Consider the following 72,089-nt stretch of genomic DNA (forward strand, 5'->3'; position numbering starts at 1 on the left):
TTTAAAGTCTTTTTGTGTTGCATGACTCCTCTTTCCAATCATTACGTGGTTTGTCGCTGTAACACAATATAAACATTTTCAGAACTCCACATGGATCAGAGCCAATCAGTGTTTGTTATCGACACATTCAAACTCTGGCCCATTCAATGATGTTTATTGACAGTTGAATGAATCTGTCATTCTGACTCATCATCATCTCTTTTTTTTAATTTTTTTTATTTATTCAGTTTATTTCCGACATGGTTACATTCACTTTTTTTTTTTACATTTTTTTTTTTTTTTTTTTTGTACATGCCGAAAAAGGAGACGAGAGAAGCAGTTTGCTTATCTTGGTCCCGTCCCCTGTTTTACCATCGCAAATTTACATGGGTTTACATGTCTCTCTGGTCACACATTCTTGAGTTGTTCTGAACCGTCCTTTCTTGTGTATTCTCATCTGTAGTCAGTGTTGTCTTGTTTTTATTCCTCCTCCTCTCTATCGTTGTCGTGTTGGCCTTGTTCCCTGCCAGACGTTGTTAGCATTCCTCCAGTTCAAGAATAGTTCCTCTTTCGAAGGTGTTTGGAAGGTTTTTCCCTTTTCATCCATAATGTCACCACTCGGGAATGTCTCTTTTGAACACACAAGTTTGCAGCTTGTTTTGTCTCTACATCAAGGTTAATCCACCTGTTGTTAGTTCTATTAGCAGTGTTGTATTTTCCACTGTTAGATTTAACTTGTATAAACACATTATTATTTCTTAGTTCATAAGCAAGGTAGTAATTTCATTGTATTATATCTTAGTTCATAAGCAAGGTAGTAATTTCATTGTACAGGAAAAAGTGTTTCTAACTGCACATATGACAATAAACACTTTGAATTTAAAATTAATGTAATCCTTAATCACCCCACCACCTAGCAATTGAAATGAATAAATGACAGACCTTTTTTAGTGTTGGTTTTCACATTTAATTCAGTCTCCGTAAAATAATCACAGTCTGAGTTTTGTTTCCAGTGTTTATATAGATCTGGGTCCATATCCATGATTACCATCAGTAATGTTGTTTAGGTGGATCCTTCGTATTTTCCCAAGTCTTCCATCGTTTTGATGAGGGTTGGTTTTCCGTTCTCTTCTCCCAGTGGTGTGATGTAAATCCTGCAGTTCCTTGTCCACGTCTTTAGAATCTTTCCTCCTTTTTTTATTTGGTTGCATTTTTTTTTGTCAGGCTTTCATTAATAAAAACCTTCGTTTCCTTCAGCTTTCTTCCTTGCTTCAGTAGTTCTCCTTTGAATTTCATATTCGTGAAGGTTATTTTTACAGCTCTGTTATCATTTTTCTTTGGCAGGAGATGGCAGGAGTTGATGTTGTCAGGGTTCAGGACAATGTCCTTCGACTCCAGGTAGTCAATGACCTGTTGTTCAATTGATTTTGTTTCTTCGTCACTCGCGTAACTCCTGGGTTTTATCTTTAGGCCTGTGATGATGACATCTTTCTCTCTTTCCTTTTGTTCCAGCTCTTCAACCCTGGCGTTCAACAATTTTATCTCTTCAGCATTTCTTTCATTCTTTTCTTTCAGTACCTTTGCTTCGCTTTGTAGGTTTTCCAGTGATTTTTCCAGCGTCTTTTCCAACGACTTTATCTCGGCAGATAGGTTTCGTAGACCCTCGCGTATCATCTCCTTGACCTCTTCCAAACCCGAATTGGGTTCTGAAGGGCCTCCCTGCGGTTTTTTCACCATTTTCCTTCAATCTTGGGCCCAATTTTTCAGGCTGTTCAGCTGTAGCCAAGGTCATGTTATCGGAGCGAATGAAAACACGTCTGCTCTCTTCAAAGACCAGAGACCATAAACTAGTGACCAAATAAAACAAACTACAAAACAAATAAAACACCACAGTTTAACCTGAATGTTCATTCAATTCGAACAACCTAAGACACATGTGTCAAACTCGAGGTTCGGGGGCCAAATCAAGCCCTTAAAACCATCCAATTTGGCCCCCAGAAGAAAGTTAAAATGATAAATTATTAACATAAATTATTGTCTCAATTACCAAATAATTCAGTTGTAGATATCTCAGACTTCTAAATACACAAATTCAGTGAAACTCCACAATATTTGGATGATCCTATTATTTCTATGCTTTTATCACAAGATTGCAGTCATTTTAAATCTCAAGTTGTTCAAAGAACTATATGTTCCTGCAATTATTTCACATAATTTCCCCAAATAAAATAAAATTGATCACAAAATGAATAACATTTAAAAGAGAAAATCCTGCAAGGACAGATATCTGCCACTTATTGCCTGGATATTATTGGCACCTTACATACTTTATGTATGATTTACATGTCGTGTAAAGTACAAACTGTGGGACATTAATGTTGAAATAACTCGTTTTCTACCTAAAATCTGTGGCCCACTGAAGATCAAACTACTTCTTATTTGACCCCTGAACTAAAATGAGTTTGACACCCTGAGCTAAGCACTTGTTTATGAATGTACAATATTTAATTCCTGAGTATTTATGTAAAATATTTTCATTTAATCTTCCAACAGTTTAATTTCAAACCTGTGGCAGATATTATCAGATCATCTTAATAAAGGATCCTCTCAAATCTACGTTAAAGTGTTTTAAGAGTTTATATTTTCACAAAGTTGGCTTTAACTGATTGACTTCATAATATATTGAATATGAGATGTGATACCAATGTGTGCATTTGTACTAAAAGATTCAGCCAGTTACAGTCAATACGCTGATTAGACATTTTGGGTTGTGAAGAACAACATCAGATACTTTAAGGTAGGAGTTTCTAAACATGAGCCTCTCTGGTAAGATCTACTCATGGGTACTGACTGTAGAGGAGGGTCTGCTGAGTAGTCCAACCTTAGATCCAGGAGAAGCAAGGAGGGTTTTCATCCAGGTCGTAGAACAGTGGACCAGATCTACACCATCATCAGGTCCTTGAGGAGACGTTGGTGTTTGGTCAACCAGTCCACATTTGCTTTGTGAACTTGAAGAAGACATTGTACCTTGTCCTTTGGGGAGTCCTGTAGGGTGTTCACCTGGAGTATGTGGTATCAGACACCCTGACACGGGCCATACGTTCCCTGTATGACCAGTCTCAGAGCTTAGTCTGTATTTCCAGCAGTAAGTCAAACTGGTTTCCAGGTCTCATCCTGGGCTGCCTTTTGTCACCAAATCTGTTCACAACTTTCCTGGACTGAGTTTCTAGGCACAGCCAGGACATTGACAGGATCCGGTTTGGTTTCCTCAGGTTTGAGTCACTGCTTTTTGCTAATGATGTGGTCTTGTTGGCTCCATCAGGCCGTGACCTTCAGCACTTACTGGATTGTTTCACAGCTGAGTGTGGATGGTAGAGCGGGTTCTCCGGGTCAGGGATGTGCTCCTGCCCCAAGTGGAGGAGGTAAAGTACTTCATAAGTGAGGGAAGGATGGAGCAAAATAATGGTCAGCAGTGATGAGGACCCTGAATGTGTAAAGAGACGCACACAGACTTTGACCATAATGAGCAGACTGGAGAGAAACGAGCAGGGAGAATGAGTTTTATACATGAGGCTGACATAACGCTGTGATTATCTGTCATTAGCATTAATAAGGTGTCATGAAGTGGATTATCTAAATGTAGTTGTGATGATGGTGATGTTGAAAGATCCTCCTCTGACGCCGATATGATATAAATATAACATTAATTCACATATAAAAACAGGGTCAGTGTACAGACAACCATGGTTTGTCTGGAGAGATACATTTCCAATGTGTACTCTGCCTGAAACAGGAAAAACAAATGCATATATGATCTGAACAGAAACTTGAAACCAACATATTGTGTCTAAATTAAGCTTTAACTTTAACCAAAAAAGGAAGGAGCAACTGTTTCTTGTGGACAGCAGGTGGAAAAAAACCCCTATTTGTCAAAGCGCTGGAGCCAGAATCAGACATTTTTATAACTAACAACTGTCACAAAGGAAGAAGGTCGTCTGGGACCAGAACACCTTTGATGTTCCCAGATCACACTATGACAGAGACTACTTGTTTTAAGTGTAAAAGCATGTGTGCATGTATGGGAATAAACCAACAATCAGGTTTAGTTAAAAAGAGTATATAGCATTAAATGATTTTACTATAGCGTAGTTAATATACCACACTGACATTAAGTGTTGTTTTATATATGTGCAAAAAAGCTGGTTGTTAAGCACAGTTTTTTCACAAAAAACAATGATTCCTGCTGCATCAGGGCTCTAGCTTACCACCCCTGTTAAAACAGGGCAAATGGTACGACCCGCATGTGTATCTGCTGCTGCTGTGGCAGGTAGTCTGAACTGTGGATGTGACATGGAGCAGGAGATAGACAGCAGCAGGAAACCATGTCTTTCCTCAAGAAAGGAAAACCAGACCATAAACACAGAGAAAGAAAGAAGAAGAAGAGAAGGTGAAATGAGAGAAATCTGCTGCTTAATCAATTCTTCAAAGGTGAACTTTAAGACACATCTTTTTTAGGAAATATATTCTTTTGTTTGAAATAAACTACGTACACATTTAAATGTTGGATTTTTCTTTGTGCACGTCAAATCTTAATTGGAAATATATATACCCCCTTCCCACTAATATCAAATAACTGTATCCTATACTTAAACTTTCTCAAATATAAATCTAATTCAAATAAAATGCAGTATAAAAATATCTAAGGTGGTGCACTTATCACTTTGTCACTAATCCTGGTTAATACACTTAATAAACACAATCAAAAACATTTTGGATATTAAAATTAGGTCACGACCCAAAAAAGGTTGGGAAGTAAAAAGAAAGCTTATAAAATAATGCAACAACACTAGTAAAAAAAAGTGTACATAACTTACAGTAGAGGCCCAACAAGATGTTTGTACCCAGGGCCTAAAATGTGGTGCTACGCCCCTGGTTAAGGTTATGGTAACAAAGGGTTAGGGTTAGCACAATGAATGACACTAAATGACTGCCTTAATAACACCTTATTCATGCTAATGACAGGTGCTCATGTCATAATAATGACAGAATAATGTCAGCCTCTATGTATGAAACTTTAATTTATTTTATTTCATGTGTGTTCCCTGACACACTCTGTTGCTTTGGTTTAAACACACACACAGAGTTGGACTGTCCTGTGATATACGGCTACATCACATTTGTACCACACTTCTCTGTGTACGGTATAAAGAGGGGGCTCGGCCCAGAAGATCACTGTGCTTATGTTTTACTTTAGAACAGACAGAGATACACAGACTTCTTCCTCCAGACACCTGCGTGTGTGCTTAGTCAGCTAAACTTTAATTGTAACTAGAATAAACAACATAGAAAAAGACCAGATCATGGAGCTGTTTAATTAAAAGATCTAGGAAGAAGGTGGAGAAAAACCTGACACTGTGTAACAGTAACAATCATTGTGTGTTGTTTTCAGCTGTAGGTGACTGGTAATCTCTTATGGTGCCTCTTCTTTGTTTCTGCCAAACTGCCTGTGAGCTCCTCCTTCCTGCTAAGCAGGGGGAGGAGCCAGGTGGAAGCCCCTCCCACTCACGAGTGTGCACACCTGGTTGTTTTAATGACACAATGGCAGTGTTAGCTTAGCAGCTACAGAGGAAATAGTTCTTTACCCTCAACAAGGACTGAACTTTGATATAAAGACTCTTTAATGTTTGGATGAACATCTGGTAAGAACCTCTACATAACCACAGGTTTCACTGAAACTTCTGTTGCTTAAACATTTAATTCAAATAGCCGTTGGCTACAATCTGGCATATTTACATTTTTTTTTAATGTTCATTAATATGTACTGTCCCTACTTAAATAAATAAATAAAAGTAATCAGGAAACTTAGACTCAAACATTGTTTAGCTTGGAAACTTAAACTGAATTAATTTCTATTTATTTATTTGTAAAGTTTGGGAAATAGTTTATAGTCTGACAGGCAATGTAAGGAATGTTTATTGAGTTTGATTCTTGTTTAATTTAAATATTTATTAGGTTTATTTCAGGTGCCATGTTAACTAAAGTCTATACACAGTGTACACATTATTATTTATTTTAAATATCAAGACAAAACAATACAACAAACCATTGAAAAAAATCCAACCTATTTTAAAAATTATAACACTACACTATAAAACAACATAACACCTACAGATATAGTGTAAATGTCCAGAGGTGTGTTCCATAAAGGAGGGTTAACAAACTCTGAGTTTATCCATAAACCAGTGGCGGCTGCTGGTCTTTCATGCAGGGGAAGCTCATTTTCTGCCTACTTCAGAAAATGTATCTGTTTATTTAAATGTGAATTTTAGTAGAATTCACATTTTGTTGTCAACAACTATTTGTAGATTATCACACACGCACGCACGCGCGTAGCTGCTGCGCGCTGGAGTGTGAGTGTTTGGTCAAAAGTCTCACAACACAAGCAGTAACAGTCTCCACAAACACCAAAAACAGACACTAGGTTTGTCAGAAGTTGATTCGCTATGAGAGGATCAGCAAAGTCTCCGTGTCAACACAGAGCAACGGACTGAAATATTTGAAAAACCCGCCTGTGTGCTTACAACGTCATACTCTCTGATTGGCTCATTTCGCTGTCAATCAAAATTGAATTAGCCTGAGACAGATCATCCAATCATCATCCATTATTCCAGCGTCCGGAACAGACAGATCCAGCCCACTGCTCCGTAGACCTCCTGTGAAGCCCGGCGTCCGATGGGCGGGACTAAGTGCGTCATAACCGAGCATTTATCCAATGAGCGTCTAGTTTGACTGCAGTGGATCAACCACTAAATCCTCTCCCATTGAAGTCAATTGAAGCTGAACTTCACCACTGTTTATTAACACTGTGACGCTGCGGTAATGAATGAAGAACGTCACGCTGTCACTGTCAGTTTCCTGTTATAAGAAGCTGATTCTGAACTAAACATACGTGTTCTGTCATATATTTAGTCAATGAAATGTACACACAACACTACATATTTGACCACTGATTTTAGGGGAAGCTGAGGTTCCCTTGTAGTCTTAAAGCATCCGCCACTGCCATAAACTCTGGGTCAACATACAGAATGATGGGAAACTCTGGGTATCTGATTCCATTACAGCTGGTATGAAGTGAGTCAATCAACCCTCAGTTTGTAAACCTTGGGTTACTTACGTGCACGTGCGCAATGAAAAGCCATCATCAATGGATCGAAGATGAGTCGAGCTGCCATGGCAACCAAACAGAAAATAGTGATTTATTCACCCTAATGAGTTGTTTGATGAATATGATCCTGTTCTAAAGTTGTGTTCAGTCTTCATTGACTATAGTGGTTTACTATAGGGCGACCGTGGCTCAGGTGGTAGTGGGTCGTCTTCTGATCGAGAGGTTGGGGGTTCGATCCCAGTACCTGACTATGTGTCGAAGTGTCCTTGGGCAAGACACTGAACCCTAAGTTGCTCCCAGTGGTTGACTAGTGCCTTGCATGTCAGTCCTGTCCCATTGGTGTGTGAATGTGAGAGTGATTGGGTGAATGAGCTGATATGTAAAGCGCTTTGAGACTGTTTCAGTGGTGATAAAGCTCTATATAAATCAAGTCCATTTACCATTTTTAAATCACCTGTAATTAGTCACACTTTTTGGTCACTTCATCACTTTCTCTCTTCAGTGACGTGACGAGTGGTGAATAATATGAATAAAATGTGTCTGAGGAGACGTGTCAGCAGCATAGGATGTCTGCATAGAGAGTCCTCCTGTTACACTGGATATAAACACAGTGACTGATGCTTTATATCACATCATTTATATTGATTTTTAATGTAATATTGTCGCCAGAGTCATCTCAATGTCCTAAAAAATGTCATAAAAAAACACTGATGCGGGACGCGAACCCGCAACCCATCACTTCCAAGACCAGCGTCACAATTCACTGCACCATCATATCGTCATAGATATGTGATCTACAGATTTAACTCTATAATAATAAAAAACAACAATCAAGCCTTAAAAGTGTATTAATTTAAATGATCATCTCCTCCTTTATATTATCTACAGGTTTGTATTCAGTGAACTTTACTACAGACGTCAGTAGATGTTTTAATGTAGATCAACCTCTCAGTGTGTTTCACTTAATGATCTACATCTACAATGTTAGAAAAAAAATTACAGTTTGTACAAAAAAAAAAAAAATGACGTAAAGCAACACAACATTAGTAATGATGTGAACACGTCTGTGGTGTGTGATGTCACTAATGTGTTTCAGAGAAAAGTGTTAAGGTTTATTAAAGTGTTCAGGTGGGCGGAGCCAGGTAGAAACCCAGGGTTACTTTGATAAAACCTGACAGCGACCAGGTTTAGTTCATGGACAATGTTGCTATGGTAACATACTCAGAGAACAACATACTTCACGTTTAGGAATGAGATACTCAGAGTTTCATCATTTAAGTCTGAACATACTCAGAGTTTGAACATAACCTGCTACCGTTCTGAGGGAACAACAACAACAACAACAACAACAACAACAACAACAACAACAACAACAACAACAACAACAACAACAACAACAATAACAACAATGGTGCAAAATTCAAAAGCAATGCAAAACAGTGCTATCAAAAAATGAAAAAAGGACATTTGTACTTTCCTGTTTGGTTTTACTAGTCAGTAACACAAATCTTAAAACCAAAGAACACAATGTGTAAATAACATAATAGAATTATTTAGAATAAAACAAGATTTAAAATAAAATAAATACAAATAGGCATAAAAATGGGCTGAAGATCAGCTGGTATAGTTGCAGATTTTTAATATTAATATTTAATTAGGATAAAACATACAATAATTGTAAAGGGTGTGTTTCACGTTTATCATTTCTTTTTAAATTAATATTATTATTTAGGGGTGGGTGCAATTTGGCACCCCTCCAGCAGCTGGCGCCCTAGGTGGCCGCCTGTGTTGCCTGTCGGGAAGGCCGGCCCTGATACACATGTTAAAGAATTGATTGAGATTAAGAGTGGAAAACTTTGTTTAGAAAAATCCGTACAAATTTAAAACTGTAAAAACTAAATGAAATACTGGAAAATGTTACAAAATTGAAAAGCTAAATTTGATTTTATGGTTGTCTAATTGTTGTGTAGTTGTTGAGAAAGAAGGCTGACGTGGTGACGTGCTGACGTGGTGACGTATCGATCATTTCCTGTTTACGCTCTACCGCTGCTTGCAGCGCTCTACTACTGTGTTCTGCTAACTCTAATCAAACTTGTTGTCATTGATATTTTAGCATTGAAAACACTTGTTTTAATTTTTTACCGTACAGTTAAACGTACGAAGGTTAAGTAAAAAGCAATCTCGCCTCTTATAGGCAGTACAATCTCCTTTAAACTTCCTTTTGTCCTTAGCTTAGCTTAGGTTAGCTTAAATTTAGCACCTATGGCTTCTCTCTCCTCTCCTCCGCTCTCCTGCCCGGTGTGTCAGATGTTTAGTTACTCCTCGTCCTCCTTTAGGGACAATGGTAGTTGCATAAAGTGTAGCGTACTGTTAGATATGGAGGCGAGGATCAACAATCTGGAGAAGCGGTTCCGCACCCCTGATACCAAAACCGAAGCTAGCAAGCAGGACCTAGCCGGTGCGGACCGTTCTAGCTCTAGCTTAGCCTCCCCCCCGGCCAGCAATGAGTGGGTTACTGTCCGTGGTAAGCATAGTCAAAGGTCAAAAAGCCGCTCGGGACACCACCATGTTCACGTCTCAAACAGGTTCTCCCCCCTCCGTGAGGACAACACACTCACCAGGGAACAAACTCTGATAATTGGCGACTCCATAGTGAGAAACGTGAAGCTAGCGAAGTCAGCGGGCATTGTGAGGTGCATCCCAGGGGCCAGAGCGGGCGACATAGAATCAAATCTAAAGTTGCTGGCAAAGAGTAATCGTAAGTTTGATAGGATAGTCCTCCATGTCGGCACTAATGACTCCCGACGTCGTCAGTCGGAAGCAACCAAAGTGAACATTGAATCAGTTTGTGCTTATGCTAAAACAATGTCGGACTCCGTAATTTTCTCTGGTCCCTTACCAAATCTGACCAGTGATGACATGTATAGCCTATAGCATGTCATCATTTAACCGCTGGCTATCGAGGTGGTGTCCAGAAAACGAGGTGGGCTTCATTGATAATTGGAGATCCTTCTGGGGAAAACCGAACCTGATAGGAAGAGATGGAATCCACCCTACTTTGGAGGGAGCATCTCTACTATCAGAAAACATGGCACAGTCACTGTTATGACATCTCATGAATGAGACCATGTTACAGAGGCGGAGTCCTCCACGCCCCTCTGCGCTTGCCTTAGGACAGTTTCCCTCCCATTGCTATTTGATAGCTGTGTTCATCGCCATGGCAACTGTTGTGATGGTGGTGAATATTATTTTATGGAGACGGTGTCTGTCCCCCGACCCATATTTCACAATGATTTTAACATAAAATCAAATAAAAGAGCTATCAATTATAAAAATCTGAAAAAAATTAAAATCTCAAATCTAGAAACACCAAAACATAAAACCATTAGATGTGCTTTATTAAATATTAGATCACTGAGATCCAAATCTCTACTAGTAAATGACCTTATCTCAGAAAATAACTTTGATTTATTCTGTTTAACTGAAACATGGCTGTATCAAGATGAATATGTTAGTTTAAATGAAGCCACTCCTCCCAGTCATTTAAATACTCATATGCCACGAGACATAGGCCGTGGAGGTGGTGTAGCAGCTATTTATCATTCCTCTCTCCTAATCTATCCTAAACCAAAGGCCAATTACACTTCCTTTGAAAGCCTGGTTCTAAATTTATCTCATACCGAATCAAAAACCTGCCAGCCAGTCTTATTTGTGATAATTTACCATCCTCCAGGCCCTTATTCTGAATTTCTATCAGAATTCTCTGAGTTTATATCAAACTTAGTCCTCAGTTCTGATAAAATACTGATAGTAGGAGATTTTAATATCCATGTGGACAAAGATAGTGATAGCCTGAGCTCAGCCTTTATGTCCCTAATAGACTCAGTTGGCTTTTTTCAAACTATTAATGAAGCTACTCATCGTTTAAATCATACTCTTGATCTTGTTCTAACATATGGCCTTGATATTAATGAACTAAAAGTCTACCCTGAAAATCCTCTGCTATCAGATCACTTTTTAATATCTTTTAACATTATCCTAGAGGATCTCGCACTGTGCAATAAAATAGTTAGGAGTAGAAATATGTCCAACAGTGCTGTGGCTAAATTTAAAGAGGCCATTCCTGCTGCCTTAAACTCAGTGCACCATCCAATAAATAACTATGATATTAATTATAACCCCTCTCAACTGGATCTGCTTGTCGATAGCTCTGCTAGTCTACTAAAATCCACCTTGGACTCAATTGCCCCATTGAGGGAAAAAAACTATTAAACGTCAGAGGAAAGCTCCGTGGTTTAGCTCTGAAACTCACACACTCAAACAAACAACCCGTAAATTAGAGAGAATGTGGCGCTCCAATAAAACAGAGGAGTCACGAATACTCTGGCAAGAAAGCCATAGTAAATACTTGACAGCCTTACGACATAGTCGATCTACATACTACTCCTCACTAATTGAAGAAAATAAAAATAATCCGAGGTACCTTTTCAGCACTGTAGCCAGGCTAACACAAAGTCAGAGCTCTATTGAGCCCATGATTCCTCTAGCCCTCAGCTGTGAGGACTTTATGACATTTTTTAACCATAAAATTCATAAGATTAGAGATAAAATTAGCCACTCCCTGCCTTCACCTGGGCCTGCTGTACCATTAAATGTAAATAGGCCTAACCTAAACTGTTTCACACATATAGGACTTCAGGAACTTAACTCTATTATTTCATCCTCCAAACCATCGACCTGCCTTTCAGATCCGATCCCAACTAAGCTGTTTAAAGAAGTTGTTCCCCTGGTCTGCCCATCTTTGCTGGAGACAATAAATATATCCCTATCAATAGGCTACGTGCCACAGTCCTTTAAAGTAGCTGTAATCAAACCCCTTCTCAAAAAACCTACTCTTGATTCCAGCACTTTAGCAAACTACAGGCCTATATCTAATCTTCCTTTTATTTCAAAGATTCTTGAGAAAGTTGTGGCGGCTCAGCTCTGTGAATTTCTTCAAAACAACAACCTGTTCGAGGACTTCCAGTCAGGTTTTAGAGCTCAACACAGCACAGAGACTGCTTTAGTTAAAGTAACTAATGATCTACTCTGGGCTTCAGATGAAGGACGACTCTCAGTGCTGGTTTTATTAGATCTTAGTGCAGCTTTTGACACTATAGATCACTATATTCTACTAGAGAGATTAGAGGAATTACTTGGAATCACAGGGACTGCCCTAAACTGGTTTAAGTCCTACCTATCTGATAGGTACCAGTTTGTACACGTGAATAATAAGTCTTCTGTGTACACTAAAGTAAGCTACGGGGTTCCTCAGGGCTCTGTGCTAGGTCCAATCCTCTTCTGTATCTATATGCTCCCCCTGGTAATGTTATGAGAAAATACTCTGTTAACTTTCACTGCTTTGCTGATGATACCCAACTGTATGTATCAATGAAGCCAGGTGAGACAAATCAGCTATCTAAACTTGAGGCCTGTCTAAAGGACATTAGGGCCTGGATGGACCAAAATTTTCTTCTTCTCAACTCAGACAAGACTGAGGTCATTGTACTGGGCCCGCGACACCTTAGAGAAACCTATGCTAGCCTAGCTGCCCTAGATGGCATTACTCTGGCACAAAGCACAACTGTTATAAACCTTGGGGTTCTATTTGATCAGGATTTATCCTTCAACTCTCACATAAAACAAACTTCAAGAACTGCCTTCTTTCATCTCCGTAACATTGCTAAAATCAGATCTATCCTGTCTCAGGGCGACGCCGAAAAGCTAGTTCATGCTTTTGTTACCTCTAGACTGGATTATTGTAATTCTCTTTTAGCAGGCTGCCCGAGCAAGTCGCTTAAGACACTTCAGCTGGTTCAAAATGCTGCAGCACGTGTACTGACTAAAACTAGGAGAAGAGATCACATTACTCCTGTATTAGCCTCTCTGCATTGGCTTCCCATAAAATATAGAATAGAATTCAAGATTCTTCTTCTCACTTATAAAGCCCTAAATGGACAGGCACCAGTCTATCTCAAGGAGCTTGTAGTGCCATACAATCCCCCCAGAACACTACGCTCTCAAAATGCTGGACTACTCGTTGTTCCATTTGTCTCTAAAAGTAGTATAGGAGGAAGAGCTTTCAGTTATCAGGCCCCACTTCTCTGGAACCATCTACCAACCACGGTTCGGGGGGCAGACACCCTCTCTACCTTTAAGGTTAGGCTCAAAACATTCCTCTTTGGTAAAGCTTTTAGTTAGGAACCAGCTCATAGCTCAAAATTAAGATGCAATAGGCATAGACTGCCGGGGGGGGGGTCTGGCATGCTCGGTTGGAGAGAGGTTGGAGAGGGTGTTAAGAGAGAGGTCATTTAGGTTAGAGAGAGACCGGAGAGGGTCCTATTCCTCTTTCAAACACTCCCTCTATGTCTGCTTCTTCCCTTGTGTGTTTGCTCCTGTACTCCTTCTGGCTTTAGTCTTGCAGGTCCGTGGGATCCTCAGTGTGGAGTTACAGAGTCTCAACAACTCTGTCTCCACCCTCTCCTCTGCACACACCCAACACAGCATAACGTGGATGGCTGTTCATCATAGGAATGGGATCCACACAAGGTTCCTGCTGCTTAACAGAAGGTTTTCCTTGCCGCCATGATGAATTCATGTTGGGTGTGGGATACATATGTATGTGTATATACGTATATATGCATATGTGTGTATCCATAAAATGAAGAGTCCGTCCTTAAGACTGCTCTACTGTAAAGTGCCTTGAGATAACATTGGTTATGATTTGGCGCTATACAAATAAAGATTGATGATGATGAGATTGATGATGTTTTATTCTGTTGAATAAAAATAAAGAAGTAATTGAAGCTCTGGTTCTTTGACTGAAGTCCAGAAAATAACGTCCAGTGAAAATAAGTTATTTTTAAGTCAGGAACGGCAAAAAATTGACATTTAGTTTTACAGAGATAAACGATATCTTTGTGGTTTTAAATGATGCTGTAAAAATGATTCAGCCAAACTTTTCACTTATGTTTTTCAGAAGATCACACATTTATTATTATTATTATTGTTGTTATTGTTATTTATTTATATTTTTTTTGTGTGCTCCTTTACATTTATTAATATTATGTAGGTGACCATATTTTGATTTCTAAAAAAGAAGAAACACTTGGGTCGACATCTTAATACTCAAAGAACTCAGCATTTTCTTGAATGTACCTTGTAACAAAATACAGTATAGTAGATAAATAAGTTGTTAATGTCAATGAGGTTTAAGAATATATTTCTCTCTTTATAACAAAAACTTAAAAAATATCTGAAATCAGTGGTGACTCAAGTTCATCACTTTTATTATACATTATAACAATTTGTCCTTGAAAAATCTCATATAAACTTTAAAATCTCTCAATTATTGAAACAATATGATAAATATCTCCTCCTAGACATTAAAATATAACAAAAACTCGAGGCTTACAGAACAGTAAATAAATATAAACTTTAATAAATAACCATTTCAATTAAATCCACTGCTAATTGGTTTATTTTAATCTTTTTTCTCTTTTCCTCGTGTGTGACGATTTCATCTAAACAAAGTGGTATCTTTAATGATTCTGTCACGTGTGAGTAAAATTACTGTAATAAATAGGGATGTAATGATTCACTCAACTCCCAATACGATTCAATTCACGATACTGGGTTCACGATATGATTCTCTCACAATTTATTTTACAAAATGGGACTATAAACAAATTTTTTTTTTGGGAAAAAAGCTAGAAAATACGGTACTATTTTCCTTTTATTTTTCATTGTCAAAAGAATTCCTTGATAAACTATTCAAAACAATGCAATTTAACTAAAAATAAATCTTGAATGAAATAAATAAAGGAATAATACAAATGAAAATGAAGCCTATTAGATTAAATTCTGGTTCTATAATAAACAATGCAAAACTGCATAATAGTTCTTTTTCTTTTTAAAAGTGCAACTGAAAATGTATTTTGTGCCTTAACAATTGGACTTTAAAAAAAAAAAATGTCATATTTGTTTGGACCAGCAGAGGGCGCTGGTAACACAGTGGTCGGTTGGCATGCAGATATCTTGCAGTGAAGAAGAGAAGCTATGCTAGCAGACAGAGCTAATAGAAAAATTTGACTTTTACAGATATTCAAGTAATATTACAGATATTCTTTCGGTGCTAAAGGGGTAATGAATCATTTATGAACATGTTTAAGAGTAGAAGGCAGCCAGAAAGAAAGTATTAGCAGACTCCGCCCGCCGCCTACACTTGTGGATAGCGTCAAAAAAAGTACTGCGATTCAATTTTTAGAAAATCGATATCAACCGTGATACCTATGAATCGATTTTTAACTGCACTCAAAAAAGGCAAACTGGTGGGCTGTTACATTTACTAAAGTGTAACATGTATAATTAAAGCTATAATTTTATGTTTCCAAGATGAACATGATAAAATCATGATGAATGCATGAAATCTGACAACTCATTGAATTTATTAGATTCATTCATGTTGGCATAAAGTGAGGCAATTGCGTCCTAATGGTGGGCGGGAAAAGCAAAGCGCATATTGAACGAGAAGACCCTGCTCTCGCGATACTTTACAAGGAAACATGGGACGACGACCTCCTTTGCTGTGCACATGGAATTGGTAAGTAGAAATCTATTGTCATCCATCTTAATGCAAACGAAATACTATGCAGAAATAGCAGTAGTCCATCATTTATAGCGATATTTAGTCAAAATTATTTGTTTTTAAAAATATTGACAGTCGACCGTCTGACAAGGATCTAGACTGAGGCTAAAGTGGTTGCATGTGCGACAGTTTTTTTTTTTTTTTAATTTTGTGTTTCTTTTATTTTGTCTCTGTTTTGTCCACAGACAGTACAATATTTTTTTAAAAAAGGCGCATCTGTACGAGTGATCGAGAAGCTACTGAAGTTTATCAGATGTGCTTTGCACTGGAGGGTGCAATGTGGTCTCGATAAAAGTAACTGATACCACTTGGTGTGCGGCGCAGCGCACCTACGGGACACTCCTCTCAGGTGAGAGCTCAGAGCAACACACTGGTGAGTTCTTCCATGGAAATACAATATTCCTCATAGAGCGGTTTTACTCACAGATCTCTACCTAAATCAGAACCAGTGCTAGATTTAACCAGAGCTAAATGTTGTCTTTTTGTGCCTCAGTGCTGGGTCTGCAGTGCTTACAAGCCGCTAATGTTGCTAACTAGCCGCTAGCCGGCTAGTTAGCAACATTAGCGGCTTGGGCGTTTGTTAAGCCGCTTTACGCGTCCTTAGATCTCCGTTCAACCCGTGTCGAAAGTGCGGATGTCAAACTACAAACCAGTTTTTAAATCATGTTGATAGGCCAAATAGAAGTGGAGTTATGAGGGAAAATGTGCGTGTGTTTTTTTGGTGACATTTTCTTGAGCTGTCCGTGCAGGAAGAGCGCGTCTAAAACGAAAGCGAAAGTGTTGTGAAGCAAGAAGGCCATTGTCCAATCATCATGTCCACATATAGCGGTATTTTTGTTTTCAAGCGTCAGGTAAACAGAGACAGAGAAAGAGAGGGTGAGTTGAGAGATTTGAGATTATAGTGCTTATTACTGTGATTTGACTGTTTAGTTAGTGTGTAGTGAGTGACATTAGAGTGTAGTGTCTAGTTTATTGTTTTATATCAACACAATGAGGCAGAAATAATTTGCCTTTCCCTGTATTTGTGAATCATACTTTTTTGTAAATAGTTGTACAAAATCACCTGAGACATTGCTTCCATTTCACTGTAAATAGCTATATATAACTGTGTTTTTTGATTCATCTGTTTATAAGTTTTTGAAATATATAGTTTAGATTTGCTATATAGATTGCAAGCAATTAAAATGATTCGTTAAAAATGTTTGACTTTTATAGCAAAAAAAACTAACTTTTTCCCACTCAAATTTTAGTTTTCATAGTGGTTTTAGATCCACTGTGTAATACAGTATGCCGTATTAAAGAAAATACTTCAGTCATATTTGGGAGGTTCTCCTGAAAAAAATGATACCAAACATGCAAGGTTTATGGATTTCCATATATGAAATATAAAGATATGTATATAATATAATATATATATATATATATATATAAAGATAAAATCAAACACAATGAAAAAACAGCAAAAACATCTTAGACCCCAGAGGGTTAATTTATCTGCAAAACTAACCCAGCGACTAAAAAGTACTCAGAAAATGCAAATGATAGAGATATAGCATGTCCATATTGAACGAAATTTAGATGGAGCAAAAATAATCGAAATGCTGTGGTCTACGCAAATGGCAAAGTTGCTCTTGTCTACAAAACACACGTAAAGGGAAATCCACACAGTTGTACAAAAGCAAAAAGAGGCCAGTTAGTGATAAGTACTATTCATTAAATGAATACAGCTCAGGCAATGAGTAAATTGTGGACATGGACTGTTTTGTCTCTGATGAACAGTGCAATAAAAAAATAAAATTCATATGTTAGATTCTGTCAGCTATAACTTTTCTTTTAAAGGGAATTCGACTTTGCTCAAGGAAATGTAAACGAGTAAAGAAACTTAATTATTAATTAATCTGCTGTGTAAAAGTCTGTCTATAAAAAATGAGATGTAATAATGAGTAAATTTCCTCTTAATTTCTTGGAAACAGAATATCATATTTGAAAATATTTGATAACATGACTCAAAGTACAAGAAAAGCCATTTCATATTACAATGATACAAAACATTCAGAAACGGTGCTAGAAATATCAGTCACGAGAGCACTTTTATCATAATCATGTTATTTATGGCTCATTTACGTTTGAAATGCATACGGATACACATGAGACTTTTCTGTCTTGTTAACATGAAAACACTAATATCATTTTTAAAAGGTTATGTTTTGAACTCATGTCTGTTTATTGATCAATTCCTAGTCTGTCTGTGAGCTGTAGATCCACGTCTGTCAGTGATTACATGCTTTTTTTCATGGGCATTAATTGATATAATTATTAATTGTTCTCTCAATTTATTACAGCAACTTCTGACCACAAGAGTGTCCTGTCTGACCACGCCTGTATCTGCCATTCAACTGCATAAGTGCCTGCTCGAAAAATTCGTCGACCTGAAACAGTGAATTTCTTTAGGTGAGGAGATGTGGAACTGTAAGGAGTGTAACGTATCTCTATCCGGTAGATTTGAGCTACTAAAACATGAGACTACAGCACCGTCATAGGCAACATTACTTTGTGGGACATCTCAGAATGGTGACGTTAAAAAGACACATACATTTATAAGGTGGGGTAACCTTCAGAGGGAGAGAGAGAGAACATATGAGGGATTGATGAGAGATAATGCATAATAGATTAGTCTTTTGTCCTTATTGCTGTTAAAATTCAGATGTACTCTTGTTTAAACTTACAATATTCTTTTTCCATATTCTTTACACAGTCTGTTGTGTAATGGCTGCTCCGGTGAAGCTCAGAATTATACTAGGAGACAACAATTCCCAGAGATTGATTCTTCCAGATGGGATTCCAGAGTCTGTCAATGAACTCGCACAGCAAATTAAGAGACAGTGTGGAATAGAAGGGGTTTTCAGGCTTCAATTCATGGATGCAGAATTTGGGAATGAATTCAGCAACTTGCTGTCAATATCGGATGTCCAGGACAAAGGTACCATTAAGGTCATCTATATTTCAGATGCCCAACCTGGTGGCTCCACACCCCCTCCCTTCGCACCACCTCCTTCCTTAGCTTCATCGTCGTCCTGCTCTCCAAATGACTCCTCCGTTTCATCTGGTAGCTCTTTTGATACAGACATACTATCTTCTCCCGAGTCCACCTCCTCAAGATTGACTGCATGGCCAGTGGTCTTCCAAGTTCCCAGGTTCTCCTATGATGCTGAGCTACAGCTGGACAGGGCCAATGCTGCTTTCAAAGCAACCGGAACTTTGTTCAATCCTGATGTGAAACTAAAATCTGCCATTCTTAATGGCTTAGCTGAAAAGATCATTCAGTACAAAGTGTACCTCTCTGACTCAAAGTTTGATGACGTGGCAGAAGCTCTTATGTCAAAGCATCCATGTTTGAAAGAGCCAGGTTCTGTCTCTGGATATGGCGGCTGGAAGGCAAGCTTGAAATATAAACTCGCTAACTACAGAACAAAGCTCAGGGGGCTTGGGTGCCGTGAAGTTACATTGAATTCCCTAAAACAAAAGCCTGAAGGCAAAGTCAGTCCTGCCTATGGTGTTAAGAGGCCAAAAAAAGCAGAAGTGAATTATTGCCCAGCCTATACAACTGATGAAACAGCAGAGACGCTAGAAGTGATAAGAGTGGCCCTCCTGTCAGAAGTACAGAAAAGAAATAATGACGGGAAGGGAAGAGAAGAGGTAGTACGAGAGGCACCCATGATTGCAGATTTCAAGACAAGGTGGCCGGCTCTCTTCCATGTGCGTGAGGTAAGAATGAATGTTTGACGGAATAAACTGATACTAATTTAATACACAGTGCTACATTAGAGAAATGCAAAACTCCTTAAGAGTAAGAAGATGTACTGCCATATCAAATGTAACATTGATCTCAAAATAGGCAGAGTTGAGTCCTGTTTACCATTGTTTTTTTTTTTTATTGTTGTAGGTGAGTTCCGAATTCAAGAGAATCACAACAACGCATCTGCAGTCAAAGTTCTTTGCTGAGCTGGATGCTCACTCTGCAAATCTGCTCAAGGTGTATGCCAAGAAAGGTGGTGTTCAAGGGAGAAAAATCAAGAACATCATGGTACCCATAACCCAGGTATGGAAAAAACAAAACTGTTCAACCTGTACTGCTGTCATATTTTTAAACTGAACCTCTTAACTCCCACTTAAACCGAGCACATTATCTCTTGTTCAGCTTTACCCAAATCTAAAAGCTTCTCTACTGGAGCTTACAACCTTATTGACTTTAAAAACTGATCTGAGACTTTGTCTCGCAATATCGTCACGTTTTCATCATATTATTGGTGTTTTTGTAGCTTTTTAATGCATTTTGCTGCGTTCTCATTTTCACTTGTCTCATTTGTCTTTGTTGCTTTTTCATATACATTTTGGACGCTTTTTTGTTGCTCCTTTGTCGCCTGTTTTGCTGCATTTTCATCCTCATTTACGTCTCTTTTTTGTAGCTATTTTGCCACTTTTTTTGATGAAGCTTTGGGTCAAATCAAACTGGAGAACATGTGCTTAGTTAAAGTAGGGGTTACGATTTAACTGAAAGCCTGACCATTGTGGAAATGGCTAATGTTATAAAAGTAAAGGACATGCTCAAATCAATTCCTGTACACTTTCATAAATTTAACTGAAGAGGGTAGATTTACAAGAAAAGAAGCTTCAGTTTGAAATTGTGCAAATAATCTTTTATGAAAAGGTCAGACTATTCATGACGGGTTCACAATCCTTTGGAGAACCACTGTATTCACTACTACTCTAATCTCTAAATGGCTTCAAAGTTGTGACTTCCTGTGAAACTAGTTAAAAGTTGTCTAAACTTTGTAAAAACCTTCTCTGCTAGAAGGTTGAGATGGTTTTCCTAACTTTTGTTTTGCATTTCCTCTCTGATCTGAATACTTAGACGGACAGCATTGACGTCAGACGAGAATGCGTCCTCAAAGGTCTTTGTGTCTACTTGAATGAAGATCCGGAGAAGCTGGTTAAGGAATACACGGTATGTTTATCTTTTATGTTTGCTGAGATTTTGATCATTTGGTATGAATGGGGTTTCCTCTGGGTTCCAATCAGCTGTAAAATTTGGAAAGATAAGGTCTTAAAAACCTCTTTGAAATCTACCTACTTGCCAACTGCATTGCATTTCTAAACAAATCACTTAACTTACAAATTGATACCTGCACATAAGAAAAATGTGTTTGGCCAACTGGAATGATCGGTGTATCATTGCTCAAAATGTATTTTGTAATCCTACATTGACACACCCCGTCTCTTGTAATCTTGTAAGTAAGTACATAAGTGCTTTATTTTTCATTGTGCAACAAAATTGTGTCCAGGTGTTAGTTATTCTTTAACTCCTTCTGTCTCTTCCTTCCAATCACTGAACTTCATGTCACAGAGACATGAAGTTAAAGAGATCCATGTCTGGACGGCTAATGAAGGAGCTTTGTTAATGTTTTTGTTTTGTTTTTTGTCAGACGGCTGACGAAAACATTGGAACGGCCATGGCAGAGACGGTCTTTGGAATCTTTGTCATGCGACATGAAGGAGCACAGCCTGGTGATGACCCTGAGGATGTTGGAATCATTCTGGAGGGGGTGGAAGTACTCGATGGGTTGGTAAATGTGCCTTTTGCTGTGAAGGAGTCCCTGACACAGATTGTCAAAACCTCTTACCTCTTACTCTTTTGTCACAATTTTGTTGCTGTTATGAGCTTTCCAGCTTTTAGATTTGGGTAATGCCAAACTGGAGACAATGTGCTTGGTTCAGGTGGGGGTTAAGAAGTACTTTTATTTTTCTTAGTTACATTGGAACTGGTTTTTTACTGTAAATCCCCTAAATGTGGTATGAACATGTTCTTCTGTTAACCTGTGTTTCAGTAAGTTCAACAGCACATACAGGTGCAAAAAATGTTGCATTATTGTTTATTTGGAGAAAAAAAGTTTTGTGGCAGCATCTACATGTTATGATTTTTTCCTTTATAGCACTAGGTGCTATAATTCATTCTCTTGGCACTTAAAAAAAAAAGAAAAAAAAAAAGCGGTGTATGCTGTATTACACCAGATTGTCATTTAAAAAAAGTTTTAACAATTTTTGTTCTGTGGCAAGCAACTGTTCGTGTAAAACTTTGCACTTTTGACAAAATACATTTTTATGGCAATATCTACTATTTGTCTTTTCTTTCTACCCATGACACCAAGCAGTCTGTAGTCTTTGTTGATACTATTCACTGCAAACCTTTAAGTGTTTACACTTGAATTGCATTCTTTAACTTACCTTAATTAAATCATGGAAAGTATTTCCATGTGATTTAATGGCTTTTTTTCAGCATTAACCATTTCTGTTGGGCTAACTTATTTTACTTGGGTTGGATCAACTTAAGATAGTTTTGTAATTTCACTACTGTCAAATTAGTGGATCTAATACTATTATATTGAGTCAGTTCTAGCCCTAAGAATCAAGTTAAATCAACCCTAATGAATTAATTGATCCAACACATCTAAATTAAGTAGGTCCCAAACCTAGAAAATAAGTTAAATCAACCCTAATATATAGTGTTGAACCAAGTCAAGTGCATCAAGTTGGACTAACAAAATTGCTTAATGCTGAAAGAAAGCCATTTAATTATGTGGAAATACTTTCCATGATTTTTTTATGTTCATTCAAAGAGTTGTTTTTTTGAGTGTGCCTTACGATTACGATTGGCTTTAAGGAGCAACTTCTAAGCTTTGATAAACTGGTGGACTTTAGTCTCCTAGAGCAAATATTAGTAGAGTTACAGTTATTTAAATTAACATGTTCTCCTCGATGCGTTCAGGGTTTCTGTAAAACGCAGACATTTTCATTAATTTGCAAAATATTCCTGGACAGCCTGGACAAGATGTGAAAAGAGGACATGTTTAGGTAAAACCAGACATATGGTCACCGTATAATATATGTTTGTTCAAGTAGTTGACAATATGGCTAAATGCTAAGCTTAGTGCTAGCTCAGCACTAGCTTGATTATTGTAAAGTGAACTCAATGGGGATGAAATCAGTATGTATGTTAAAAAAATACACTGGGAGCAGAACATATGGTCAAACATCGCCTTTTCAAAATAAAAGCATCTCTTCTTGCTTTCCATCATTTTATTTTTTTAACTTTTGTAAATAGGACTCTTGTTTTGAAGTTAACAGGAAGTTTAGTCAGTAGCACAATGAAGGGTTTCTGAAAATTTGTGAATTTGTGAAAATGAAATATGTCTACGTGAGTTTTATGGATCAAATGAGCACATGTTGATATTTTACTTGGTCACTTTCTCACTTCAAATGTTTTCAGAACTTTCAAAGTAAAGGTGAGCTTTATGTTTTTAACACTTCAGTGGGAACGCTCATCATCCTAATCATACTTACAGTAAATAGTAAACCAGGGGTCACCAACACGGGGCCCGAGGGCACCAGGTAGCCCGGATGGACCATGTGAGGGGTCCTCAGGAGCTCTAGTCACCAATGAGCTCCAACTAAAATATGTTTTACTTTCCAGGAACTCACACAGATAATTACATATGAAAGATGTAGTTAGTATATAATAAAGTGAAATACTGCTGCACATGATAACGTTTTAGATTTACTGTTTGGGTTGTGATATGTGTATATACAGTATATGATATGAAGATATGTTTCTTTACAAAACAAGGTGGATTTTATGATGAGTTAAAATTTCTTTGTTGGTAGCTAGAAAAATAAGAACATGATGATTTTTATGAAATGTAATGAAATTAAACAATTGCTTAAATTACAAAAAAATATTGTTGCATGTTGAAACTTCAACCTTTCCTAACAGTTTAAGTTACTGATAGTAACTAGTTGACTAGGACTAGTTGAAGGTTGAAGTGCTACACTTTTTAAAGCTAGCTATTAGCTAACAGCTAGCTAATATTATGTACAACTCTTTCTCTTGTACTTAGTGTTTTGTAGATTTATCAATTAATCATGTTTTATTTGGTGTATTTGAGAGTTTTAGGCCTTGTCTACACGTAGCCAAGTATTTTTATAAATGTATATCCACTCTCCTCCATTTAAAAAAAGTCCACATATGATTGTTTGTTTTTAAAAAATCCATCCACACCAAACCGCATAAATGTGCTGTTCACAAGTCAATGGAGTCACTCTCTGTTGTTGGAAGCTTTATTTATGGGGGGCCCAAGTGCTCCGTTATAGCTTTGCCCACCTGCCTAACAATGTTTGAGACCTGGTCTATATAGGAGGCCTGTCTGGTGTGAGCCCAGCCCGTCCATACAGCGGCCACCGGAGAGGGTAGATGGCGCAGACGAAGCGCGCCTAACAGCACGGCCTGAAACCCACCCCGCGGCACCTCTCAAACCACACCAACTGAGCACGTTTCCCCCCCCACACTCCCCAGGCTAAGTAGGGCCACGAGCAGCCTGCCCCGCCGCAACAGGGAGCGACCACGCAGCAGAGAAACCTGCGCCCACACCAGCACAGGCCCGCATGGCCCACAATACAACATCGTCCACAGGGAGGTGACCCCGGCCCCACTGAGGGGGCCAAGCACCCCGTCAGCCACAGACTGACAAGCAGGCGAACCAAAGCACCCCCAACCGGACACCGCTACCCCACACCAGTGCCGCCAGCACAATCCCCATGACGTTTGTAAACTTGTAAACTCTGGTTATTAGTGTCCACACTCAAACGCAAAGCTGGCGTTTTCCTCAAATCTACACTTTGGTCAGAGTTTTTATAAAACCTGGTTTTTCATGATAAAAAAGTGTCTATGATAGGATGATTGGGCAAATCAGAGAAAAATATCTCTGTTTTAATTGATACCCTGCTACGTTTGGAGAGGGCCTTAGTGGCTTAAATGTGACAATTCAACAGATAAGACTTAAAATCATTGCTAAACTATTTAGTGTTAGCAAGAATGCAACGTAGTGTGCATCATAGGACGAGGTGTGTGATTAATGTGCTGCTGCTTCCACTTGGTGCAAACCTACACCTGTTTCCATTTTATTACATTGATCCATGAGAGATCAATAAAGGTAAGAGAACAGTTCCAGATAAGTAGAGGAGACACACTGAGACCTTTGGGAGAACCACTCCAACTATACATACGTATTAATGTGTAGATGCTTTCCTACACTATACATCCCACAGGCATCACTAATCAATAGTTCACATCACACAAAGGAAACAAAGCACATCTAAGAGGTAGATCACTCTATGTGGAAGGAGTAGAAAGTAGAGGCTACGTCTAGTTATTATTGTAATACTAATTAATAACTAACATTATTTAGTTTTAACTTTGTTGCTTTATTCATGTTCATCACTTTTAGACAACATTGTGTACATAGTGTTATTATAAAATAAAACGTTTCACAAATAAAACAAAAGGGCTTGAAAAGACAAATATCCTGCAATGGGGCCTCCCCTAGGGTCCCGCTGGGTGGGTGTGTGGAAGCGGCCTGTGGCTTCTGGCCTGGCTGATCCGTGTCAGGAGTGGCTGGTCTGCTGGCTGGGTGCTGGGGTTGGGGTGCCTCGGGGGTTGGTCTTTGGGTTGGGCCTCTCGGGGAACGCTCTCCTACCGTCTGCTCTGGAGCTGGCCGCGGTGCGGTTTGGTGCCGCGCTGCCTTAGGCGGGGTAGGGCTTGGCTGCTGTCATTGCTTTATCTGGGAGTGTGTGGTCCTGCTGGATGGTGGGTGATGCTTGGGCTGGGGGGCTCTCCATGGGCGGGGCTGGCTTGCTGGCCGGGCCGATCTTGGCAAGGGTCGTCCGGGGCAGGGTGCGTAGACTGCGCCCTTGCATGCCTGCGGGTGCAGCGTGGGGTGGCCCCTGCTTGGGTGGTGCTGCCTTGGGGCTGTGTGTGCCGCATACAGTTAAGACGGTCGAGCTGGGCACTTGGGGGGGATCCCTGACTTTCACCATAACTAAGGCTCAATGCGCTGGCGGGATCGATAAGGGGGTGATCTGGGGGTCTCGGCCGGAGTGCTTGGGAGCCGATGGGGCGACTTGCAGCATCCCCTTGGTGCACCGGGTGGCTGAGTATGTGGCCGTCGTCCTTGGGCAGGCTGTTGCCGGTGCTGCTTCTGTTCCGGTTTCTTCCGGCCTGAGGTCCGATCCCTGCTGGCTCTGGGCCTGCCGGCGGGGTTCAGGGGGGGTCCTCGGCTCTTTGGGGCTTTCTCATGTGTGTGGGGGGTGGTGGCTGCCTTTTGGCCTTGGATCTCGGGGGCGTCTGGGGGACTGTTTGGTCGTGGGGGAGTGGCCTGAGGCTCCTTGGCCACCACTCTTTGTGTTGGCCTGGCTGCATCTTGGGTCCAGGGCAGCACTTGGGTTTGCAGAAGCAGTTCTTACATATACATTGGTTACGATGCACTGACATACCTTAGGATGTTGGATAAACTCGTACTGGGCTTAACTTTAGACACGTTGATCCCAAATACCTGCTTTAGGTATTACCACTCACTCCTTCCCTCTGTCCACAGCCACCACCATTATAGCTAAGCTTCACACTGGTCACCAGACTGGCTGAACTTATTACACAATAAGGACAATATACACATCTCACTATCACTATAAAGCAGTCAACTCTCTCCACTCTTTCCATTTCCTTCCCTGAGTCTCTCTTCCCTGTTTCCTTCCCCCTCACCACTGCCCTCTCTTTTTATATTCTCCCTTTAATAAAGTGTTTCTTACCCTTCCTTAGGGAGGGCTGATGATGGTCACATCGCGACCGTGGCTCAGGTGGTAGAGGGTCGTCTTCTGATCGAGAGGTTGGGGGTTCGATCCCAGTACCTGACTATGTGTCGAAGTGTCCTTGGGCAAGACACTGAACCCTAAGTTGCTCCCAGTGGTCGACTAGTGCCTTGCATGGCAGTCCTGTCCCACTGGTGTGTGAATGTGAGAGTGATTGGATGAATGAGCTGATATGTAAAGCGCTTTGAGACTGTTTCAGTGGTGATAAAGCTCTATATAAATCAAGTCCATTTACCATTTACCGTTTATCACAATTATGCAATACAATAAATTCATTTATTTAATTGGCAATAACAAAACATGCATTGCTGTCTTTAAAAGATTACACTTCTTGTAGCGTTAACCTTTAACAGCATGTGCAGACAATTAAAAAAAAACAGATGAGACAAATAGCCCAGGTGTTCTCATCCTCTGGGTAAGAATGCCATATGCCTTCAAGAATCAGAATATTTTTATATAATTTTGAGCTTATTTCTGCTTATTTTTATCCTTTTCACTTTCCAGTAGTGTTGTGTTCAAGACCGCACTATCCGAGACCAAGACTTGCCCGAGACCAGAATGCACCGAGACCAAGACAAGACCAAGACTTTCGGGAGCCGAGACCGAGTCAAGACCAAGACCAAGACCAAGACCATAAACATTTTTTTTTTCAATTTAAAAAAATATATAAATAAATAAAATTATGACAAGGTTCAACAGTTAAATAACATTCTCTCTTTAATTTTAGTTTATTTTAAATACATTTGATGGACAAAAAAGGTGCCTGCAAAAAATTAACTAAAATATTAAAACTACTACTGATAAATTCATAATTATTCTACATATTTGAAAACAAGATTTTTATGTCAGCTAAATGTACAGCAAGTGTTTAAAAGCATTTCTGCCAAGAAATAATGATTCTTGATTCTGATTCTTTCAGTTGTGCAGGTTTAACAGGTCACAGATTTCACAAGATATTTTTTTAGCTTGAAAAAGCCTTTAAACAGGTTATTTTATTAATTCACTTAGTTGATATAGTTTAATTTGGTTACTGTAATGTAACTAGGATATTCAATTAACAAAGATTTCCAACTGTAACTGTAAAAGTGAAACTTTCTGAAATAAAACTACAAACAAGTTGTCATCAGTGTAAAAAACATAGATCTACAGGTAGATGTGAAACTAAATAAAACAAACTCAAACCCTGGAAAAGTCATGTGACAAATCAATCAATATTTTCTATTGAGAATTATCATTATTCTGGATACAGTGGAAACAGAAACTATAAAAAATAATTATATTGTGAACCTGTTTATATTGTGGGGAACATATTATATACATAAATGTAATTAGAGTCTAAAGACACAAAAAAAAACACCACTTTAAAAATAAAATAGACTAATATAAGACCTCTTTACAGTTATTTGACTCATTCTGGGCTAGTGCAACTCTGTGGCGATGACGCGCTGGTGACGACATAAACCAAGATGGCGGCGGCCTGGACTACAGCTGATATTATGTAATAAAGCTTTAAAAGACATGGATATAATGAAAAGAGTGGATGGACAGATGCATAAACATGCGGACTTTCACACGGACACACATAAACTTATTAAACACACACAGACCTCAGTAAACGGAACAGGCTTCACCGCTCGGCTAGCACTAGGACCCAGAAGCAGAGTCAGTGCGTCCCCTATCCAGCCTTCACAGGCTGTAATATCATCAGTTTATCATTTTACCAGTTATTAGAGCTACTGTCTTTACCAGGGAGATAATATTTATTACTGGTGATTGTTTTCTGGAGTTTTACTGGGATTTTAACCGGTGATTAGTTCATATCTCCTTTGCGCTCCGCGGTCCAAACTGACACCGTAGCCACACACGTATGAGTGTGTCACACACGTCACTCAGTCACATTAAGGAAGGTTGTGGTCATTATACAGGGTGGATTAAATAATGAATAAAGGATTGTTTTATCCCGTTCTTCTCCGTGTTTTTATCACATTATAAAAAAGTTTAAAAATAGCAGGAATTAGTGCTGGTCTCTAACGGTCTTGACGGAAAATTCCGAGTCCGGGACAAGACCGAGTCAAAATGTTTCAGAGTCCGAGACGAGACCGAGACCTTTAAAATTTGGTCTCGAGACCAAGACCGGTCTTGACCACCACAACACTACTTTCCAGAAATATTCAGCACTTACAGTATAAACCCTTTCCACCACTTTTCCACCTAATGTCACATATGTTGACCCATTATTGTCACTTTAAACCTCTTTTCACCATATTTTATGCTTATTTCAACAATTTATCATGCCCATTATTTGCCATTTTAAACTAATTGTTTCATTATTGACACTTAGAACCCTTTTCCTTTTTCCGTCTGTTTTTGTCCACCTTAATTTGCAAATTTTAACCAAATTTCTGTGGTTTTTAAAATCCCATTTCACCACCTTTACAACCATTTTTAGTCACTTTGAACCCCTTTATTCCCCCTTATAGATGGTCCTCACTCCACATGACTGTTCTTCAATGCACACAAATAATTGTCTTTACTGTTCTCTAACATTATAGACATGCAGTGTATTTCTGTATATAACTCCATCATGCAGTAGTGCAGCTTTCTCTCTGACAGGTGATCTGTAATGACTGCAGATACCTGTGAGGAAGCGTCTCCAGTTATAGCAGCGATCATCCTTCTTCCTGTCAGCGTGTCTTGTTGCCCATTGCTCCGTCCGTCCTCCACCATCACACTCAGCACTGGTTCCCCGCAAGGCTGCGTCTTGAGCCCTCTACTGTACGCCCTGTACACCTATGACTGCTCTTCAACTCACCCAACCAACCGCATTATTAAATATGCGGACGACACCACTGTGGTGGGACTCATCCTAGGCGAGGATGAGACAGCGTACAGGGCCGAGGTAGAGGAACTATCACGCTGGTGCTCAGCAAACAACCTGACCCTGAATATCCAGAAAACAAAAGAACTGATCATGGACTTCAGGAAGATCTGACAGGACCACACCCCCCTCCTCATAAATGGAGAACAGGTGGAGACTGTCACCACCTTCAGGTTTCTGGGCACCCACATCTCTGCTGACCACTCCTGGACTGACAACATCAGGGCCCTAGTCAAGAAGGCTCAGCAGCGGCTACACTTCCTGCGTGTCCTCAGGAAGAACCATCTGGACACGAAGCTGCTGTTGGCCTTTTATCACTCCTCTGTGGAGAGCGTGCTGACATACTGTCTGGGTGTGTGGTACGCAGGCTCAACAGTCAAGGACAGGAAGGCAGTGCAGAGGGTCATTAACACTGCCCAAAAAATCATCGGCTGCCCTCTGCCCAGCCTAGAAAACATCGCCACATCCTGCTGCCTCAGGAGAACCAAGGCCATCACAGGAGACCCCTTACACCCTGCTCACCCCCTGTTCGACCTGCTGCCCTCTGGAAGACGCTACAGGTCAACAAAATCTCACACATGCAGACTGACAAACAGCTTCTCCCCTGGGCATACGGACTGCAAACACCCATGGATACACACACACACACTCATTCAGGAACAATCTCCCATAACCCCCCCTCCCCCCCCCCCCACACACACACACACACACCACACACACACACACTTTAGCACTAAACACTAGCACTTTAAACTGTTATTTATCCTGTAAATTATTCACCGATGTCTCGTTTTAAAAGTTTTATGCCGTACGTTGGTTTTTTATCATCTTTGTACATATTCAATGCCTTGTTGTTGTTTTCGCTCCTGTCTTTTAATTCTATGCTCTGTGGTGTACTGTAGCTCTATGCGAGCATCTCTCAAATTTCACTGTACCACCAAGTACCGTGACAATAAAAGACTATTCTCTATTCTGCGTCTCATTTCTCTGCAGAATTATGATCCATACACTTATTCCTGATACACCCTGATTGATCGGCTTTGCAGATAACTAATAAATTGGTCCTTCAAGGTTGTGCTTCACTAAGAGTGTGAACTGTGCTAATGCAGCTCAAACACTCCTGACACCACACATTCACAGCTCAGTGTATTTAAAAGTGTCTCATTAGTTTAGACTTCAGCACCAGGCTTTAGTCAGGTTCCAAATGGATGCATTTCAACTTGTTTATTACCCAACACGTAAAACTAGCTTTTCCAGCTTTGTTCCAGTCACTTTCATTTTCCTTTTACCTACAGCAGTGGTTCTCAACCTTTATATCCCACGACCCCCAAAATAAAGGTCCCAGAGTCCCACTGTAGCTGAAGGTGGTTGAACACAGACATGAACATTGAAGAACAGTCATGTGGAGACAGGACCATCTATAAGGGGGAATAAAGGGGTCGATTTTTGGGGTCCATCCATAAAGTCAGAAAAATGATGGTCTATTGTTCTATGAATCTGTGATAACCACATTTATTTATTCATCTGAATAATATCCACTGTTATCCAGGAACGTTTATTATTATTATTATAGTCATCTTAAAGATGGAAATCATGGTTTTAATCACTAATAAAATGGTTCAAAGTGAACAAAAATGGTGTAAAAGGTGGTGAAATAGGATTTTAAAAACAACAGATCTGCAAATTAAAGTGGACAAAAACAAAAATAATGAACATAACAAATAATGAATGTGGTTAAATTAGCAAAAATAAGCATGAAATATGGTGAAAAGAGATTAAAAGTTTCAATAATGGGTCAATATACTGTATGTGACATTAGGTGGAAAAGTGGTGGAAAGCATTTATAAGTACTGAAAATGTTTTTTTTTAAAGTGGAAAACATGTGTAGAAAAAGGATTAGAATTAGAAGTGTCAGAAATGGGAGTAATGTAGCATAAATGCATTAAAAGGAGCAAAAATATGGCAAGAAAAGTGATGAAAAATTGCTTAAAATATGTCAAGTTAGTGTAGTTGCATAAAAAATATTAAAAAAAAAATTTTTGGTTTCTTGAAGGAACCTGGTGACCCCACATTGGGTCCTGACCCCAAGGTTGCAAACCCTTTAACTACACAAATCATCTTTGTAACATTAACTGTCAACGGTGTAGAAACCAGTAATTACAGTGAAACACATATTACACACATTAATGTTCCTCTGGGGTTAATTTGACCCCAAGCTGTTTTATCTGTGTAAAACATCTGTATGTGTGTGACCGTACATCTCCACACCTGCAGAGTTGATACTTTTGAGTTGATATATAACGGGGGTGGGGCTAAACAACAATATTCATCTACCTGCCAAGCTTGTCCCGATGGTGGAGCAGGTCAAGGTAAATCATTTTCTGGAGGCAAATATCTCTGGGGTCAGATTGACCCTAAGGGTACAATATGTTGGTCATATTTGAGGATAATAGGAGGGTTAATGTGGATTTCTGTGGATAAGTGTCATGTTTAAATGGAAGTGCAGAGAACAAGGAGAAATTGTTTTAAAACAAAAAATCAGATGAATCTAAAAATCTATATTTACACTGTGTAGAAGAAAGACCAAACCAAACGCTAACGGACTGACTCACATGCTGCTTCATCACATTTTCTGCCACTTTTTAAAGGAACGCTTGGACACAGAGAAGTTTATGGATCATCCTCCTGTTCCAGAGTGGGAACACCTTGGTGGAGACAGGAAGGAGGAGGGTACAGGACACATGGGCCACATACAGAGACAAAAAATGATGATTATTACCAAGCGAAGAACCAAAACAGAGGCTAATATTTAAGCTAACTGGATTAGCATCCCCACCATGGCTGGAACTAACAACCATCCAAACTAAACGCTCAACCAAACCCTTTAAGTTAAAGTTTAAGTTTTGACAATACGGACACAATCCACAGATTGTGACTTAATTATTTACCAGAAAAGGAGAATTTTTTCCAGTTGTGTAGAATATTTGTACACCATGCAAATAGTATAAAGTCTATTTGTCTGTTTATATTACGAGATCAACAGATGAAATGTGTTTATTACAGGATTTGATTAAACTTTTTAAATCTCCTAGATGAATAAAAATGAAGCCAAAGGCAAAGGTTTTGTCGTCAGGTGGAAGTGGAACATGAGAATACTGTAAATGTTAACATTTGTTGCTACTTACAGTATATTCCTCAGATTCCTCTCTGGTCTTTTGAGAGAGCAGACGTGTTTTTCACTCGCTCCGATAAGACGACCTTGGACACCCTGAGAAAAGAAAACTTGGGCCCAAGACGAAAAGAAAAATGGTTAAAAAACAGCCTGCAGGCCCTTCAGAACCCGATCCGGGTTTGGAAGAGGTCAAGGAGATGATAAGAAACCTCAAAGACGATCTTTCTGCACGGATCACAGCCGAGATAAAGCCGTTGGAAAAGACGCTGGAAAAATCACTGGAAAACCTTCAAAATGAAGCAAAGGTACTGAAAGAAAAGAATGAAAGAAATGCTGAAGAGATAAAATTGTTGAACACGAGGGTTGAACAGTTGGAACAAAAGGAAAGAGAGAAAGATGTCATCATCACAGGCTTAAAGATAAAACCCAGGAGCTACGCGAGTGACGAAGAAACAAAATCGATTGAACAACAGGTCATTGACTACCTGGAGTCGAAGGACATTGTCCTGAACCCTGACAACATCAACTCCTGCCATCTCCTGCCAAAGAGAAATGATACCAGAGCTGTAAAAATTACCTTTACGAATGTCAAATTTAAAGGAGAACTACTGAAGCAAGGCAAGAAACTGAAGGAAACAAAGGTTTTCATAAATGAAAACTTGACTAAACAAAACGCAAGCATCGCATGGAAGGCACGCCAAATAAAAAAAGGAGGAAAAATTCTAAAGACGTGGACGAGAAACTGCAGGATTTATATCACACCACTGGGAGAAGAGAATGGAAAACCAATCTTTATCAAAACGATGGAAGACCTGGGAAAATACGAAGGATCCACCTAAACAACAACATTACTGATGGTAATCACGGACATGGACCCAGATCTATATAAATACTGGAAACAAAACTCAGACTGTGATTATTTTACTGACACTGAATTCAATGTGAAAACCAAGAGTTAAAAAGGTCTGTCATTTATTCATTTAAATTGCTAGGTGGTGGGGTGATTAAGGATTGCATTACTGCCTTGCTTATGAACTAAGACATGGTGGTGTGTTTATACAAGAAAGGGTCAAATATAGCAGTGGAAAACACAACACTGCCAAGGGAGCTGACAACAGCTGGAATGGCCTTGATGTGGAGACAAAACAAGATGAACTTTTTTTTGAACCGGAGGCTGATACGAGCAGCAATGGAGAGGAGGAGGAATGAAAAAAAAAAAAGAAGGCACTGACTACAGATGAGAATAAATCCTACACAAAAAAGGACTGTTCAGAACAACTTAAGAATGTTTGACCAGAGAGACATGTAAACCCATGTAAATTTTTGATGTACAAAACAGGGAACGGGACCTGAATAAGCAAATTGCTTCTCTCGTCTCCTTTTTCGGCATGTACAAAAAAAAAAAAAAAAAAATTAATGTAACCAATTGAATGTAACCATGTCGGAAATAAACTGAATAAATAAATAAAATAAATAAATAAATATTATAACACATGGTTAATGTGATGCTGGCTTGTTGATGGATGAATAAAACAGTTTTAATCTGTATTCAGGGAATTTTCATGGTGTATATTTTTCTTAAGATACTTATTTCTACTTTTTAGAGTTAATAGTATTTTTGACACCTAAATGTTTTTCTCAGTGATTCCTCTGACTGCAGCTCAGCTTCAGGACACGCGACACAAAGTCTGTCTTTGATCCAACGCTGGGTTGTTTTTTTTTTACTGTCAGACACTTTATTAATAATCAGAATGAGTTCCTTTTGGTAAATGTTAGATTCATTTATTAGAGTCTATTCTTATTAGCTTCTGGCTCTCAAATTAAACATCATTTAATTAATGGATGTTTTTAATTTTCATAGCAAAGCTGTAGCTACTGTGACATTCATCAAGGTAAAAAAATAAATAAATATGATGTTTTTATTATTTTATTGTTTCATATTTGTATTAGTTTGTGCTTCACCATCCAGCCCAGCTGGCACAATGAAAACAAACAAACACTAAAACCATTACAGTCGACATGTCTAGAATGATAAAATAAAGTTATATAGCACATGTGTCAACCTCAAGGCCCGGGGGCCAAATCTGGCCCTTTAAACCATCCATTTTGGTCCGTAGGAGTAAGTTAAAAAGACAGAAAAAACATAATTTATTGTCTAAATTACCAAATCATTCAGTTGTAATATTGTAATAAATATAATAAAACTCCACAAAATTTGGAGGATCACAATTTTACCCATGTTTTTATCACATGACTGCAGTTATTTTAAATCTCAAATTGTTAAAATATTGTATGTCATTTAGTTAATGATCAAATTATTTTACATAATTTCCCCAAATTAAATAAAAATGTGCAGGGATGATATCTGTCACTTATTACCTGGATATTTTTGGTGCCTCACATACTTTATGTATCATTTATACGTTGTGTAAAGTACAAACATGGGGACATTAATGTTCTCTCTAACGCTAAAATAAAGGTCTCCTAATTGCTGTGTAACCGTAGCTTAAACTGGTGTTTGAATATTATCAGATGAACTTGCAGAATAGTCTAAAATACATCACAGCTGCTATTAATGATAAGTACCTGCACCACCTGATAACACAGTTTAAACAGCAGATTAAACCAAACACTAAGTTTGAACAAAAACACACTTGAACACAGATTGTTTGCTGATAGTTTTATTTCACCTCTTTAATGATTGTTCCCATGCAGAAAGCATTTTAAGAAAGCATTAGAAACTCAGCCCTGCTACCTTTACTAAAAGAGTCACATTTAGAAGTTAGAAGTCATCAAAGCTCCTTTGAAAGAAGCTTTGATCTTCATTAATTCATCATCTAATAACATCACTAAAAGCAAAACATCACATGAGTTGGTTAACAAATGTATTCAACCACCGACTATTTTTTTTGTTTAGGAGATTAGCCAAATGACAGAAACAAAGATATTTACCAATGCTGTGATTTAAGCTCACAGTGGGTGGTGGTCTGATAAGTTTGTTAAGATCTCTATGTTTGATGTAGGATCCACTAAAGATTCACCCAGACTTTAATCAACCTTTTAATGGTTTTGTCAGCAAGACAAAGAAACTGGTTTTACGTGGTGGGAGTAGTTATCCCTTTCTATCACAGGGTGGAAGGGTTGGTTCAGGAGTGGTTTCAACTGGAACACACTTTGGTTCAGCAGTTGTTGGTTCAGCAGTTGTTGGTTCAGCAATTGTTGGTTCAGCAGTTGTTGGTTCAGGTGCAGGTTTTGCTTTCTCACACACAGCTGGAAAACTGAGGGCACCAGCGAAGCCTTTAACAGGCTTGTTGGGGTGACAGAAGTTTTTAGTTGCACACCCACTCTGATGAGTTCCATTTCCTGCCAAAGACAAAGTCAAAGAGTCAAACTTTTAAACCTCCTGCAAATAGAATCAATACATGGTTGTTTCACAGAGAGGTCTGTGATGCTATTACTCAGCAGGGCTTTGTAATATGAGTGTTAAAGTGACACCAACCATCCCATGAAAGCTCTTTAGATGATCACTCTAAAGCTGAATAATAAATAGTTACTACTTCCAATCAGAAATGTCTTTAGAGTCAATTACATCCACATTTAGCCTCAAACACATGTAATGTTCCTTTAAGAGGGGGTGTGGCCATTTTGGAGATTTCAGCCAATCAGCGTTCACATATCGTGCGATCACTTCAGGACTACTCTTAGTATTCAGGCTCCTATAGAGAGATTGTTATGATAATAATAATTTCACTCTGAGCTTGTAGTGCTTAGTTAGGAGTCACTAATTCATTGGACGTAATGACGTTATTCCTAAAAATACCAGGAATATCACAGGGGACAGATTCTACTGTTGGACTTACCAGGAAAGGAGGAATGGTACTTCTTACTACAACTTACTACAGATCCACACATGACTTCAGCTGAACAAGGAAGACACCTTCAAACAGGAAGTCTATGCTACCATGGCAACCATGGTAACCTCATCAAACCAGTCTGAGTTAGTGAATGGAGCACTTCCTGATAGTTTGTCCAACACGTCCACCTCCACAAGCCTGAGTTTAAGAGCTTTTTATTGTACCTGCAGCTTCTACATCAGTAGAAAAGATCACAGAGAACAGACTTTCAGCTGATCTGTCTTTGGACTTTAGGTTGAGGATCCCTTTAAAGTTTGATGATATTTATATATTTCTTACAGTTTGATGTCCTTTAGAAACTACCAACAAATCTTTGACACAGGATTCTCCAACAATGGGCCATGAGAAGGTTCAAAGTTCACAGCAGTGGGAGAAGAATGGAAACACACTTACTGATTGCTCGCACGCAGTGAGTTTGATTTCCAATGCATTCCTTGACTTTGCATTCCTTTGGGTTTATAGTGTTGCTGCAGAAAAGGCACGTCAACCCATTTCCTGATGGTATCTTAGGGTCTGAAAAGAACAGCATAACACACCAGTGTAAACTACCCACAGAGTATGGAGCAGCATTAGTTTGATTGTGTTTCAAAGGTCTTACGGGGTTGAGGTTTTTTGTTGCAGAGATGGGACTTGCAGCACTTAACGGTCGCCACAAACACCTGATAACCCAAGCCGATGGACATGGTCTCTGTTTTTTCACTCTTTGGACAGTATGAAGGTGACGTACAGGACCTGTAGTAGGATTTATTCTGATGTCCATGTGTGACTTCTGTAAGGTATAAAGTGGATTAGCATGCAAAGCCAAGCCGGTCACTGTTTGTCTATCAAAGGAAATGAAGAGAAGCAAACAGTACCGATAACAGAGGCGCTCATGCAGACCTGTCCTTCACTACAATACTGTTGTTTTTTGCAGTATTTCTCTGTACAAGTGAAACACTTGAACTTTTTGAACTTTTCGGTCTTTTCTTTTTTAGCTTCAATGTCTGTGGAAAAGGAAGCATTAGATGTGCATTAGTACAGTGTGAAAGACTACATTATCAATCAATACATTCACGGCAAACAGTTGTTGGTGCAAAAACAGAATCAGTTCTTCTACTTTCTCTCAGTTTTTCTAACATGTTTATTTTTAATCATTAGCATCATCAGTTCTAAGTGGATACCAGAACATTTTAAATATAATATCAGACATTGTGACATGAACTAAATGTGATTGAGTGGAGGATGTTGTTACCTGTGCAGAAAAGCAGCACAAGGACGCTCAGGCAGAGGATTCTGATCATCATGATGAACAGGTTGGTGCTGAGGTTTGGTTCTTCTAGAGATTGATGTTCAGCTGGTTGATCTCCACTGTTACCTCTGTGTTTTATATCATTCAGGTGACCTCACAGTTTGGGTGTCACCTCTCTTTGGGTTTTTGGGGATTTGACAATTAATCTCCCTCCCATCATTACCTTATTGTACCAACTAATCCGACCACGCCACTGTGATGTTATGTTTCTTTGTTGTTGTTTTTACCATTAATGGTCAAATGTTTCATAAGATACAGAATGGACAGACATGAGGACCAGAGAAAGTTAGAACCTAAATGTTAATAAATGTTTATTTAGATGAGTGTGAGATGTCAGTCCATTTGCTGCTGTATCAAAGAGCATCTTTAGACAGTCTATCACTCATTTATAATCTAGTCTATCTGTCACTGTTTGTGACTCTTACTGTACCTCATTTATATCCATCAAACAAATAGTGGTGTCCCCCCAACCAGATAGAAAACTTCTGGTCCATATCTGGCCCACACCTGACACATTCATGCTGCCCACATGAAATGATGGCACTTACTGTAGGTGCTCCACTCCAGAACTTGGCCACAACCAAGCCATCACAACTCCAGATGTCACCAAGATCAGACCAAATAATTATGGTACCTTAAAATGGGACACTTTTGGCTCACATCCAGATTAGTTGCTGCTAACTTTCCATAAAAAGCCAAAACTGGCCCAAATTTGTTCCAAGATAACTGGTCTACATTTGCAGCATCACATGTGGGCCACTTTAGGCTCACATCCTCTTTGTAGTAGCCAGAAGAATGCCAAAAGTGTGGGATAGTTGCTGAATGTGGCCCACATCTGTATGCTATCTGAGATATCAATTTTTGGTTCAGTTTTTTCCCATCTGGCCCGGCCACCCTGAAGAGAACTCATTCTAGCCGTTTGGACTCGTAGTAGAGTTCTTGGGTCATTTCTCAAAGCTCATGACCATAGGTGAGGGTTGGAACGTGGATGGACCAGTACTTGGAGGTGCTGATCCTCATCTCAGCAGCTTCACATTCAGCTCAGAACCATCCCAGAAGGAGCTGAAGATCTTTGTTCAACCAGATCAAGAGAAAAACATGGTCCACAAAGAGCAGAAAGGTTATCGTTCATGGAGGTCACTTTGATTCTAGTGAGCAGCCTCTTTGGTTCTAGTATCCCCATCTATAGATAATATCTAGGAAGTAAAAACATATTCTCCCATCTATACTCCTTACACGTCCACCACTTGTAAATAAATACTGAAAAAGATAAAGCACATTTTTAATGTGAAAAGACCTTCACCGTTGACAAACAATGGTTTATTTAATAAAATTATTGCAGTTTGTGGATCAGCCACAGTTAAAATCTTATACTATAAGTTACAGGAAAGGTCATTATTTAGTTTTGGGGATCCGCCCGTTACTTTTTCTCATGAATTATCCTGTAAGGAAACAGATTTACAATCAAATAGAATAATCAATGTATTCATTGTGTGTGTGTTAAAAAGCTTTATTGGTCTTGGACACACCCACACACACACACACACACACACCAGGACACAAACACACTGGGCCTCAGGCGTTAAAGGTTTAAACCAACAATGGTCAGTGTGTTCTTCCTTTGGGGCGTTTTCACTCACTCCTGCTGCTGTTTGACAGTTTCATAAATAACTTTGTTTCTTTTTTCAGACAAAGATGTTAGGAGCAGGTTTTACTTCATATGTTTAAATGTTGTTTGCAGTCTTCCTCAGAGGTGGTGATTACTGCTACGTTGTCCTATTCTATGATGTGTTTTGTTGTTTGCAGTGATCTGATATTGTTGATTTGAAATGTTCCTGTTTTGCCTTTTCTTTTCCTGTCCTTGTGAGTCGTCCTCCTCTCCTTCTTAAATACATTGTTTAGTGTTTATTTTGTCTTTGTGTTAAACATTCTCTCTATTGTTCTATGTCTGTGTGTTGACCTTCACATCACCTTCAGCCTAATAAACAACATTCAGGAACAAACGTAGCTTCAGAGCAGGTTCGTTATATAGGCAATATAGGCAAATGCTAAGTGCGCCATAAGTCCAGGGGCGCCAAAATGTTTTAATGACATTAAAATTAATATTTCACAAAATGTAAATGTCAATAAGAAACATTTTAGTCATAAATATTTAAATTAAAATTTAATATTTGATGATTTAAACCATCACTAGAAACACTTTTAATGTATCGTTCTTTTTGTAGTAAAGTTACAGTTTGCACTAAAGTTTTAAAGCTGCAGTTATTTAAGTTTAATTATTGTTTGGTTTGTTTGGCTTTTTATATTTATCTTGTTTTTATGTGTTATGACTTACTTTAATAATATTAATAACCTCTTACTAAGATGTATATTTACATTTGCTTTTATTTAGTTGTTTGTGTTGTTTTATGTGTATGTGAAATTATTTTATTAAAATTAAAAAAAAAATGTCAAAAGTAATTTCTCTGATTTTTTTCTTGTTACGTAAATCATCTTTGTGTGTCTGGTGATGACCACTATGCAAGTGTTTTATTCTGATAATATTATTATAACAATAATGTAAATATCAATTACTTGGTATAAAACTACACCACATAAAGGAGCGTTAAAAGAAAATCTCACCAACAGTGGATATTATTCATATAAATAAATAAATGTGGTTATCACAGATTCATAGAACAATGGACCATCATTTTACTGACTTCATGGATGGACCCCAAAAATCTCTCCTCTTTATTCCCCCTTATAGATGGTCCTGTCTCCATATAACTGTTCTTCAATGTTCATGTCTGTGTTCAACCACCTTCAGCAACAGTGGGGGTCCCCACTCTATGGGACCTTTATTTTGGGGGTCACAGGCTGTGGTTGAGAAGCACTGGTTTAGAGGAAATAAAATATGAGGGTTAAATGTGATGCAGTAGTTCTGTTTATCAGCTTCAGGATGTCAGTGTGTCTTCGATAATAACCAATGCTTTATTTTGAAACTCTACATTGTAGCGTTTCCTGTTTAGCTTTAACCACCTGTTGTGTTACTGTGTGTGTGTGTGTGTTCCTGTGTGTGTGTGACTGTGTGTGTGTTACTGTGTGTGTTACTGTGTGTGTGTTACTGGGTGTGTTACTGTGTAAGTGTGTTACTGTGTGTGTGTGTGTTACTGTGTGTGTGTGTGTTACTGTGTGTGTGTGTGTAACTGTGTGTGTTACTGTGTGTGTGTGTAACTGTGTGTGTTACTGTGTGTGTTACTGTGTAAGTGTGTTACTGTGTGTGTGTGTGTGTGTGTGTGTGTGTGTGTGTGTGTGTGTGTGTGTGTGTGTGTGTGTGTGTGTGTGTTACTGTGTGTAACTGTGTGTGTTACTGGATGTGTTACTGTGTAGGTGTGTTACTGTGTGTGTGTAACTGTGTGTGTTACTGTGTGTGTGCGTGTGTGTTACTGTGTGTGTAGATTTGGTCTTTTCTTTTGGTTTAATGATTGACCATCTAGGTATTGAAGACTTACAAATAAGCGACCATTGCTGTATCATATTTAATCTGTCAATCACACTGGTACAGACTACTTCTAATGTGAAAAAGCAGAGACACATTCTTAATGAAGCAGCAATCAGTGGGTTTTCTGCCTCTTTCGATCCAACTACATTTGCTAGTTGTGATGATGTTGACACTTTTATGACAAACTTCAATAGCCATTGTCTGTCTGTTTTGGACACAGTAGCACCAGCTAAAAATACTCCAGGCTCTAATAAGAAACCTTGTCCGTGGATGAATGAAGCCATTTTTAGCTTTAGGAGAAGCTGCTGGAAAGTGGAACGGTTGTAGAAAACCACTAAACTAGAGGTGTACAGACTCCATTTAAAAGAAAAGGAGCTAATGGAGCTAAATGAATTAATAAAGCATGCCCGTTCTGCTTATTTTACTAATCTTGTTTTGCAAAATAAGAGAAACCCCAAGGTTTTGTTCAATACTATTGAAAATCTTGTTGCACCCTCACCGTCCCATGTGCCTGTACACACACAGGAGGACTGTAAAAAAAATTTAAATTTCTTTGTAAATAAAGTACAAGATATCAGGGCTAGCATCACTCCTCCCTTGGTTAGCTTGTGCAGTGCATCAGCCCCTGTGAGCTCATGGTCCTCCTTCACTCCTGTCAGCCTACAGGATGTTCAGATTTTAGTAGGAAAGATGAAACCCTCATCGAGCTCTGTAGACATTGTTCCTACTTCTCTGCTTTTATTTGTTTTTGATGTTGTTGGTCCTTGGGAGGTAAAATTGATAAACCTCTCACTTTTATCTGGCTCGGTCACCAGCTTTTTTAAACATGTGATAATAAATCCCATTCTTAAAAAACCCAATCTTGATCCGGGGGAGCCTATAAACTACCGGCCCATATCTAAGCTTCCCTTCATGTCTAAAATCATGGAGAAAATGGTTGCTAAGCAGCTAACCTCATACATGGAACAGCATGATATTTATGATAAATATCAGTCTGGTTTTAGATCAATCCACTGAAACTGCTCTTCTGAAAGTTTCTAGTGACGTGATGATGGCCGCTGACTCTGGTCGTTACACAGTTTTAGTTTTACTTGATCTGACAGCTGCCTTTGATACAGTAGATCACAGTATACTGGTTGATTGACTCAAATCTGAGATGGGTTTTCTGGTACTGTTCTCCAGTGGTTTACCTCTTACATTAATGGAAGAACCTTTAATGTTGCTATTAACGATGTTATGTCCAATATGTCCAACCTGTCATGTGGAGTAGCCCAGGGCTCTGTTCTGGGCCCTTTTGTTTTTATTGTATCTGATGCCTCTTGGTCGGTTGATCCGTGGTTTTAAAAATGTGTCTTATCATTTTTATGCTGATGATATCCAGTTGTACTGCTCCTTTAATGACTCAGAGTTGCACTTTTTATCAGAGTTCTTAGACTGTATATCCTGTATCAAAAACTGGTTGTTATCAAATTATCTCCAGATAAATTCAAACAAAACAGAAACTCTGATCATTGCTCCTGATAAAAACATCCTCTAATTAAAAACTCTCTTGGTGATCTGGGCTCATCTATTAAAACCAGCCTCAGAAACCTTGGGGTTGTTTTTGATCAGTCCATGTCTTTGGAGGGACATTGTCGTCAATTGACTAAAAACTGTTTTTACCACCTGAGAAATATCTCTAAAGTGAGGCATCTTTTATCAAAATCAGATCTAGAACTGGTCATACACACATTTATATCATCTCGTATTGACTACTGTAATTCTGGTTTTACTTGTTTTAATAAGTCGACCCTAAACAGACTCCAGATCGTTCAGAAGCTGCTGCCAGACTTTTAACTGGTGCTTCTAGAACATCCCACATCACCACCATTCTTGCTACTCTGCACTGGCTTCTAGTTAAGTTTCACATAGAATATAAAATATTAGTTCTCACGTTTTGAGCATTACATGGTCAGGCCCCTAAATATATCTCAGACTTGTTGTGCCCCTACTCATCAGGGCGATGCCTTCGGTCTTCAGGTCAGGGTCTCCTAAAGACCCCAAAAACTACATTTAAAACCAGAGGAGACCTGGTGTTCCAGGCTGTAGCTCCCAGACTCTGGAATAACCTGCACCAGTCTCTCAGGGAGCTCAACTGTGTGGTCACTTTTAAAAAACTGCTGAAGACGACACTTTACAGTAAAGCTTTTAGTTACTGGATTTTAATTTTTATTTATCCTTTAATGTTGCTGTTCTTATGATATTTATGCTCTTGTTTTATTATTCTATTGTGTTGCACTTGTACTTTTACCACAACTCTGTACAGCACTTTGTGATTTTATCTGTAAAAAGCGCTTTATAAATAAACTACTTACTTACTTACTTGTGTGTGTGTTACTGTGTGTGTGTGTAACTGTGTGTGTGTTACTGTGTGTGTTACTGTGTGTAATATCAGATCACTGCAAACAACAAAACACATCATAGAATAGGACAACGTAGCAGTAATCACCACCTCTGAGGAAGACTGCAAACAACATTTAAACATATGAAGTAAAACCTGCTCCTAACATCTTTGTCTGAAAAAAGAAACAAAGTTATTTATGAAACTGTCAAACAGCAGCAGGAGTGAGTGAAAACGCCCCAAAGGAAGAACACACTGACCATTGTTGGTTTAAACCTTTAACGCCTGAGGCCCAGTGTGTTTGTGTCCTGGTGTGTGTGTGTGTGTGGGTGTGTCCAAGACCAATAAAGCTTTTTAACACACACACAATGAATACATTGATTATTCTATTTGATTGTAAATCTGTTTCCTTACAGGATAATTCATGAGAAAAAGTAACGGGCGGATCCCAAAACTAAATAATGACCTTTCCTGTAACTTATAGTATAAGATTTTAACTGTGGCTTTGACAGAAAAATGCAGCTGATCCACAAACTGCAATAATTTTATTAAATAAACCATTGTTTGTCAACGGTGAAGGTCTTTTCACATTAAAAGTGTGCTTTATCTTTTTCAGTATTTATTTACAAGTGGTGGACGTGTAAGGAGTATAGATGGGAGAATATGTTTTTACTTCCTAGACATTATCTATAGATGGGGATACTAGAACCAAAGAGGCTGCTCACTAGAATCAAAGTGACCTCCATGAACGATAACCTTTCTGCTGTTTGTGGACCATGTTTTTCTCTTGATCTGGTTGAACAAAGATCTTCAGCTCCTTCTGGGATGGTTCTGAGCTGAATGTGAAGCTGCTGAGATGAGGATCAGCACCTCCAAGTACTGGTCCATCCACGTTCCAACCCTCACCTATGGTCATGAGCTTTGAGAAATGACCCAAGAACTCTACTACAAGTCCAAACGGCTAGAATGAGTTCTCTTCAGGGTGGCCGGGCCAGATGGGAAAAAACTGGACCTAAAATTGATATCTCAGATAGCATACAGATGTGGGCCACATTCAGCAACTATCCCACACTTTTGGCATTCTTCTGGCTACTACAAAGAGGACGTGAGCCTAAAGTGGCCCACATGTGATGCTGCAAATGTAGACCAGTTATCTTGGAACAAATTTGGGCCAGTTTTGGCTTTTTATGGAAAGTTAGCAACAACTAATCTGGATGTGAGCCAAAAGTGTCCCATTTATAAGGTACCATAATTATTTGGTCTGATCTTGGTGACATCTGGAGTTGTGATGGCTTGGTTGTGGCCAAGTTCTGGAGTGGAGCACCTACAGTAAGTGCCATCATTTCATGTGGGCAGGATGAATGTGTCAGGTGTGGGCCAGATATGGACCAGAAGTTTTCTATCTGGTTGGGGGGACACCACTATTTGTTTGATGGATATAAATGAGGTACAGTAAGAGTCACAAACAGTGACAGATAGACTAGAATATAAATGAGTGATAGACTGTCTAAAGATGCTCTTTGATACAGCAGCAAATGGACTGACATCTCACACTCATCTAAATAAACATTTATTAACATTTAGGTTCTAACTTTCTCTGGTCCTCATGTCTGTCCATTCTGTATCTTATGAAACATTTGACCATTAATGGTAAAAACAACAACAAAGAAACATAACATCACAGTGGCGTGGTCGGATTAGTTGGTACAATAAGGTAATGATGGGAGGGAGATTAATTGTCAAATCCCCAAAAACCCAAAGAGAGGTGACACCCAAACTGTGAGGTCACCTGAATGATATAAAACACAGAGGTAACAGTGGAGATCAACCAGCCGAACATCAATCTCTAGAAGAACCAAACCTCAGCACCAACCTGTTCATCATGATGATCAGAATCCTCTGCCTGAGCGTCCTTGTGCTGCTTTTCTGCACAGGTAACAACATCCTCCACTCAATCACATTTAGTTCATGTCACAATGTCTGATATTATATTTAAAATGTTCTGGTATCCACTTAGAACTGATGATGCTAATGATTAAAAATAAACATGTTAGAAAAACTGAGAGAAAGTAGAAGAACTGATTCTGTTTTTGCACCACCAACTGTTTGCCGTGAATGTATTGATTGATAATGTAGTCTTTCACACTGTACTAATGCACATCTAATGCTTCCTTTTCCACAGACATTGAAGCTAAAAAAGAAAAGACCGAAAAGACCGAAAAGTTCAAAAAGTTCAAGTGTTTCACTTGTACAGAGAAAAACTGCAAAAAACAACAGTATTGTAGTGAAGGACAGGTCTGCATGAGCGCCTCTGTTATCGGTACTGTTTGCTTCTCTTCATTTCCTTTGATAGACAAACAGTGACCGGCTTGGCTTTGCATGCTAATCCACTTTATACCTTACAGAAGTCACACATGGACATCAGAATAAATCCTACTACAGGTCCTGTACGTCACCTTCATACTGTCCAAAGAGTGAAAAAGCAGAGACCTTGTCCATCGGCTTGGGTTATCAGGTGTTTGTGGCGACCGTTAAGTGCTGCAAGTCCCATCTCTGCAACAAAAAACCTCAACCCCGTAAGACCTTTGAAACACAATCAAACTAATGCTGCTCCATACTCTGTGGGTAGTTTACACTGGTGTGTTATGCTGTTCTTTTCAGACCCTAAGATACCATCAGGAAATGGGTTGACGTGCCTTTTCTGCAGCAACACTAATAACCCAAAGGAATGCAAAGTCAAGGAATGCATTGGAAATCAAACTCACTGCGTGCAAGTAATCAGTAAGTGTGTTTCCATTCTTCTCCCACTGCTGTGAACTTTGAACCTTCTCATGGCCCATTGTTGGAGAATCCTGTGTCAAAGATTTGTTGGTAGTTTCTAAAGGTCATCAAACTTTAAAGGGATCCTCAACCTAAAGTCCAAAGACAGATCAGCTGAAAGTCTGTTCTCTGTGATCTTTTCTACTGATGTAGAAGCTGCAGGTACAATAAAAAGCTCTTAAACTCAGGCTTGTGGAGGTGGACGTGTTGGACAAACTATCAGGAAGTGCTCCATTCACTAACTCAGACTGATTTGATGAGGTTACCATGGTTGCCATGGTAGCATAGACTTCCTGTTTGAAGGTGTCTTCCTTGTTCAGCTGAAGTCATGTGTGGATCTGTAGTAAGTTATAGTAAGAAGTACCATTCCTCCTTTCCTGGTAAGTCCAACAGTAGAATCTGTCCCCTGTGATATTCCTGGTATTTTTAGGAATAACGTCATTACGTCCAATGAATTAGTGACTCCTAACTAAGCACTACAAGCTCAGAGTGAAATTATTATTATCATAACAATCTCTCTATAGGAGCCTGAATACTAAGAGTAGTCCTGAAGTGATCACACGATATGTGAACGCTGATTGGCTGAAATCTCCAAAATGGCCACACCCCCTCTTAAAGGAACATTACATGTGTTTGAGGCTAAATGTGGATGTAATTGACTCTAAAGACATTTCTGATTGGAAGTAGTAACTATTTATTATTCAGCTTTAGAGTGATCATCTAAAGAGCTTTCATGGGATGGTTGGTGTCACTTTAACACTCATATTACAAAGCCCTGCTGAGTAATAGCATCACAGACCTCTCTGTGAAACAACCATGTATTGATTCTATTTGCAGGAGGTTTAAAAGTTTGACTCTTTGACTTTGTCTTTGGCAGGAAATGGAACTCATCAGAGTGGGTGTGCAACTAAAAACTTCTGTCACCCCGACAAGATACTTGGACGCTACAAGCCTGTTAATGGCTTCGCTGGTGCCCTCAGTTTTCCAGCTGAGTGTGAGAAAGCAAAACCTGCACCTGAGCCAACAACTGCTGAACCAACAACTGCTGAACCAACAACTGCTGAACCAACAACTGCTGAACCAACAACTGCTGAACCAACAACTGCTGAACCAACAACTGCTGAACCAACAACTGCTGAACCAACAACTGCTGAACCAACAATTGCTGAACCAACAACTGCTGAACCAACAACTGCTGAACCAAAGTGTGTTCCAGTTGAAACCACTCCTGAACCAACCCTTCCACCCTGTGATAGAAAGGGATAACTACTCCCACCACGTAAAACCAGTTTCTTTGTCTTGCTGACAAAATCATTAAAAGGTTGATTAAAGTCTGGGTGAATCTTTAGTGGATCCTACATCAAACATAGAGATCTTAACAAACTTATCAGACCACCACCCACTGTGAGCTTAAATCACAGCATTGGTAAATATCTTTGTTTCTGTCATTTGGCTAATCTCCTAAACAAAAAAAAATGGTTGGTGGTTGAATACATTTGTTAACCAACTCATGTGATGTTTTGCTTTTAGTGATGTTATTAGATGATGAATTAATGAAGATCAAAGCTTCTTTCAAAGGAGCTTTGATGACTTCTAACTTCTAAATGTGACTCTTTTAGTAAAGGTAACAGGGCTGAGTTTCTAATGCTTTCTTAAAATGCTTTCTGCATGGGAACAATCATTAAAGAGGTGAAATAAAACTATCAGCAAACAATCTGTGTTCAAGTGTGTTTTTGTTCAAACTTAGTGTTTGATTTAATCTGCTGTTTAAACTGTGTTATCAGGTGGTGCAGGTACTTATCATTAATAGCAGCTGTGATGTATTTTAGACTATTCTGCAAGTTCATCTGATAATATTCAAACACCAGTTTAAGCTACGGTTACACAGCAATTAGAAGACCTTTATTTTAGCGTTAGAGAGAACATTAATGTCCCCATGTTTGTACTTTACACAACGTATAAATGATACATAAAGTATGTGAGGCACCAAAAATATCCAGTTAATAAGTGACAGATATCATCCCTGCACATTTTTATTTAATTTGGGGAAATTATGTAAAATAATTTGATCATTAACTAAATGACATACAATATTTTAACATTTTGAGATTTAAAATAACTGCAGTCATGTGATAAAAACATGGGTAAAATTGTGATCCTCCAAATTTTGTGGAGTTTTATTATATTTATTACAAAATTACAACTGAATGATTTGGTAATTTAGACAATAAATTATGTTTTTTCTGTTTTTTTAACTTACTCCTACGGACCAAAATGGATGGTCTAAAGGGCCAGATTTGGCCCCCGGGCCTTGAGGTTGACACATTGCTATATAACTTTATTTTATCATTCTAGACATGTCGACTGTAATGGTTTTAGTGTTTGTTTGTTTTCATTGTGCCAGCTGGGCTGGATGGTGAAGCACAAACTAATACAAATATGAAACAATAAAATAATAAAAACATCATATTTATTTATTTTTTTACCTTGATGAATGTCACAGTAGCTACAGCTTTGCTATGAAAATTAAAAACATCCATTATTTAAATGATGTTTAATTTGAGAGCCAGAAGCTAATAATAATAGACTCTAATAAATGAATCTAACATTTACCAAAAGGAACTCCATCCATCCATCCATTTTCTTACCCGCTTATTCCCGTTTTAACAGGGTCGCGGGGGTCTGCCGGTGCCAATCTCCGGCTCTCATAGGGCGCTTGGCGGGGGTACACCCTGGACAGGGCGCCAGTCCATCACAGGGCAACACAGACACAGACAACCATTCACTCTCTCATTCACTCCTATGGGCAATTTAGAGACTCCAATCAAGCTTACGGTCATGTTTTTGGATTGTGGGAGGAAGCCGGAGTACCCGGAGGAAACCCACGCAGCACGGGGAGAACATGCAAACTCCCAAAAGGAACTCATTCTGATTATTAATAAAGTGTCTGACAGTAAAAAAAAAACAACCCAGCGTTGGATCAAAGACAGACTTTGTGTCGCGTGTCCTGAAGCTGAGCTGCAGTCAGAGGAATCACTGAGAAAAACATTTAGGTGTCAAAAATACTATTAACTCTAAAAAGTAGAAATAAGTATCTTAAGAAAAATATACACCATGAAAATTCCCTGAATACAGATGAAAACTGTTTTATTCATCCAACACATTTATCATACACATGTCCCACATTTTGCATCAAATATATCCCTTATGCTCCCACATGAATGCATACTTCCAATGGGCACTGTACTCGTCTATTCATAAGTTCAAGGAAGGTCTGTGTGTGTGTGTGTGTGTGTGTGTGTGTGTGTGTGTGCGTGCGTGCGTGCGTGTGTGCGTGTGTGTGTGTGTGTGTGTGTGTGTGTGTGTCTAAATACCCCGAGTTTGTGCATCTGTTATTTTGGAGTAATTTCACTTCTGAACGGCACGGAGAATGAAACCTATTCATCTTTTGACCTCAGGGTGTGAGGGGGCGCTAGTGTACCATCTATATCTGTTTCACTACACAGCTCACTTCCAGTACGTGCCAGAGCTCCTGTGGACTTCTCTTTTGAGGAAACATACTTTTTACTGTTCCTTATTTGGTGATGATGTTTCAAAACGTTTATTTTCATGTTAGTTTGACTGTTCGCTATTTAGACCAGACAGACCTCACCCCAAACTTAATGACGGCAATGGCTGCTGTGTTGAAAGCTGCACATTTATCCGCAGTGTGTGTGAGAGAGAACCAAAGGAGGAGATTAGTGTCCAAGGTTGAGAGTCTCACACACACACATTGATCAGGTGAGCTTCACTATTGATCACCGTCTACGTGACATGAGTGCAGGTATGTGAGTGTGTGTGTATAACGGACCATCATTTAGTCCTGTTACAGTCTGTGTCACTACACCCGTCCATAGGGTGGTAGTGACTGTAGTGTTACGCTCTGAGTGAGATCTTAGTGTTTATATGTTATGTAGACGGTGCTACATAGTGAAGGTCACCTGATTACTTCAGCTTCACCTGCCACTACACCTAACTACTGAAAATGTATTCCTGTGATTCCAAACTTCCTTTAAATCGCAAGTCACCGACTCCACTTCCTCCTCCGTCTCCAGCTCTACTCCACTTCCTCCTCCGTCTCCAGCTCTACTCCACTTCCTCCTCCGTCTCCAGCTCTACTCCACTTCCTCCTTCGTCTCCAGCTCTACTCCACTTCCTCCTCCGTCTCCAGCTCTACTCCACTTCCTCCTCCATCTCCAGCTCTACTCCACTTCCTCCTTCGTCTCCAACTCTACTCCACTTCCTCCTCCGTCTCCAGCTCTACTCCACTTCCTCCTCCGTCTCCAGCTCTACTCCACTTCCTCCTCCGTCTCCAGCTCTACTCCACTTCCTCCTCCATCTCCAGCTCTACTCCACTTCCTCCTCCGTCTCCAGCTCTGTACCAGACTCCACTTCCTCCTGGGCCATGCTATCGTTAGCATCTGAAACATCTAGATCATTTGAAACCATCAGCCACTGGTGAGTCTTTTACCGACAAGTTTCCCATTGTTTAAACCATAATTTTGGTTCTTTTTGACATAGAAGCATAATATCAGTGGTGAATTATTACATAATCAGACACATTCAGAAAAGATCAAAACTGATTATTAAGACAAAACAGCTCACGCTCGTCATGCTGACTCATCTAAATGTAAAGAATTGTCTTGATCAAATAGCAGTGGTTTAGGTTTTTAGGCTGTAGATGAGTAGCGTTTAATTTTCAGTTATTGATAAATAAATTCAGACCTTAGTCTTAGTCCGCTCTAACATGGAAACATTGTTCACTTCCTCAGTTATTCTCTTCTACAGAACATTTAAATGAGCTCCTTTAAATCACACGTTGGTTTTTCTCCACCTCAGCTGTGAGGATGATGATTTTCATCTCAGAAACATTTATTTTCTTGCAAATGTTTGTTTGACGTCAGTGAGGGCGTAACATGTTAATGACGTTAAAATTCATCTGCAGCATCTATCAACACCTGATCATTGGTGCTTCTATGTCAAATAGAACCAAAATTATGACAAAATGTTCAAATTGGCAACAATGATGGCGGCCATCTTGGATTTCTTGATGTTTAAACAAACACTGTGAGGCTGTATCTCACTGCTGTGTGTCTTAGATTGGTCATGTGATCAGGACGTCAGTCCAGTGCACTGCAGCGTTCAGCAGAAAGTAGAGAATAATAAAAGCTTTATTGACTTCATTATACATCACATAATAATCATACATCAGTTTTATATAGTGCTTTATCATAGACGCTCACTTTACAGAACTAAGGCATTATTCTTTCACCTCACACTTAGTGGTGGTAAGCTACTATTGTAGCTACAGCTGCCCTGGGGCAGACTGACGGAAGCGAGGCTGCCATAGTGCCATTGGCCCTCCCACCACCACCAACACTCACTCACACACTACATTCATACTAGGCAATGTGGGTGAAGTGCCTTGCCCAAGGGCACAATGGCAGATACCACTGGGGTGACTGTCCCCCTGACATTGATGTGTGTCCTACTGTAGATCAAACATTAGCCAATCAGGAGTCAGTAGTGGTGAGTTCCTAATGTTTTCATGCACTGGAGCTCACAGCAGACACGTGCACACAAATGTGTTTAAAGAGAATTTAATGTTTGTGTAAAATATTCACATTTGTATAGTTTATCAGTCCTGAGCTACAATGCTTTAACAGAGACGTACGTTTTCTCACCAGTGCGTCTCATGACAGTTTATCTATCATTGCTGCTCTCAGAATGAGATTGTAATGAACACAAGGTGCTTCTTTTCTTCCTCTACCATCTGTGGCTCTGCTGGACTGGACCACGTTCTGCTGAGTCAGCTGTGGATGTTCATCTGCTCACCGTTTAGAAACAGTCAATGTGTGGCCAGTCCTTGGTTTTCTTTGTTTTTCTTTTTAAAACCTCCAGATGGAACCAGGCCTGTTCTGATTGGTCCATCAGCTCCTCTTCCTCCAATCAGTGGAGCTGGACGTTCTCCTTTTACTGCTTTAAAGGTTTGGAATCACCACAATGAATCACTCTTTAATTATTGATATCCTGCATGTTTTTCTTTCTTCTTCTTCTGAGGAAATCCTACTTTCCATGGTCAAACACTCACCTGATTGGTCCCAAAGCTCCAGTTTCCTCTCAGATAACATCAGCTGTAAAAACAGACCAGTCGTCCAAAAGGTGGCGCTACAGCAAACCTCTAAAGTTAGACTTTGGAAAATACACAATAAATCAACCATTTCACCAAAATGTCGCCCCAACATTGAATAAACTTCTGTACTTTTTAAACCTATTGTAAATGTAGTGTTTATTAAACTGTTAAACTTATTAAACATAGCTCCTCCCACAATTAAATGCTAAACTGACACCAAACAGTTCATCTTCAGACTGTCGTACACAAACCATCCACATTTTTGATGTATCAAATATTGAGCTCACAGTGCGTTGAAATGAAATGAAGAATGAAACATTTTGGAGTCATCGTAGATGATGTTTGAGGAAAAAAATAATAATTTTATCCAAAAAAACCTGATTTTATTTTATTTTTTTAACAGCATTTCACTGTCATGTTAACAATGGGAGTCAATGCAAAAATGTCATTTTTAAACATCAGTTTTTCACTTATGAAGCTAATAAATCATTGTTAAACACAGATGACTAACATCTTTATATTATCTAGATCAGTGGTTCTCAAACTGTTTTGGCTCTAGTCCCCCTTTCTCTTATTTATGAATACATGTCCCCCCTTTGTCCGACTACAACATTTAGCTTATATAAAATTATTTAAAAACATCTATAGATCATAATTTTTTTTAATAATTAGTTTTTGAACATGTTTGAATTGACATATTTCCTTCCCTACATTTTATTTGAACTATTTATATTTCACAAAGTGAAAATAATGAAAAAGTTGTTTAAGATTGTGCGTTGTTTTGATGATAATAATAATAATAATAATAATAATAATAATAATAATAATAATAATAATAATAATAATAATAATAATAATAATAAAAGATAATTCAATAATTTTTAAACTCATTCAGTGCCATTGACGTAATATTATGTCAATTATGTTTTTTCACAGAGATTACTAGAATACACCCTGGTGGAGGTCCCTCATCAATATCTAAACTGTAATGTAATGTAGTGACCAACGGTGCTCTGAAGGTGGCAGCAGCGCACCTTTAGATGATAGATTAGCCACTGATGCTACCATTAGCTAAAGCGAAAGAAGCAGGGATGAGGGAGATTATGGTGCTATGAAGTGATATTGTGATGTATCCAGCAGCTCACAGCTCCACATACTAACACAGAACATGAGTGGACCTGAGTAGATTATTAATTATGTTGTTATCATGAGATAAAACCATCAACTAACCGGGCTATAAACAGGTCATCTCTGTGTGTCGGGAGGAAGAGGAAGTTACGTCTGTGTGATTGACAGGGGGGGAGGCAGTCAGCAAAACATTCAACTGTGAGCCAGATAGTAGCACACGTTTGGATGAGAGATCACCTGTGATGGGCAGAGCTCAGAGGGAGAGGAAATGAGTTTACGAGACAGGAAATGGTTCTACAGAGTTGGTGCTGAAGTTCCCACCAGCTCACAGCAGCTCACACTCAACCACAGCATGTGTGGAACTAAGTGAACTATTGAGAGTGTGGTGATGGTGAGAGAAAATGATCAAAAACGGGGCAAGCGGTGAGACTCTGCATGTCCAAGAGGAGGAGGAAGTTGTGTGTGTGGAGAATGACGGGGGAGAGACTTGGAGGAACGCCAAAATACAGGAAGAAATCCATTCAACCCTGACATAGAGAGTAAAATAATAATAATGGTCTAAGTGTTGTTTTTGTAGTTTTATAGAAGGAAACCAATGTTGAGGTGTCACTCAAGCAAAAAAACAAAAAAAACAAAATGCTTTAAAGTCACAAATAGATTTTTCCAGAAAAAGACGTTTTTTCTCAGTTTTTTGTCACAAAATGGTGATTTGTGTGAAACTTTCCTCTATTCAACTGATGATTACAGAAGAACAAAACCAGCTAGAAACATAATTATTTTTTTCGGATGAAATTAGAGACTTTAACATTTCAGAATTCAGATAGTCATAGTACAAAATATTCTGTGGGTCTTTAAAAATCAGTCAAAATGCTCAAAAATGGCTGGCACTGAACGAGTTAAAATCAATTTTAATTTTTCAAAAATTTCAGATGACCCCACATGAGGTCACGACCCAAAGGTTGAAAAACACTGATTTAGTGGATCTTGAATATATTTATGGTCTGGGGTGGGACCCTCTAGTACCCCCTGTATACCCCAGCTATAATCAATAAAATGACTTCCATGAAACCAGGAGGCATAAACATTCCCACTCTGTGCACAATGTGGACGTTTTCTCTTTAGTTTTTTAAAGTTGGAATTTATTACATTTATAGAAAGAAAATTCAGCTGAACATGAGTTTATGTTTTACTGATTCTGTACTTCTGTTTTTCCTTGTTTCTACAAAATATGACAGGACAAACACTTTTTTCAAAGCAAACAATAAAAACTATAGAGTTGTAAATCTGTTATTTTAGTATTTTTGACTAAAAAAGACATTGGTGCAACTAGAAAGCTAATTTATCTCCTATTCATCACCTCAAAAGTTTCTTTCTTTTTTTTTGGGCAATAAATCCTGATCTGTATCTGACAACATTTAAATCTGACTAAGTGTGTTTTATTGCATGATTTCGTAAAAAGTCAAATTCATTCTGCCTTTAAATATCAGCATTAAAAGACTTTATGAGGCAAGAACTGTCAGAGAAGATAAATATGGAGAACATTTAGGAATGTATTTCATTGTGCTCTGACTGCTGTGTTTAAAATATTTATAAATACATATATACATATATACGTATCTAATGAGGAAAACATGCTTTGATAGTTTTACTAGACACTCAGAGGACATTTATTATCTCACACTGCTTTCTATTCACAACCAGAGTTTATTGTTTTAAAAATGACTTTATGACATTTAGTGAGAGATGATTTTATAGGTTTTCCCTTCACTCACTGTTTCCTCTGTTATTACACAGAGAAATGTGACGTTCATTTACAGTAGCAATAAACAATGTGTAAAGAAACACAGCCATGAATAACGTAGACATTAGTGAAGATATGTGCAGCTTTAGGACAATTCATTATAACTAAGTTTTTGATAAATGGGCGTGTCATGACTCTTGGACTGTTTTATTATGCTAGCATTTTCTATTTTTACACAAATAAAACATATAATATTTAGTGCTGTCAATAGATTACAACTTTACCGTTGTTGGCTCATGAATGTTAAGTTTTCTCCAGGCAATCTAAAATGATCTAAAACATGTCCTAAGAAGCACTTTTAGCAATTGTTAAGGTGGAAAAAGAGGAAGGTTACCTCGTTTTGGCTGTATGACACCCTCTGCGTTGGGAAGTGATGAAAACCAGACTGAAGAGTTGGTGAATTAATAAAAATGATTTTATTCTAAACTAAATAAAAGAATACAAAGTGGAAACAAAAATGGTGACCCCCTGGCCAGGCGATCCAAAGACAGAGTGACGAGACACAATATTAAAGCAATATTAAAGCCACGTATATCTCCCCTTAGTTCCCCCCTCCCTCCTCCCCCCGAGAGATAGGGATAGAGACAGGGAGAAAGAGGGAGGGCAGGAGATGGAAAGAAAGACAGTTTTACTCTTTGAGTCAAAACAGTTCGCTCCTCGTTATCTGGTTGCTATGGAAACGGAGGTGTGTGCGAACTATGTGTTTGTGTGTATGAATGAATGTGTATGGGGTGTGCTATGTGAGTGTGTGTGTCTGTCCTTGTGGTTGTTTTGAAACTTTGGACAGGTTGTTCTGACCCAGAGTGAAGACAAGTTAAAGTTGAAGACATGAGAAATCACACAATGAAAAGTTACACCCCAAGGCTTAAGGATTAAAATATATAAGTAATTATATTATTAAGCATAACTAATTATTCTGCCCCAACAATCCACTCTTTTTGGACAAAGTCCAACACAAAAAAGCGAAATTAATTAGTGAGTTGTTTATCTTTAGCAAAGCACAGCCCAAAACACATAAAACATTAATCAAAATTAGTGTAACTTTAGCAACCTCCTGGTCCGTAGGACAAATGATATTGACACCGTTATAACACTATGGATATAAGCATTATTTTTTTTTTTCAGGGGACACAGGCATCCCCAAAGTTGGAGCAAGAAAAAGGAGGAAAAGTCAAAGAACCTCATAAACACATAATGAATATTACGTGAGACGAGGCCATCACAATAAAATCAAATACCCTTAGCAACTAAAATCATTGGCGATCACGGCAATGAATATGGACTATGTATATCACTAATAGCAAAAATACACATGGTAAAAACAATGTCAGTCAGCATAGCATAGCACAACAAATAAAACAACATGTGTAGGTGGCATCACTGAGCAGAGTCATCATCAGAATCAAAAACATGCATCATAAACACCTCAGGCTGGATCTCCATCTCTGGAACGGTTATGCGGACGTGCCGGCTTGGGAAAGCGCTCTGCACTAAACCCTCTACTATACGACGCAAGATCGGTATACCGCAACAGAGAAGAAGAAGAACTGACACCAGTGTAATAGCGATCTTAACCAAGAGAGGGCGCCAGCCTGCAAGTAGAGTGGAAAACCAATCCGGTCCGGCCAAGCTATCCTTATTCATGGCATCGCGTAGCCTGGAAATGTTTTTGACTGCCTCTGCTATGATCTGACCGTCTGCCGTGTTATCCGGGATAAAGCTGCAACAAGATGCACCTACCATTGCGCAAACGCCTCCTTTGGCCGCGGTCTGTAGGTCTAGAACCATTCTATTTTGCAGGACCATTAAACGTATATTCGTGACCTCCCCCGAGAGGCCAGTAAGGGCCAAAAATGATGCGTTAACGAAGGACTTAAACCTGTAGTCTAAGGTTTCGACGCGCAGCAGTGTTTTGCCCACACCCGCCCAGGGGAACAGCGAAAGAGTAACCTTCTGGCCTGTCGTCCACAGTTTATGTTCGGGGGGAACGTCCGTGCCCCAGATTGCGTCGTGTGGATCAAAACCCAAAGGAGTGTGTGATTCGCGTTTACGTCGTGACGAAAGGGGAATAGTTGAGACTACGTATGTGTGATCAGTCACATGCACGGGTGCACACACCCCATCCCAGTTGGGGGAAAGGTGTGTATACAGTCTGTAACCGCATAGCCAAAACCCTTTTGCTAAATTGAACGTGCCATTAGTCCCGGGTGTATGAACGTGGGCACAGGTGTGCGAATTATGTGCGGTGTCGCATTCAGGACCCATAGTGTAATTGCAATTGTGACCGGGAATCTGGCCTAGTTTGCGAGTTCCGTTTCTGGCGAAACAGAAGGGAAAAAGTGTGGTTCGCGTGTAATCTACATACATAGCGGAAGATGTATCATCGCGCAGTATAGTCAGTTTTTTTACTGGCTGTTTAGAACAACGGTTGGGGTCCCCCATGCCGAAGTTAGAGTAAGACAAATAACAAAAGGAGTCGGAAGCATCCATTGGTATCGCGGTTAAGCGGGGATGTGTTGATGACACAGGCATGTAAGAACAAACATAACAGTTGGATAGGCCCCTACTTTTAGCTTGATAGTGCGCGTATCGGTACCAGGTGTTTGTGAAAAACGGATGAGTAACATTGGTCGCAGCTAAAGTGTCGTGCAGGACGATATCGTTTATCCAGCGTCTATTTCTGCTTGCATTAGTCACCCTGTAAAAAGAATCATTCACATTAGGAACAACACTTGCATTCATTGGTTCAAGTCCAGTGTCCTCAATTGTCCCCCTGGAGGCCAGTAGCCAGAGGAGTACTGGAGCCGCGGACAGGACCATCGCGCCAATCGATGACCAGAACACGAGTGACATGAAACGACAGAATAGTGGCATAATTCCAGCCTGCTCCTGGGGCATAAACAGAGGGGCTCGTGACCTCTTCATCACAGCGGGAAAATGCTTGTGATCTCCCACGATGTCCTCAAGGTTGGATTTCAAAGGTTTCAACAGACCATATGCCCCGTTTGAAAGATTAGCTTGTAACCCCGGGGACTTTTCTTCTGCCCTTCGTTGCAACTTTCAGGGCAAACAAAGGCTCCTCAAAACACTGCTCCTAATCCAGGAAAGAGGAAACGCTCCTTACTGCGGTTCCACGATCAGTGGTGATGTTGGTACTTCCTCCGTTTGACCAGTCGCCTCAAGATCAGGGTCGACTGGTGTTGGCACCTTCCTGCAGTGTGATGCGTGAATCCACGTGGCTCGCTCTGCGACCTTCACAGCCGTGTGTGTCGTCAGTTGAACCTGAAAAGGGCCGATCCACCTTCGGTCGGTCCACCTTTTTCGTCTCGCGTTGTGCACGATCACAAAGTCACCTGGAAGGATATCATGGAGGTTCTCGGTGGTAGTCAGTGGGAGGGCCGCTCGTACTCTGGACCTGTTGAGAGTAAGAATCGTAGAGAGTTGTGCACAGTATTTTATCAAACTGTCGTCCTGGAGCGCTGTCTCAGCCCAGGACGAAACTGAGGGGGATAAACCCACATTGGGTGGGCGTCCAAAAAGGATTTCAAAGGGTGAAAGTTTAGACTTTGGATTAACCTGTTGTCTCATTTGAAGGAGGACAAGCGGTAAAGCTTTGATCCAGTTCAGCCCTGTCTGGTCCATGCACTTGTTCAACTTGTTTTTCAGAGTACCGTTAGCTCTTTCTACGGCCCCAGCGGACTCAGGGTGATAGCTGCAGTGTTTTCTAAGATCCATGTCTAATCTTAGTCCCAACTCTGTTATCACTTGGCTGGCAAAATGTGTGCCGTTATCAGAAGAGATTTTGTATGGAATGCCCCACCTAGGAATGATGTCAGTTAGTAGTGCTTTGGCTACTGCTGTGGCTGTCTGGTGTTTGGTTGGAAAGGCCTCTACCCATTTAGAGAACATGTCTATGATGACCAGACAGTGCTTCTTTCCTTCACATGGTGTTAGCTCAACAAAATCCATCTGCAAGTGGTGAAAGGGCATGGATGGCTGAGGATGGGCTGTCTGGCTAATCAAAGGTTTCTTTCTGCCTGGGTTGTTTTTAGCACAGATCATACATTTCTGACAAAACTCAGCTGCAAAGGAAGAAAATCCCTTTGTGTACCACACTGTCTGAACAGCTGATATCATACCACCCTTTGACACATGGGCTTGACCGTGTGTCAATTTAGCATAAGCAGGGAAAAGAGCAGTCGGTAGGCAAGGTTTTGAATCGGGGCCGTACCAAACCCCACTCACCTGGTGACAGTCTGAGGCCTGCCATTTGTGGCGGTCGGCTGGTGTGACAAAGGCGGAGAGTTCAGACAGAGAGGCGACTGGTTGAGGAGTGGAGAGAAAGGAAGAAGAGGGAGGAACACATGTGCGGGCCGCTGACTTGGCCGCCGCGTCAGCGCGTGCATTACCACGAGAGACGTTGTCAGTAGCAGAGGAGTGAGCTGCACATTTGCAAACAGCAACAGAGGAAGGTAGCTGAATAGCATCGAGAAGAGCAGACACAAGGGTAGAGTGAAGGATAGGAGAGCCATCAGATTTGAGAAACCCACGCTGTTTCCAGAGCGCCCCAAAGTCATGCACTACCCCAAAGGCATAGCGAGAGTCAGTGTAGATTGTAGCGGACTTACCTGAGGCCTGGCGGCACGCCTCGGTGAGAGCACAGAGTTCGGCGGCTTGGGCGGAGTAGTGAGAAGGGAGCGAGGAAGAGGAAACAGTGGCTGAATCAGAAACAACAGCAAAGCCCACTTTGTTAGTCCCGGTGTCAGGGTCCCGGGATGCAGAGCCATCCACGTAGAAAATGTAGTCAGAGTTAGTGAGAGGGACAGAGGAGAGGTCAGGGCGAGGAACCAGGACCTGAGAGAGAGCAGCAATGCAAGAGTGAGGCTCTCCATCCTCCGGGAGAGGTAGGAGAGTAGCAGGGTTCAAAGTAGAACAACGGCGGACATGCACATCAGGAAGACCCAACAGGGTAGTGTGGTACTTGAGCCAGCGGGCCGCTGAGACATGTGAGGTCTGCATGTCTCTCAGAATGGAGGTGACACAGTGAGGCACATGGAGATGCAGGGGAGCATAGCCAGTGATTTCACGAACTGAGGACACAGCAGCCTCACAAGCCGCGACCGAGCGCAGACAGGGCGGAAAGGCTCTTGCAACTGGGTCAAGTTTCTTTGAGAAGTAGCCACAAGGTTTCAGCTTGTCCCCGTGCAGCTGGCACAGGACGGAGGTCATGCAACCACCCTTTTCATCCACAAACAGTGTGAAAGGGCGTTGGAGATCAGGGATGCCCAGCGTAGGGGATGTCTGGAGAACCGTTTTTAAGCCCTCAAAAGCACGGAGGGCTTCAGGGGTCCAGACAAGGGTCTTAGGGGGTGAGTTTTTCACCACTGCCCTCAAATGACATTCGTAGCTTGAAAAGTCAGGAATGAAGTTTCTGCAGAATGAGCACATGCCCAGAAAGGACAACATTTGCTTCTTGGTCGCAGGTTTTGGGAGAGCGACAATGGAAGCCACTCTTTTGCTGGACAAGGTTTTCCCGTCACGTGAAATGGAGTGACCAATGAATTGGACGGCCTCCTGGACAAACTGAAGTTTGGAAAGTGTAGCCTTGTGGCCATGTTCATGAAGGTGAAGCAGCAGAGATATAGTGTCATGTTCACACTGTTCCTTGGAGGGAGCTGCAAGGAGTATGTCATCAACATACTGAAGCAGGGAAGATCCCTGCGAGAGGACAAGGGAACAGAGGCTCTGCTCAAGGGCAGAACAGTAAATGTGAGGGCTGCACGTGAGACCTTGTGGCAGTCTGGTCCACGTGTACTGGTGTCCCTTAAACATGAAGGCAAACCAGAACTGTGAGTCCGGGTGTACTGGGATACTGAAGAATGCGTTGGCCAGGTCCACAACCGAAAAGTACTTCGCTGATGATGGAATCAGCGAAAGAATGGTGTGGGGGTTTGGAACAAGGGGAGCAGGAGGGATGATGGCTGAGTTAACAGCCTGTAGGTCCTGCACAAACCTCCACTCGGTCGGTTGGCCTTCTGGGCGAATCTTCATCACTGGAAAAATGGGGGTCAGAACTGGGGAGTCGGCAGATGGCACAATCACCTTTTCTTTTAAAAGAGAGTCGAAGACCGGTTGGATACCATCTAAGGCATCTCGTCGAAGGGGGTACTGTTTCCTGTGGGGCCTGTAGGAGGACTTAGGTGTGATCACCACAGGAGCACAGTCTCTGATGAGGCCAACGTCATACTTGTGCTTGGCCCATAGGCCAGATGGCACTGAAGACAGTAGGGGTGAGATGTCCCCTGTTTGCGGTGCTGTCAGCGAGGTCAGTCGATAGCCTGTGGACAGGCTGATGGCAAAAACCGAACGGAGGCAGTCAATGATCAGTGGGGGAACCTTAACCCGATGGGCACTCGCGGCCGGTGAATACCATGTCAAAAGGTCTTCAGTTTGTTGCCAGTCATTGGTTAGATGACAGCGCAGAACAAAAGGGCCCAAGTCCTTCCACTGAAGGTTAGGAATTTTTGCCACCGTGATGTGAGGAAAAGAGTTGGGTACGTCAAACAAAGGTAGTTGGTCTTCCGTTAGCTGTACAGCAACAGCAGCGTGTCGAGAGTCAAAGTAGAGAAAGTCGGCGGCTAAGGTGTCATTTATACAGGTGTCCCTGTAAAAGGTCTCAGCAAAGGGATGGTCTGGGTGTTGTGAGACGTGTACTGTGCAGTGGCTGTACTCAGGTTTCTTAAATGTGAGGTGCTTGGGCACATGTTGTGCGGCCCAAAATTTAAGCGTGCATGCATCATCAAAACTAACCCACCAGTTGTAAACAAAAAGTGTGCCAGCGGACTCTTCTACAGAGTCTGACAGTCTGAGGAACATTTGTGCTGGGGTTAAAGGTCGTGAGATCTCGATTCCGGCATCGGTGCAGGTGAGAACTGCTTTAAGTTTAAGAAGCAGGTCTCTGCCCAGTAGGTTCACTGGGCAGTCGTTTGAAACCACAAATTGATGGGAGAAGTGTGTGTTCCCTGCTGGCCAAATACAATAAGCAGGTGTGGACACGGGTTCGCGAGAAGTAGCACCATTAGCACAGATCGAATAAACGAAAGATGGGATGAGCTGTAGACGGCAGCGTTCGGAAAGTTTAATCACCGAGTTTGTCGCGCCAGTGTCGATCAAAAACTGAAGCGGAGTACCGTTAACAATGATTTTGGTTACCGGTAACCTTTCGTAGGCGTCGGCCTTCATGAACAGACACGATGTCGGCCCATCAAGGGAGGCCTCCGAGTCAAAAAACAACCTTTCATGCAACAAATCTCTTTGGAGGGCTTTTTGAGCTTGCACCTCTTCAGCTAGGTCTGGAAAAAGCCTAAATAACTCATCATCAGTGTGAAAATCCGGGTGTTGCAACGCGTGTCTCTTTGTGTTAATCAGTTCTATAGAATGTGTGTCTGGGGCTAAAATGGATGATGTGTCCGGTGCATTGTTAGTCGGAGGAGTAAGCGTTGTATCCTTCGGTTGGACGGTCACGGCTTCTCCCAAACCCGCGTCCGCCAGTCAATCTGCCTGTTGGTCGTTCTCCCTTGGAGGGCGACCTTCAGGTCTCCGCTTGGCAGGGTAGCGTTTTTTGTTGTTGCGTTTGGGCTTTTTCCTGTGGGGACATGTGTCTGACCAGTGGTCCGGTGCGCCGCAGATGAAGCACTTGTCTCTGTTTTCTTTTATCCTGTCACGGTCATCATGTCGTTGAGAAGTGTGGCCTTGGTGTTGTCGGAACAACGTGAGGGCAGGGAGGGCGTTTGCCAGCATAAGTCCATCATTGCCTTGTTTTGCTTTGTTTTCAAGGTCCTCAGCATGTAAGGCGTATTTGAAAATGTCAGTCCAACGATTCTTTTGCCATCCGCCAATCAGTGTTGTTTCGACTGTGGAGCGGAGAGAGGGGCGGAGCCCCGATACGAGGAAGCTTTTAGCTAGGGCCTCGTAGGATGATTCATCAGGTGTGTTGTAGCCTTGTGGCGGCTTGACGTGGCCACTGAAGGTGTCAACACAGGCTGTCAGCCTGCGGCTGTAGTCGTCAACCCGCTCAGTAGGTAACTGCGTGCAGGCCTGAATTTGGCTCATGTCCACGCGGACGCTGAAAGTCTGAGCGAGGAGTGCGGCGGTGGCTTGGACGTGCTTTTCCCAGTCTCCATTGGGGTTCCAGCCCAAAACCGTCTGACGTAGCCCAGCATTTTGGGGTGCTTCGATGAAGATCTGAATGCGGGCATATTCAGTTGAAGTCAGCAGAGTCTTGAGAAGTCTGTTTATTTCTGACCCAGTTGGTCGCCAAACTTTACAGAATGCGATGAGAGCATCCCCAAATGGCCCTCCTCCATTTGAGATGGGTGGAAACTCATCCTTTGCTGCTGTAAGCATTTCAGGCAGCATGTGTCTGTAAACCAAAACATTGTCTGTTGCGCCTGGGTATTCGATCATTGGGAGGCGGAAGTTCTGGATTGGAGAGTCCAAATCAGAGGTGGAGTCCACCTGCGCCCGTGATCGTGTCAGCGGTCCACAGTGGCAACCGTGGTTGATGGTGGGTGTACTTTGCGTTGAAGAATCGGTTGTAGATTGCGGCTCTTGCACAGGTTGAACAGCATGTGGGCATGCCTGTGGGACCCAACGGGCCAAATGTGCTGCCCCAGCGTCATCGTCATGTAACGTGGGTTTGTATGATGGTGGTTGAACTTGAATTGCTGGCAAAGTGTATGAAATTGGAGGAAAAGCATTAGATGAAGTCTCTGTGGCCCCATTGTGTGTCATAGTTTGGCTGAGGGTTTCAGCTGTGGCCTGTGGGTAAATGTATGGTGGAGCTTTGGCTCCCTCTGCCGGATGACCAATAGCATTACACTGTGAATTTGGAATTTTACTTGTGTTGCCCAATTCTGCCACCAGAGGGCGGCAGAGAGCCGTGGTAGAAACGTTAGAGGCAGGTGGTGACGTGGTGGAGGGTGGAGCCGTGACGTCCGGATACAATGGAGCAGGGGGTGTGGTTTGTGTGTGTGTGATGAAAGGGTTTTTGCTTGTGTGTGTAAATGTGTCAGTGTTAATTTTTTCCTGTTTTGGCATTATAACCGCTTCTTTTTTATCCCTAGCAGCCCTGTGTGCACTTTCTTTCTGCCAAATGTGTAAACAGCGTTCATGTGCCATCATTTCTTTCACATAATTGCTTTTAACCTTTGTTTTGCTCAAAAGTTGCTGTTTATGCTCAGATAGCGCGTCTCTCAGCTGTGTGAGCTGGCGTTCGCTCAAGCTGCCTCTGTTTGGAAAACCAAAGCATTCCACCCAAACCTGTAGCTTGTCACAACAATTTTCACCATACTTTTTCTTCATCTGGTCCACTAATGGTGCACTCCAGTCCACCTCCGGCTTAGCGGGGTTCACACTTAGATTATTGCCCATTATGCCCCCCGACAGTCTACTAGCTGCTGATCAGGCAGAAATGGCACGGCCGTGCTCTTAGTCACAATCTCAACTCCGGTGCCGAACCGAAGGAAAAACTCACCCGCCGTCCGTCTCCAAAGATATAAAAAATCTCTGAATCAGCGAGGCTCAACCACCGCTCTTGAAAATAAGAGTTTGGGAGATTATTCACAACAGTACCAAACTGAAGGAAAACACAACCTCCGGTACCGAACCGGGGTAAACTCGACTGTCAGGGTTCTTTTTGGGCACTTCTAATATTATTCAACTTTAACTGGACCGGAGCCACCTTCTCACGCCCCACAGCAGAGGTGTCAAAATAAAACAGAAACAAAAAGAAGCATGAAGGCTTTGTGAACAAAAAACCAGCTTCTCACCTTTTTTTTTTAGCCGAATTGTTTGAGGTCCACCGTGGTCCGTTTTGGTCCCGTGCCAACCGTGCGACGACCCGATGCGAGCCTTCACGGAGGTATCCTGCACATTAAATGCTGGCTTAGGATCATTGACGCGTCCGTCACCCCCGTAATGGGTCGCGGGCCGCGCACACGGTCCGGACAGGGATCTCGTTCGCTGACGCCAATTGTTAAGGTGGAAAAAGAGGAAGGTTACCTCGTTTTGGCTGTATGACACCCTCTGCGTTGGGAAGTGATGAAAACCAGACTGAAGAGTTGGTGAATTAATAAAAAATGATTTTATTCTAAACTAAATAAAAGAATACAAAGTGGAAACAAAAATGGTGACCCCCTGGCCAGGCGATCCAAAGACAGAGTGACGAGACACAATATTAAAGCAATATTAAAGCCACGTATATCTCCCCTTAGTTCCCCCCTCCCTCCTCCCCCCGAGAGATAGGGATAGAGACAGGGAGAAAGAGGGAGGGCAGGAGATGGAAAGAAAGACAGTTTTACTCTTTGAGTCAAAACAGTTCGCTCCTCGTTATCTGGTTGCTATGGAAACGGAGGTGTGTGCGAACTATGTGTTTGTGTGAACCAATGAATGTGTATGGGGTGTGCTATGTGAGTGTGTGTGTCTGTCCTTGTGGTTGTTTTGAAACTTTGGACAGGTTGTTCTGACCCAGAGTGAAGACAAGTTAAAGTTGAAGACATGATAAATCACACAATGAAAAGTTACACCCCAAGGCTTAAGGATTGAAATATATAAGTAATTATATTATTAAGCATAACTAATTATTCTGCCCCAACACATTAAAGAGCAATCAAGAAGCTAAAGGCTCTAAAGCAAACATCAATCCACCATAACAACTAAACACAGCATCACCATGGTTACTGTGAGCTCTGGGCTCCACTATCTGACCTGTGTCCATAGATCTCAGAGACCTGCTGGGTTCATACCTGACTAACATCTCACTGATGTATTCTGGACCAAACCCATTCACACATTTATAACCAGCAGCAGAACTTTACAGTCTCCTCTGAGGCTGACTGGGAGCCAGTGTAAAGACTTTAAAACTGGAGTGATGTGTTCTGACCTCTTTGTTCTGGTTCAGACCTGAGCTGCAGCATTCTGAACCAGCTGTAGATGTTTGATGAAGACCATTACAATAGTTCAGTCTGCTGGAGATAAAAGCATGGACCAGTTTCTCCTGATCTTTCTGAGTCATTAAACCTTTCACTCTGGAGATGTTCTTTAGGTGGTAGAAGATGTTTTTGTGATAGATTTGATCTGATGCTGAATGTCAGATCTGAGTCAATCAGAACACCAAGGTTTTTGACTTGGTCTTTATCTTCTAAAGATCCAGACTCAGATACTTGCTGACAGCAGTCCTCTTTTCATTGTTACCAAAGACAATCACCTCCATCTTGTCATGGTTTAGTTGAAGGAAGTTTTCACTCATCCAGCAGTTTACTTTTTCTAAACAGTCACACAACACCTCAATGGGACCATAGTCATCTGGGTTCAGTGATAGATATAGTTGTGTGTCATCTGCATAGCTCTGATAATCAACCTTACAGTTGTGTAAAATTTGTCCTAAAGGAAGCATATAAAGGCTAAACAGAAGAGGTCCAAGAACAGATCCCTGAGGAACCCCACAGGACATTGGTAATCTGTCAGATTCAAAGTTTACAATGCTTACAAAATAACTTCGCTCCTCCAAGTATGACTTACTGTAAACCATTGCATTACTTTTCCATTTAGTCCAACCCATGTTTACAATCTGTGCAACAAAATTGTATGATCTACAGTGTCAAATGCAGCACTTAGATCCAATTGACTCAGTTGGTTGAAGACCACCTTCTCAATGATCTTGGCCATGAATGGAAGGTTCTGATTGGTCTATAGTTAGCCAGTATAGAGGCATCCAGTGTTCTCTTTTTTAACAGAGGTTTACCCGGGATTTCCACTGGATACGTCTCCGCTGCGCCACGGCACCGATCCGGTATTTCACCGCTGTCCGCCATCGGGTAATTCACACCGGTTGCGTTTTGAGTACGCCGCGGTGCGCTCCGGTTGAACAAGTGTGACGTCACGAGACAGAGCAGTTCTCACAATATTTATATAATCGCGCGAGAACGCGGTTAAATGTTTGTGTTATAAACACAACAATAAACAGATAAACAGGTCAATGTTCCTAACAAAGGAGAACTAGAAGGTTGGACTCTGGATTTGTCATAGACACATTTTTTATCAACAGCCAACAGAGAAGAGATAAAACTGTAAAACCAGTAAAACATGAACTAAATCAAAGTTGCTGCAGTTTACAGTGTAGTTACAGTATGAGAGGAAACAATATAGTGGATGTGAATTTGTTTTTACACATTATGACATTTTGGTGATGTATTTACTTGAAATATAATCTGAAGTGTTTTATTTTGAAAAGTAACCCGATGTTTTTATTGCGGAGTACGTGCTTAATTTCCTGTTTAGCTTCATTTGCTCTGTGCTGATTGATGGGTCGTGCTCCAGTGTCCACCAGAAATAGAAGCCCTGTGTATATCTGGTGGAGGGAACCGGACTACCACATCTGGGAAGGAGCTGACACGCAGCGCAGCGGACCTGGTGGAAATTAACACATAGAATAAAATGGAAACCTATCAGCTCCGGTGACGCGGCGGTGATGTTCCGCAGCGGAGCCGCATCCAGTGAAAATTGGGGGTTAACAGCAGCTACTTTCAGGGATTTTGGTACGGTGCCTGATTGGAATGAGCAGTAAATTATCTGACACATCACTGCTTAAAGTAGGATTTTATTAATATGTGTGTTAACATATGTTTTACCTCATTAACAAATGGAAATCACTAGACTGATATGCTGCCTTGTTATGTAGCAAATGTTGCTAATGCTACACCACTTTAGTTAAACAAAGTAAAAAGATAACAACTCTTAATCCACTGGAATTAAAAAGCTTTCTGAAACAAATAGGTTTTCAGTTTGCTCTTAAAAACATCAGCAGAATCATGTGAGGGCAAAGAAGACAAAGATTGTTCCAGAGCGTTGGCGCGTCGGCCTGGAAGGGGTGATCTCCTCTGGTCCTGAAACCAGTACGAGGGACCACGAGCAGGTTCTGATCCAGAGACCTCGGCCTCCGAGAGGGGGTATAAGGACACAACAAGTCTCTAATGTTGGAAGGAGCCTGACCATGCAACGCTCTGAAGGATAGCACCAGGATTTTAAAATAGAAACGAAAAGTGACTGGGAGCCAATGAAGGGCTTTTAGAATGGAGTAATATGAGCTCTTCTGTTTGTGTGAGTCAGTAACATCACCGCAGAGTTTTGTACCTGCTGAAGACGAGACAGCTCGCTTTTGTATAGACAAGAAAATAAACTGTGACAATAGTCTAAACGAGAAGACACAAAGGCGTGAAAAATCATTTCAAGATCATCTCTGGACACAATTGTTCTAAGTTTAGAGATTTTCTTCAGTTGGTAAAAACAGTTCCTTGTTAGCAGTTTTGAGTGATGCTCTAAGGACATTGCTTTGTCAAAGGTAACGCCTAGATTTCTGAGGCTTGTTTTAGCAGACAAACTCAGGTCGCTCAGATACTGGTGAATCCCTGGGATGGCGTCATCAGGGGCAATCACTAGTATCTCCGTTTTGTTTAATTGCAGCGAATTTGCGCCGAGCCATTTTTAACTTGTGCAATTTCAGCAGAGAGCTTAATTTCTGGGTCTCAGAGGTCTTAAAAGAGTAAATAAAGCTGAAAATCATCAGCAAACAAATGATAGGAAACATCATCAAAGCGCTGAATAATTTTTCCTAGTGGAAGGACATAGATAGCTTCAATTTATTGTTTTACCCATGCAGTCTGGAACAGCAAATGCGTTTCAACCGAATTAGCCAAGAGAATGCTACAATGACATCACGCACATAAATAAACAACTCTTTACACATGAAAGTCATCACTTTGAAATTGTTTTTATTCTGTGACATTTCTGTCTCTCTCTTACTGCCGGAACCATGGCCTGTACGCAGACTAAGCGGCTGCTTAGGGCCCCTTGGCCACTAGAGTGCCCCAACCTGGGAACCCCACTTGCATGTTACTGGTACTGCTGTGCATTGCCTAAATCAAAACTGAAAATCCTATTACTCTTAAACATGTTTATAAAAAATGCCTTACCCTTTAGCACTGAAAGAATATCTGTCATGTTTTTCTATTATCTCTTCTTCACTGCTAGAATAGCTGCATGCCAACCGACCACTGGGTTACCAGCGCCCTCTGCTGGTCAAAACAAATATCTGATAGTTTAACATACAGTACACTGATTAAAATTCATTTCAACTCAATTCAATTCAACTTTATTTATTTAGCGCAAATTACAACAAAGTCATCTCGAAGCGCTTAACAAAAAAATAAATAAAAAATAGAGTCCATAGTAAGAAAGAAAGAACCCAACAAGATCCACATGAACAAGCATTTAGCGACAGTGGAAAGAAAAAACTCCTGCAGAACCTGGTTCAGAGGTGGCAGCCATCCGCTTTGGCTGGTTGGGTTAGTGAACAGAGGGGCAAATAGAATAGGATAGAAGGATAGTCCATCTGAGTGTCCCAAACAAGTTGAGCAATGAAACAATTATCAGTTCATCCAAGTGTTCCAGACTCGTTGAGCCGCGGACGATTGATCAGTCAATCCGGGTGAACCAGTCCAGACTAGGCGTTTGTTCTGGGTCCTCATGATTTACAAATTAAGTGCTGAATATGCTCAGGTGGATGATGGTAAAATGTGTGATTTTGTCTGCATTAAGACCATTAAGGTGGTTAGAGAAAGTAGATTAATGGAGCCATAAATATGGTGAAAGTACAGTCATGACATTGTTAAAATAGATTGATTATTCTAAGCTTACCAGGGGCTCAGGTCATCTCTAATACACAATAAAGGAAGTTTGATTAAGTTTGTTCATTACCACAATAAGAACAAGGCCAAAGAAATCTGTGCTAGGAGGACGGTAGAAGCAGAATACTAAAACAAGCTTAAGATGAGGCAGGTAAACTTGTACACGAAGAGTAAGTCATTCAGTGCCAGCCATTTTTGAGCATTCTGACTCATTTTAAAGGCCCACAGAATATTTTGTACTATGACTGTAAGATATGTTATAGTGTGTGTGGGTTTTTATTACTTTATTAGTTATAGTTAAATGATTAAACGATAGTTAGAATATGAAATTATCCATGATTAACTGTGTGTGTGTGTGTGTGTGTGTGTGTGTGTGTGTGTGTGTGTGTGTGTGTGTGTGTGTGTGTTTGCAAAACATATCCATTGTCCACCATAGCTGGTTTAAACTAGTTTGGGCCAGTGTGGGGGTATGTGACCCACTGCATGGACATATGAGCTGTTTCTCCCCCAAAGTTTTTGTGTTACCATATATGGTATTAACCCTGCACCCAGAGCGTTGTTGCACAGCCCCTCTGGGTGTGGTCTATGTTTTCTATAATAAATACCTAGTTCTGAGGCATCACCGTCAGAGCAATCCAACTTATATCGGACTTTTGTGTCTCTTTTGTTGGGTTTTTCTCCGAGCTGCAGCTCGCACCTCTCTGCCTCTGGTCGCCTTTTAAGTCAGATAGTGTTTTTCTCCTTGAGTTGTGATTGAGCAACGGTCTTAACGTATTTAGACCTAACATTCACTGGTGCCGCAACCCGGGACCTTACATCTTTTCTTCTGGATCGGCGCGGGCGCAACCGGACCATTAGTAAAACTGCCGGCACCCCCTCCTTTGCAGGGGAGGTCATAGTTTGCTCCGGCGCCGACCCGGACGGGGAGTGACGGGTCCCACGAACCAGGGAGAGCACTGACGAGGTGAGAAGCAGTTTTCTTTTCACCATAGTACCCGTGACGTACAACGGGGAGTGAAGACCGTGGTGGGTGACGTAATACTCACACGGCGTGGTAAAGGGACAGAGGGCAGACGGGAGTTGTTGTGTGGTGTTTCTTTGTGTGGTGTTTTTTTTGTGTGGTGTTTCTTTGTGGTGACAGTGTCTGTAAATCCTGTGCTGAGAACATGGGTAACGCGCAGCGTAAAGCATTGATGGAAAATAATGATGTGAAATTCATGCAGAGAAAGTATCCCGGTAGTTGTTGCTATCTGAAAGATTGGTACAAAAATTGTGGGTTTGCAGGGAAATTGTCAGATGAAGCTGGAATAGAGAAAGTGTCTATCTGGTGTGAGGGAAAAAGAGTGAAGGCATTAAAAAAGTTACGTCCTAAGCAGGCTGAGTTAATAGCAGACCACTTAAGAGTAGTGTGTATCTGGAAAGATGCTATGAGTATTAGGAAAACACAGATAGAGAAAGGTGAAGAGAGAAGGAAACAGAAAGTGTTAGCAGCAGCTAAAATACAGCCTTGTGATGAGACCGTGTGTGCACCGCGTAGAGTTGAGGAGACAGATCAGCAACAGATTGGAGCTGCAGGGGGATCACAGCAGGGGGGTGCAGTTGTAGGACAAGAAACAAAGGGACCTGTGACTAGGGCAGCTAAACAAAAGTCAAAACAGATGAAAGAAAGTGTTAACAGTGAGGAGGATGAGCAATATCACATAGCTCAGGCGGGAATAGAGAA

The 72,089-nt window shown here is 40.5% G+C and overlaps 3 protein-coding genes across 3 annotated transcripts; 2 read left to right on the plus strand and 1 right to left on the minus strand.

Annotated features, from left to right (window-relative positions):
* The first annotated feature begins 16,182 nt into the window (after positions 1 to 16,182).
* On the plus strand, positions 16,183 to 21,605 carry LOC114460299 (uncharacterized). The gene is made up of 6 exons (XM_028442232.1): positions 16,183 to 16,203; positions 18,173 to 18,281; positions 18,586 to 19,595; positions 19,774 to 19,929; positions 20,743 to 20,835; positions 21,314 to 21,605. The coding sequence occupies exons 3-6, from the start codon at positions 18,597 to 18,599 to the stop codon at positions 21,572 to 21,574; spliced, it is 1,509 nt and encodes a 502-aa protein (XP_028298033.1). The 5' UTR covers positions 16,183 to 16,203; positions 18,173 to 18,281; positions 18,586 to 18,596; the 3' UTR covers positions 21,575 to 21,605.
* A 13,723-nt stretch (positions 21,606 to 35,328) lies between these two features.
* On the minus strand, positions 35,329 to 37,871 carry LOC114460301 (protein RoBo-1-like). Its single transcript, XM_028442234.1, has 5 exons — positions 37,781 to 37,871; positions 37,404 to 37,532; positions 37,148 to 37,318; positions 36,943 to 37,062; positions 35,329 to 35,998 (listed from the first exon to the last, which is right to left on the minus strand). Exons 1-5 carry the CDS (start codon positions 37,830 to 37,832, stop codon positions 35,748 to 35,750), a joined length of 723 nt encoding a protein of 240 aa, XP_028298035.1. The 5' UTR covers positions 37,833 to 37,871; the 3' UTR covers positions 35,329 to 35,747.
* A 7,672-nt stretch (positions 37,872 to 45,543) lies between these two features.
* On the plus strand, positions 45,544 to 48,184 carry LOC114460300 (PLASMODESMATA CALLOSE-BINDING PROTEIN 4-like). The gene is made up of 5 exons (XM_028442233.1): positions 45,544 to 45,635; positions 45,884 to 46,021; positions 46,107 to 46,277; positions 46,363 to 46,482; positions 47,399 to 48,184. Exons 1-5 carry the CDS (start codon positions 45,584 to 45,586, stop codon positions 47,785 to 47,787), a joined length of 870 nt encoding a protein of 289 aa, XP_028298034.1. The 5' UTR covers positions 45,544 to 45,583; the 3' UTR covers positions 47,788 to 48,184.
* Positions 48,185 to 72,089: the final 23,905 nt, after the last annotated feature.

Source organism: Gouania willdenowi, unplaced genomic scaffold (genome assembly GCF_900634775.1).
Source record: "Gouania willdenowi unplaced genomic scaffold, fGouWil2.1 scaffold_420_arrow_ctg1, whole genome shotgun sequence".
Taxonomy (NCBI): domain Eukaryota; kingdom Metazoa; phylum Chordata; class Actinopteri; order Blenniiformes; family Gobiesocidae; genus Gouania; species Gouania willdenowi.

Excerpts from the sequence above, each read along its gene's own strand:
- LOC114460299 (XM_028442232.1), top strand. The coding sequence starts at position 18,597 with ATGGCTGCTCCGGTGAAGCTCAGAATTATACTAGGAGACAACAATTCC. Across the intron at positions 19,930-20,742 it reads TCATGGTACCCATAACCCAG|ACGGACAGCATTGACGTCAG; the intron begins GTATGGAAAAAA and ends CTGAATACTTAG. Across the intron at positions 20,836-21,313 it reads AGCTGGTTAAGGAATACACG|ACGGCTGACGAAAACATTGG; the intron begins GTATGTTTATCT and ends GTTTTTTGTCAG.
- LOC114460301 (XM_028442234.1), bottom strand. The coding sequence starts at position 37,832 with ATGATGATCAGAATCCTCTGCCTGAGCGTCCTTGTGCTGCTTTTCTGC. Across the intron at positions 37,533-37,780 it reads TGTGCTGCTTTTCTGCACAG|ACATTGAAGCTAAAAAAGAA; the intron begins GTAACAACATCC and ends CCTTTTCCACAG. Across the intron at positions 37,063-37,147 it reads CAACAAAAAACCTCAACCCC|ACCCTAAGATACCATCAGGA; the intron begins GTAAGACCTTTG and ends TGTTCTTTTCAG.
- LOC114460300 (XM_028442233.1), top strand. The coding sequence starts at position 45,584 with ATGATGATCAGAATCCTCTGCCTGAGCGTCCTTGTGCTGCTTTTCTGC. Across the intron at positions 45,636-45,883 it reads TGTGCTGCTTTTCTGCACAG|ACATTGAAGCTAAAAAAGAA; the intron begins GTAACAACATCC and ends CCTTTTCCACAG. Across the intron at positions 46,483-47,398 it reads TCACTGCGTGCAAGTAATCA|GAAATGGAACTCATCAGAGT; the intron begins GTAAGTGTGTTT and ends TGTCTTTGGCAG.